Source organism: Tiliqua scincoides, chromosome 4 (genome assembly GCF_035046505.1).
Source record: "Tiliqua scincoides isolate rTilSci1 chromosome 4, rTilSci1.hap2, whole genome shotgun sequence".
In the NCBI taxonomy this organism is placed as follows: domain Eukaryota; kingdom Metazoa; phylum Chordata; class Lepidosauria; order Squamata; family Scincidae; genus Tiliqua; species Tiliqua scincoides.
Window position 1 is genome coordinate 140,550,941 of NC_089824.1, and position 72,089 is coordinate 140,623,029.

A 72,089-nucleotide genomic window follows, 5' to 3' on the forward strand; every position below is an offset into this window, starting at 1 on the left:
TATATATATATATATATATATATATATATATATATGGGGCTATACATTTGAACATAGGCTTTCTTTACATAAATCTTAGGCTGTTTCTCAAATAATATAATGCGAGACCCTCAGCGTCAGATACAGATTAGGTTCCCACATGTGGCACTGTTTGTAATGCCATGATCGAGCTTTATCTGTTCTTGCATAATTGTACTTGAGGAACCATTAGACTTTATTGTTGCAAAGCTGATTTTCAAAAATGATATGATGAGTTCAAACTAGAGTAACATCTGTTCATGATTCGAAACACAGCTCACAGGGGAGCTCAGAGACTAATCAGAGATAAGGTTCTGTCTGTAACTAGCTGAAATGAACCTCAGTATTCAGACACAGTTGATCTCGGATTGTCAGGTGTCAAGGTAAACAACAGGGAATGCCTGTCACTTCTGTGTCATGTTTGTGAGCCTCTGGAAGCCTCTGTTGCGTTGGCAACAGAATGCTGGGCTGGCTGGATCTTTTCCCTGATACAGTCTTTATGAAGAGTCTAACTGGTTTACTCTCAAGCTGCATAAGCATTCTATACTGGTTAATCATTTTACCATGACTTGCCACTGTAACTCTAACTATACCACTATCTATTTTCCTCATCTTGTCCTAAGTTCCTTGTGATTCCCTTGCAGGAAAGGCATAGGGAGTGTCAGCCAGTCTTCTGCATGCCAATTTCACTGAGGCTCAATCAAAATTGCCCTATGACAAAGCATTCAGCTCTGTAGTTTTGGCTGAACAGCTCACTCTAAACTTATTTTATTTCATTTTTCTTTAGAGTAGCAGAGCAACGGAACAGGGTACTATAAAGATCGGGGGGGGGGGAACTTCCTCCAACCCACCTTTACTTTGCATTAAGCTTCTCTCTTAATATCTAGTAACTTTCAGATGGAAACTGGAAATCAGTATAACTGAGATGAAGTAATTTTACAACAGATTTGTAGCATTTGAATTACACTGCAAATACCTGGGGTTGCCAGTTCTCTAGGATTGGCTTGGAGTCATCAGGAAAATGATCTCCAGGTGATTTCTCCAGGTGACATTAATCTCCAGGTGACTACTGAAAGCAGTTCTGGAGGTTTTAACAGGGCCTCCCTGACTTCAGGACATTACATCATTCTGGAACAAAACAAATCCAGAAACACTTCGGTCAGAGTTGGCAATCCTACACACACCCCTTTCTGGTGAGGTTCAAGTCAGCATTGTCTCATATACACTAGATCAGGTGTATACTAGACCAGGGGTTCTCAAATTCCTTACTTTGGCGACCCACTGTGGATCATGGACTGTGAACTTGGAGGATCACATGCCTTCTGAGGCCAGGACTCTGCAGGGTACTCTGTTACCCTACTCTGCAGGGTAAAATGGCGAAAAACCCAGAAGTTGCTTCTGGGTTGCATGCACTCCCCGCATCATTGGCCACATCGCGTTGCAATTTCCAAAGTGCATGTTGTGCCGTGCCTGCAGCATGCTGGCCTCAGCAGGCCTGTAGCCCACCAAAATCCAAGTCATGACCCACCTGTGAGTTGTGGCCCACAGTTTAGGAAATGCTGCACTAGATGTAGCTGCAAAGTCAAGTATGCAACTGAACAGACATTCTGTAGTAAATACTGAGTGCACAAGTTTTGGCCTGGACCGTTCCTGGGAGTTCTAGAAATTAATAACCTTTTCTTGGTGGTTCATCACAGGAGTGTAGGAGAACACTTTGTAGTAAAACATTTTGATGCTTCCTCAACACACCTGCTCAACATGTGTATATCCCTCCATCAGGGGATCTAAGGTGGAGTACATGGGGTTCTTGGAGTGACCCACTGAAGTATTGACTAGACCTGGAATTGCTTAGCTTAAATAAGGTGGCTGTATCATGCTCAGGAATCTCACCTGAAATTGATTACCCCAGAGGTCACCCCTCCTTCCTGCACCTTGATCTACCTTCTCTTTAGCTTGAGACTTAATCAAATGCATCCTGTACTAGGGTACCTGCCATTAGTCCTGCCAGGGTTCAGTAAATCCTCTATGAATGCATAATATCCTCAAATGAATTGTGTCAGACTCAGATCTAATTGTACATTTTATCCCAATGTGAGGGTAGCCTCTTGGGGAGGCAATTTGAAATGTTGGTCTATGGCAGAGATTTTCAACCTTTTTAATCTCATGGCACACTGACAAGGCACTAAAATTGTCAAGGAACAAAATCAGATTTTTTTTTTTACAACTGACAAGGCACACCACACTGACAGCAGTGGGGCTTGCATCATCCAGTGGCCCTACTAACAAATGATCCTCCTCCAAACCCCTGCAGCACACCTCCAGACCAACCCCCGGCTCACCAGTGTGCCACAGCACAGTGGTTGAAAATGGCTGGTCAATGGACATACATGCACTAGAGTTTCTGTTCTTTAGGGTCCAGGCTGTTCCCCAAAGTCTCTGGAAGTTAAATCTGTTGAATTCAGAACTGAGAGTTAAATCTCTCAGGGGCAGATAGACACTGTTCCTATGGTATGTAGAGAGGCACATGGAGGAGCACTAGGGCACACCATGTATTGTGTATTGGTGGGCTGCAGTTAATTATGCTTATTGAGAATTGAGGTGTTTTGAGTATTCCAAAGTGCCTCTATTTTCATCTGTGAAGCGCTGGAGGTATAGAGGGTTCTCTGTAAGCTATGTGGCCATATGGCTGTACAACTCTGAGCCATCCTCCACAAAACATGGAGCTTGGCAACCTGGAAGTTTGGTGATGATTATGACATCTTCACTGAGCATCCAGGGACAGCGTTGAGACATAGTCATGTCTTCTGCATGCCAGAAGGGGTCTTCTTTGGCCTGGACCCCAGAGGAAATATAGCTGAAAGGTATGTTATTTTGCAGTGTGTTCTTCTTTAGCAGAGGGCTTTGCAGTCAACCAGGTAAATGCAGATTGCAGGAGGGGTCATAGGTCAGTAGTACAACATATACTTGAATGCCATCATACTGCATCAAATCCCTTGCATTGCCATTTAAAAGGATTCCAGGCAGCAAAGCTGGAATATGCTTCCATCTGAGAATTTGGAGAGCCATGGGTTAGAGACCAATGGCTTGACTCTGTATGAAGTGGTGTGGGGTTCTGGCTTGAGGAGGCACCCTCGTCTTTGCAAGAGGTAGTGGCGGGGCCCTGGAGGTTCTGTCTCCCAGAGCAATGGCCCAGCCACTGGGGCCTCAGCAGAGAGTGTGGGAGGAAGGGAGTTGCATCACCCGGGTCCTTCTCCCCCAGCTGCTAGGGCTTTTTGGCTCCTAGCAAGTCTTTGGTTCATAGGCAGACTAGATTCTGCTCCCTCCAGCTGCCTGCCCCAGACTGACTTCATCCTTGGCCCAGCTGGGCTTTATGCTCATGACCAGCCCCTCCAGGCTCTGCCCCTTCCTCCATGGGAGGGTTAAAAGGTTGACCGGCCTCTCCTAGCCCCTCCCCTCACTGCTTATGAGAGCCAAAAGGCTGGAGCCTGGTGTTCCTCCCCCTTCCCTGGCTCTCCAGACCGGTATTCCACCTGCTGCTGACCTTGGGACCTGTCTCCTCCTTGCCTTGAGCTTCCCTCTCAGCCTGCAAGCCTGTTCCCTCCAGGTTTCCCCCAGGTAAGTCAGGGGGACCCTGACAAGTAGCTTCAGGTGTAGGGCTCATTTGGCATGTTACTGGCTGTTAAGGTGTGTTAGAGCTTATCACAATCTAAGACAGAGCAGTACAGGCATGCATTCAAAATTCCAGGTGAGGCAGTTGGATCCCTCTTCAACGGACTGGTAAAATCCTGGTTGAAGTGCCATCTCAGCTGGAAGCCCCTTCAGCATGTCTTTGAAGAGTCATTGTGGGATCACCTGTACAGATGGAGAGGTTGTAAGTTTAGCATTTCCCTGTCAGATGATTGCCAAATTGCCCTCCCTGAAACTGGAGTACGAACCATTCAGGTTGCAGTAAACACTCATGTTTACTTTAATAATGTTGGTGGCTGAATTAATTCCCAGCTCCATTTCCAGACTTTCCCCTGGGATAAGGGGCAAAGGGACATCCATTAAGGCCATTGTGGTCTTCTGGTAATGTAACTGGTAGGAACGTGACTGTAGGACTAATATCTGATGTATCATTTGTGAGCCTGCAAGAATGAGATAACCTCAGGGTCTGGCTTTGCTTCATGTGTGAAATTTTAATTAGTCATATAATTAAAGATAGAATAATAATGCACAGGCACATGGGAGCAAGATTCGGATTGTGTGTGGAACCCAAACATTGGCATTCTCTGAATTCTGAGTGATCAGCTGTGCAAACGCACAATCGCCTACCAGTGTAACTATTTTCTATGAAATATAATAGAAACACACTAAGAAAAGAGTCTTTCTGTCTAAAACTACCTCCTTGGAATCAGAGCTTGGGCCCTTAAGGACCGTTTTGTCTGTTTTCATGACAATACTTTAATCTTGCAATTAATTAAAATCTTCTTTTTTTCCCAGTGAAAGCCTCTTCCTCCTTATGTCTTAATGTGGTATGCCTGGAGCAGGGGGAAACCCCAAATGCGGGGAAAGAATTCTACAGACTTGTGGTGGTAGGACTATGCTTCGTTCTATCTAGGCTGTTTAAAGGCCTGAGAGGTAACACCAAGAATGCTGGGCTAATGTGCTGATTGGATCATCAGGGTTGCTGTAATCTGACAACCTAAGGGAAGCACAAGAGAAGACTTGAAAGACTTCAAGCTATTTGATTCTTCTCCTAATTGCCGATATTCAGCCACACAAGTCTTAATTGGCTTGATTGAAAACCCACTGACTTCCATGGACTTTATTAGATTTAAGATCAGACCCCATGCCCCGACTTTTCATTGCGGACCATAAATCCAGAACATATTTAGGCACAGTAGTCTCTCCTCAGTGCACAAATTTTAATGCACCAGCTTCTGCTGAGCTGGCTTTGTTTAATTGGAGGAAAGCAGCAGAAAGAGCAGTGGTCTCTTTTTCCACAGAGAAAAGACCATTTTCTGCTATTCCACAGCTTAAATAGCGTCTTCAGATATTAATCTCTTTAAAAAAAAATTAAATAGACTGGTTGGAAGGTTTTTTGATGCTCCCTTTAGAACTCCTCCTTTCTCAAATCAAAAAGGGGAGGCCACTTATATTATTACCTCTCCCCTTCATTCCAAGGCAACTTTTGGAAGAAGAAGGCAAAGGAAGGGGCAAACCCATGCTATTCCACTGCATTTGAGGAGGGGGATTTCTGGTTATGGTGTCTGCAAGTAAGGTCATGACATCCCCTCTAGCAGATGTGTAACAGATCCATTCTCTAAGCCGCTGCAGCCCAATTGCCAATAGCTTCTGCTCCAATTCTCTTCAAGTAGTGAATCAAAATGTTGCAATCGCCTCTGAAAATCTAAAGAGACCTGGTGTGGCATAATGGTTAATGCCCTGTTATATCAGATTATAACCCCCCCCCCCCTCAAAAAAAACAACAACAAAAAATTGTTGGATTGTGAATGAGCAAATAAGTAGCAATGAGCCAATATGATTCCTCCTGCCCAGGGCCTGGGGGGGGGGTAAAGGGGGTAATTTGTATCCAGGCCCAGGGTCAAAAGGTGGCCGAGGAGCCAAAGGAGGGGGCCCAGAAATTTCCTGGGATCTTACGTTTTCCTGTCTACTTAGACTTGTTGCCTGCATGGAATGCTGGGGACACTACTGATGCCACATGGGTTGGTAGACCTGGGCTCCAAAGACTTTTCCAGCTGTCTCTAATCTCCCCCCACCTTGTTTTGCCCCTCCCTGCCCCTATTTCTGCTCGCCCATCACCACCCTCCCCAACTCTGTTTCACCCCTCTCCCTTTGCAAAGGGGCCCAAAAGAAACTTTGTATCCCCTGATAAAATTACTTCCAGAGGCCCTTTCCACCTCCACTTGCATGCACCACTAAATGGGAAGCTTCCTGGTTTGTTCCACCACAGAATTCCCATTATGTCTGAGCAGGGAATCTGGATTCTGTGATCCCAAGAAACCAGGATCAGAGCATAATGCTTCTGAAGTCAATCTAGACAGTTAGATGCCTCGTTGCCTCTCCATATTACATTTTTTTTCTGAACCAGCAGCAGTGCAGTGCTTTGATATAGATCAGGACCACGGTTCAAGGGAAAGCTTTTTCATCCTTTCTCCAAGCCACTATCAGTGTTCTAAGCTACTGTTTAGTGAGCTACAGTAGTACTCAGACTTCAGACAGTGGTACTCAGACTTCTCGGGAGTAAAACTCTTGAGATAGGTTTTTATGGGGTTGGGACAATAGGCAGTAATGCGATCCCCAGGATCGTGCTGCTGCGGGGAAGGGGGGGCCTTTCTTTAAAACTAACCTACCTATCATGGGCTTCAGGGAGTGTGAGGTGCCCCGTGGAGAGCTTTCCACAGCTTGTAGAAAGTGAAAAAAAGTGATTGTGACCCACTTCTGGGTTGCAATCGCAAAATCAGAAGTGGGCTGCGATAGTTACTTTCACTTTTTTAAACCATGGGGAGACCTGAAGAGGGCTCTGCGGGGCTCCCCACATATCCCAAACCCCAGCAGCAGGTAGGTTAGGTTTAAAGAACTTTCCTCCTTCCCCACAGTGTCACAATTCTGGAGATTGCATCATTGCTTAAAGGGTCACGTCCCACCAGTTTGAGGACCACTGCCATAGGAGGAAAAGCATTTAGACCCCAATAGGTTCAGGGAGATGCCTTTTGTTGGGAAAACAACACATTGGAAAAGAGTTAAACTCCTTCCCCCTGTGCTTTGATCCCGTCCTGGGTTTGTAGCCTCCGTGGCTGTTTTTTGAAAAAAGATATTTAATGAAATAAAATAACTACATTTAATGCTTATGTTTCAACCAAGATGTATCTGATAAAAGGGACTGTGATTCACAACAGCTTATTCTATATACGTTGGTTAGTCTTTGGGGTGCCAAATTTCCCAATTGTTTATGCCGTCTAGCATATCTATGTTAAATTCAACATCAAGACTAGTTAAGAAGTGAATCTGAGTAGGAGTCTGAATGAGATGGGAAGTTTGAATAATAGAGCAAAGACTCCAATTACTCAATTGATTTGCCAGCTGATCTTTCCCATTCAATTAATAGCGATTTCCTTGTCTGTAAGCATTGAGTCATGATGGCTTGTTACCCCTGAGATCAAAGGAGGTCGGAGAGATATAAAATGCATATGTTATACATTACTATAGCCAAGAAGATCTTCCAGGAAAGCACCTGGGGTGCACTTAAAGGACTAAAATGAGTTCAAAAAAATTCAGAGGGTATCTTAAAAAATGGAGTGGGCCACAAATTATATGATATCCCAACAATGAAATTCCTCCACATCAAACTTAGGAGTCCTTTTATTGCTGGGGTGAGATTGGCAGGTATCCCCTGTTAACTTCAAAAGCCATAGTTCTGATTCAGCTTCTTTTTAAACATTGTCGACCCCCCCCCCCACCAAAAATTCACTCTGGATCAAGTTTTAGCATAGACTGTTTCTTCAGGTGCTTTGATATGTGATCCTCCAGTGAATCAGCTCTTGCAGTCATGTAGCTCTCACCCTTTCTCTCTCATCTTTCTCTGCAGCTCAGAAAAAGCTCTTTCTGAGGTACCCAGATTCATATATTTCAACATATTTAAAGAATGCATGAAGTACAACCTGCCAAACCATCTAACGAGAATGCCATCTTAAATCTATATTGTTACTATTGAGACTGTTGTATTTAACATAGATATTGAAACACTAAGGGCACAATCCTAACCTTGGGTTTGGCTGGCCCTTGCGCCGGCTCAGGAGGATCGCAAATGTACCGTAAAGCATGTTTGTGCTTCCCCAGGAATTGGCTGGGCTGCAGCAGGGGCACATTCTGGCCCATGGAGGCTGCATCCAGCCTCTATGCTGACTTGGGGAGGGAGGATTGCGTCGGCTGAGCTCTGCCAATGCAGGGGTCTGGGGAGGGCGGGGAGGACACGGGGAGGGAGGTATTCCGGGGCAGGGGGAGAGGAGGCAGAAGGCATTCCTGAGGGCAGGTGGGCAGGGAGCAGGAGGCAGGACTGAGATCCAGCAGTTATGCCGGATCCCAACCCCATTCCCCAAGCAGCGCGGAGCGACTTGAAGCTGCTCCGTTCTCCTTAGACTTGTGTCACCTCCTGAGGTGGTGCAAGTTCCAGGAGACACATTGGGGCTGTAGTGGCTTAGCCGGGAGTAAAGGGAAGAGTTTTCCCTTGCTGGCTGAGCCACTACTGGCCCCAATCTTGCGCTGAATACAGCGTAGGCCTCCTGGCCTGCCTGTTCCAGCGCAATATATTATTGTGCTGCACATCTGAAATCCCATCTCCTAAATGGCCATGTGGAGTAGGCCAATGAGGACACTGCTATTTCACCACTTCTCTGAATGGAAAATGTATATGGGGACTTTGCAAGGAAGGCAAGGATTATGGAACTGAGGAGCTTGTCAGATAGGGTATACAGAGCCGGCAGAGAGTGTGTGAATAAAAGGTACTTATGATTTAGAGACAGACCTAGACTATAGGGGCAATAGCTCAGTGGCAGAGCATACATTTTGCATGCAGAGGGGTTCAGGTTTGACCCTAGACATCTCTATGGAGGGTTGCCAAAGACCCCTGTTGGAGACCATGGACACCTACTTCTAGGCAGTGATGGCAATTCTGAGTGAGATGGTCCAGTGGACTTGTTATAAAGCAATGTCATGGGTTTCAAAGCGAGGAACAGCAGGCCCTTGATAGTAATGGAGCAGAATAATTTGGGAAGGTGGAACACATCATGGAGGTCATGAGAAAAGCTGAGCTTGCCAAACACTGCAAGTCCACGTGCAGGAACTGGAATCCCCTTTGCACCTGGTCACACTATTTGCAAGAGGGACTTCTGGAGGTTCAGAAAAGAACCTCCAGAAGTCCCAGAAGTTTCAGTGGCCTTGTAATCCTCCAACTTGCCTATACCTCTCGCTGGGTTTCTTTTTTTCAGTTTTGCAGAGGGCTTAAAATAATTGATCGCAGCTCTTTGTGTAGGAAAGCTGGCTCCATTTATGTGAGCTACTATTTGCAAATGTGCAGTCTAGACATCCATAAACTGCAAGTATTCACTTGTGGGCCATTGGGATGCTGTTTGCTCTTCCTCATAAATGTCATAAATGGGTGTAGGGCTTGATAGCTCTAAGTGACAGGAAAAATAGCCTTGGAGGGTTGGTTGCAGCTGCTTGAGTGTAATTAAACTTGTCTGAAATAAGGCCAAAGGCATCCATGTATTTACGCCTTCTATTTGGCACTTTTGTTCCAAGTTATTTTATTAACATAGGGTTGCCTTTAATTATGCAGCACTACACACTGCATTATTGATATTCTATAAACATTAACTACTGGTGCCCCTAATGAAGCAGGAGGAAAACATGTTTTCCTGTTGTTTGTCAAGACTCACAAAACACCTCGCTCGGGAGTCACTGTCCTCCCATTTTGCTGAGGAGCAGGGGGCATCTGAACGATCCCTCATATCAGCTTGGTTGCCATTTTTTTTCTTTTTAACCGTTCTCCAGCCAGACGTATTGCAAAGTTGATTTAGTTTCCCTGTAATGAGCTTCATACATTTTACCTGAAAGACTTTGGAAACTTGCTCATAGCTCTGATCCTACCCAGGAGAACTCCTAGTTAATCACCAGCTCTTTAATGAGTCACACTTCTATCTTGCAACAACCGGGGACAAATAGATCAATATGCCACTCAGCTTCAAATTAAAAGTCAAACCTTGTTGCATTCCAACTTGCTGAACACCAGTGCCTTTATGCAGCAATGCAGAGGCCTCCTTGTGCGACTGTCTGCCTTATTTAATCGGTTGCTTTGTCTACAGACATGGGCGAGGAACTTTTGTTTTGGTTGTTTTAGGCACAGATCTGAGTGAGGCAGTCAACCCATGTCTGGGCTGGGCTATATCACAGCAGGATGGAATTCTCCCTGCACTTACAAAAGAAGTATTTCAGGGAAAAGCAGCTCTGGCCCAAGACTCCCTAATGCCTCAGACAGCAACCTAAATATGGCTCCCCTTACTTGATGATCTGCCAGCTTCTGTTATTCCCACTCTTCAGTGTTCTTGCTCAGCATTCTCCTCCCTTCCACATTTCCTCTTCCTCTCTGTTCACCTCTTCCTTTTGCAAGGAGTGGAAGGAGATGGAGGAGCAGTGGATGCAATTTGGAAGACAGAGATGGGTGCCTTTCCCCAGTTTGCTGCCGGAGGCAACTGCTACGCAGCCCAGTCCTAACTAACTCCCTGCACAGAGATGCGGTATCCGCTGTATACCACAGGTGAGTTTCAGCCTCCAGATGCCTCCAGAGAACACTTGTTCTCTAGCCATGGGGTAAGTCCATGCTACGCCACTGGATCTTCTCGGTCCTGTGCCAATGATTTTCACTGGTACAAGTTGATGTGGACCTGGGTTGGGGGATCAAGGCCAGGAAGGGCCAGGAAGGGGGTTAGGATTGGTGGGCAATGCTGCCCACCAATGATCAACCCCTTCCTGGTCTTGATCTGCCATCCTCCTTGGCCCTTTTAGCTGCCCCATTCTTTTCACCCCATTCCACCCACCCCTGCCTCATTCCTGCCTCCTGTGCTCACTTACCTATGCTGGTGGGTATCTAGTGGCCACAGATGTATAGAAGCAGCTACTTACACCAAAAATGCTCAGGGCTTTGTACTTGAACATCCATATCTGCTTCTCTCCCTTGCCTTTTAATCTGAGCCTGGTGTTTCTGGAACTCAGGTAAGACCTGTTTTTACTGCCTGGGGTCAACCTTAGAATACGAACTAATTGTTAGTTTAGTTAGTAAACTGTTTATTTACTCATGAAATAACCATATGCAGTCGTGCATAGGCTCCAAAAATGTCCACAAAAGTTGAACTACCCCCAGCCATGTGATGAGGTACCAGGAGTGATCTGTGCCTCACTGCTGCCAAGTGAGTAGAGGAGAGTGATAGCTGCCTTAAAAAAGAATAATTCATGTGGGGTCATGTGTGTGGCCAATAACACAGGCCAACACACATTTTGCTTCCTTAAACTTTACACCGATTCCTGGATAAATTTGGGGTGCCGATTCAAAAAATGGCATTTGTTTTTCCCTATCACGTCTAGTTTTGGAGATATAGTATAGCCTCATTAGTATAGCCTCCTTAGTGAATGGTTCAAGCAGCTTCCTCATGAGGAAGCCTACACCATGGCTTCCTCATGAGGAAGCTGCTTGAACCATTCACTAAGGAGGCTATACTATATCTCCAAAATTAGACGTGTTAGGGCAAAACAAATGCCATTTTTTGAATCAGCATCCTAAATTCATATCAAACCACCATAAAGTTTGGGAAAAACTTTTCTGACCCTCAATTTTGTAGGCCTGTGTAATGGGAGGGCAATGACAATTCACCACCTCAGTCTTGAGACTCCACGCTGTGAGTGACTTTCCACTGGGAGGAGCTTGGGGTGGGGGAAGCACTGAATAAGATGACAGCTTTCTCACAGTTAGACACTTATGGCAGGAGCACCAAAAATAAGCCAGAATTGTTCATTGAGAGAACAGTACATGGTGTCTGTGTGAACAAACCCCTCAGCTTCCTCCACATAGCAGGAAAGCTAGCAGGCATTCTGGTGGCACGCAGTGATTGAAACACTGTACTCAATCACCACCTGTTTAGATCCAAAGTTCCTGTTAGTTCAATGAATAATGAAGGACTTAGTCAAATACATACGATTATTATGCCTTTCCAGAGTCATTGTTTGGCCCTGGAGCCTTCAGAGGAACTTGCGCAGAAACACAAAACTGCCTGCAGTGTGTCAGTGAAGTGCTGGCGGGATGCAGGATGACAGCATAATCAAATGTGATGGGCCTTTGCAATGACATCTGCAGCCTGCAGAATTCAAATAGTCATTGTTTGCTGAAAGCTATGGATGAAACATGTTTTCAGTTAGCTGCATGTATTTTTCAACATTTTAAAGACTTTTTTTTTTATAATGGAATTCTTTCTCTCCAGAAAGAAAGAAAAAAACACAAAGGATCAATGTCTTCAGTGTTTTCTGTGGTAAAATTCCTTGGCTTGCAAGGAACTGAAGAAGCTTAATTCACATCCATTTCCACCTGGGGCCACCCAAAAATCTGTGGAAAATACACCACATGGGTGTCCTGTCCAACTTCAATTTATTTTGATTACATGTGCATTCCACTCCGTCTGCCTGGTAAAAATGCACATTGCTTCCTTGAAAAGTCATTTATCATGTGTTTCGGTATTAGGGAATTGATTGCCAGACATTGTGAAGTATCAACTGAATGCCTGACATTTAGGACTGATTAAAATAGTGCGACCATCACATGGAAGCGGCAATTTTGGAAAGCCACTCACAGCGTGGAGTCTCGAGACTAGCATCACACATCCTGCTAGCTCTGGTGTGGGAGGCCATCTGGCTGCAGCTGGGAAAATCCACCATGTTCTCAGTGTTCAAGAATCATTTTTGGGGAGTGGCCCCATAAAAATATGTAATACAATGTGAAAATAATAAATATGCTCCTTTCCCCCCTTTTCCACAAAAAAACAATCTCATCTGTGGTGCTAAGTTGGAGGACTGATGGATGTCATTTCACTTTTACTTCCCTTTGTTTCAGCTTCTTGCATTTCTGGTGGCCTGATTTGTATTTATAGTGAGACGTGGCAGGAGGGCATTTATGATTTTAATTATACACTAGTGACAAATTCACTTTAAACAGTTACAACTCTCCCATGTGTTCAGTGAATGTATGCCGGGGGGGGGGGGGACGACTGTGTAGGACTGTGCCTACTAGCTTCTCTTCTCTCTCTCCCTCCCTGCATGTGCCTGGTGCTGTCCATACACATGGATAGTCAGAATTCAACATTTATCTGCAGGAGATCAAGTTGTATAAATAGAGGGCTCCTCCCTGTAATACTGAACTAGAGATGCCAGTGAACTGGTCTAGTCTGGAGGAAAACTTTAAAGATTTGAAGACACTGAGCTTAAAGGAGAGTGGAGGTCCTTAATGGCCCAATTCTAATAGGGCCTGATCCTGCTGGAACTAGTGTTCTAGCAGCATAAGGTTGTTTACATCTATCACAAGAGGCAGGGATGGGAACTTGAATCAGGTGACTTGAGTCTGAGTCACAAAATCAGTGTTTTTCACTGACTCGTGTACAATCAAGTCACACGCATGACTTGACAGAACACTCCAGTCAAGGGCCTCTGACTTAGCACTTGGTCCCTCCGCATGCAAATTCGAGTCTGTCTGTGTCTAGCTGTGCTTGCATACTGTTTTCGCAGTGTGAAAAATCTCATGAGGCGATCATTCACACTGGGCAAGCAGCAGACAAGTTCCAGTCGGGAGGCAGGGAAGGGTTAATGTTTTGCTTCTGCATCAGGTGGGAGGGCGGGCGGGCGGGAGGGAGGGAGGTGGGAGCAGACTCTCTTGCCCATCTATGAAGGAACCAATTGCTGTTGGATGAAGGATGGATGGTCTGGTTTGTTTTGTTTCTTTGGATGAGGAAGAGCAGGAATCCAACGGGGTTCTTGCCTTGGAATTGGCAGGAGAGGCCCAGCGAGAAAGGAGGTGAGGAAGTAGGTGGGGGGAGATTCATAGCAATCACGCGTTCCAATTGCATGGCTACTGTGAGCTTTGTTGTCACTTGGGGGGAGGAAGCTCCACTGAATGACCTGCTACAGTGGAACTACTTCTGAGTACAGCTGCAAAGGATGGGGTCGTCCTGGTAAGCCTCATAGCTGCTGTGCATGGCCCGCTTGCTGCTTCTGTCTCCGTTCTCTCACAGTTTGTCCCACCCCCTCCCGCTGTGTTTACAGATGGGATTGGGCAGCAGGGGAGTGATTAAGGAGAACTCCAACACACACACACACACCTTGGCAGCAGCCCCATTTTTTGTTCCACACTTGACACACTTATAAAAAAGACTTGTGACTCGAGTCCTTTTGTGTCATGAAAATGATCCAAGCAACTCAAAAAGTGTCCCCATTATGACTTGTTTTTTACTTGAGTTGAAAGTGGGGGGTGGAGACTCGTGACTCGACTTGAGTCAAGCCACGCTGGATTTGCCCATCCCTGGCAAAGGGCAACATGCAATTCAGTACAGCCTGGCCACCACTGCAACCAGCAAATGGCCAGGTGACCAGAGAAGCTGCCCCAGCACTGGTAAGAATGGCACAGGTAGAGGGAAAGAGGTGGTGGGAGGAAGAGAAATTGGGGCAGGGAGGAGGATGAAGTAAGGTGGGGAAGGGGACTGTATCAGTGGCAGCAGTACTGCCAATATCCTATCCCCCTTCCTGGTTTCAATTTGACTTCCTGGGTCCACTCGGGACTGTCAGCTATGTAACTGGCACAGGCCTGAGTAGACTCAGAGGGGTGACAAGGGCCTACCCCAGGGCAAGGGAACAAATGTTCCCTTGTCTTGAGGAGGTCTTCCCACCCGTTGGGATGCAGTGTGTGCCCCACTGTCATGGATGCATCACCACATTGGGAGTTAGGTAGGATGGGGCTGTTTGGCCCCATCTTCTTTTGTGCTCTAAAAAGTTCACTTATCATTCTTTTTCCTCACCTTGACACCAATTCTTAGCAAGCAAACCACTCCTGGAAAAAGACAGTGCAATCTTGAGCTGTACTTGGGCCAGCGCAAGGAGGGTTGTGAGTTGGCTAGGCCTGCGCATGGAGGCCTGTCTGTTTCAGCACAGGATAGGATCGCACCCATAGTGAATGAAGCCCTTCCTCCCGTACTAGTTTAATGTCAGTGATGTTTAGTTGGTGATGTTTAGCTAGTGATAGCTACGTTGTAGCCACAACTATTACTCAGAGAGAACAAAACAGAATAAAATAAGAGATGAGTTTTGAAGGTTTTAGGAATCCTTGGACTGAGACATGCTTTGTAAATCATAACAGAAAGAAGCCTATGCAGTCTCTGAGGTTGTCCAACTATGCTCTGGAGAAGCTACTTCACCCAGCGGCTAAGTGAACATGCAGTCTACAAGCCATGCAGTCACTCCAAGCTTTTCTAACCAGTCCCTCTTTAGGTTGTGCTCCAGTTTTGGGGTGCATTGTCTACAACCAGAAGGCATAAGTAGGGCAGAGCTTGAGGGGCATATGCCCTGGGTACTATGCCAAGGAGGGTGCATGACTGCCCCTCAGGCTCTACCCTATTTATGGAGGAGGCACTGGCAGCTTTACTCCCCAATTCCTCCTCCTCCAAAGGGGATTGTCCACATGGGAAGGAATGGGGGGCATAAAGCCACTATAGCAAGCGCACCCTCCTCTAGGGAGAACCCGGAAGTGGTGTCATAATGTCACGTGATGGTGTGATGTCACTGCCCCAGGTGCCGGGGCGGAGTATTATGCCTCTGTTTACAATAACAAGTGCGCTTGACACAAAGCTTATTGGAAAAACTGAACTGGAACTGTGACTCCTGGGAAAGCAGCTGGGAGAGACAATAGAAGCGGAAGGATGATGGGGGGTTCAAATTCACTCCCCCTTCTACCACTTCTGTGCTGTATCTTGCCTCCACATCGATACCACTTGGCGGTAGAAAAGTGAAGGTTCTAGTTTGGAGCGACTGTTCGGCCCTATAATGTGTAATTCTGACCTCAGCATGTCTGTTCTGGTGTCCAGAAAGTGCTTGTGCATTTGCATTCGGCTCTTATTGTGAACCATATAATATGCCTCCCACAGTTTGGGGATTGTTCTTGAAACTGCTGTTCTGACAATAACCTAAACACTTCACCGTTTACCTTTTTACTGCAGTGCACAATTTATAATTGTCCTCTTATCGTGTATGCTTTTTTGCAGATCGGCTAATTGGGAGGCATTGACTGTTGTATGCCGCTGTGCGTTCTCTTTAGTGTCATTTATGCCTTCGAGTGTTGTGCTATGTGTAGTATTAATAGACTTTTCTGGGTGATATGCTTGATGCTAATGATTTGCTGATTTACTCTTCAAAAACAAACTTTCCAAAGCAACTTTTTCTTTCATTGATTTATGACGGTATTAGTTCAACTCAAATGCATTTCTTTTCCTATAAGAATTACGCTTATATTTAATGAGCTTTTACAAGCGGGTTGGTTTTTCCCCCCTGATTCTTTTAATGTGCAATTAAAATACATACAAAGGATCGTAAGTGGCTTTTTCTTTGGGGGAAGAGCTTTTCTCTCTGAATTAGTATATTAAAGACCACTTTCCTCTATGTAAATCTTCCTATACGATAAGTTCCCTTAGGAGAACTTCTTGTGGATTCTGCTGTGTTCAGGACTTGGTTGATGACCACTTGTAAGGGGACCTTCTTGGTGGTGGCCTCATTATTTAGAACTTTCTGTCCTGTGTGGTATGGATGGCCCATTCTTTGCCAGCATCTCTTCCAATAGGCTGTAGCAAAAGTGCTGTGACCATTGGTTTTCCCCCCCCATTTTGACTACTTTTTATTCTTAATTTTGCTCCTCTGTCTTTCTCCTTTACTTGCTGTTTGATTCATTTTTTAAATTTGAGTTGTTGAAAGATGACTGGAATTGAGAAATGCAGGATATAATAAAGATGTACATAAACAGAAGTTCCGAAATGCTTGCCGCTAATACTCTTGTTAAATAAATCTCTCTATCATTCCCAAAACTCAGGCTCAATGTAAATGGAAATAACAAAAATATATTTAGTTTTGTTTAGAAGACTGTGAGGTTCCCACCTGACTGATGTCTCTGAGTAGGAGACCCCAGGGCTGCATTTTACACAGGATGTGAGGCCGAAAGGAAGGAAAGCTACAAAGGAATGCAAATAACTACTGGTGATTGATGCCAGTAAGGTGAATTCAGGGCTGGCACAACACCTTATGATGCCTGAGGTTGTATGCCAAATATTTTTCCCCCTTACCTGATGATGTGCCAGCCAGTGTTCCTCCTACTCTTCAGGGCTCTAGCTCAGCACTCTCTTACCTTTCACATTTCCTCTTCCTCTCTGTTCTTTTCTCAGTCCAGGGAGTGGAAGGGGGAGAAGCAGTGGAGTCAAGTCAGCGGGCAGCGGACCAGTTTGCTGCCTGAAGTGACCGCTTCAGTTGGCCTCTTCAATGGCCAGCCCTGAGTGAGTGCCCAGAGCAAATCCAGATTACAGTAGGGCAAAAGCAAAAGAACCAATTGGTTGATGCTGATGGCTTGGTCAGCCAATAAAGAAGGGCTGGCCATTTCAGGATCTCCCAAGACCTGGAACACTTTGCAAGTGAGAGCCTCTACTAATGTAAATGAGATTATTTGCTGAAGATGTATAAGACCCTATATTAGGATGTGGCTGTAACTGAGCCATCAGACATTACAAGGAAAAGCAAAGCTGTTTTTCAATGTTTTCCCCATCCATATTTTGCAGGTATTGACTCTCTAGCACTGTGACATAAAAATGCTTTTATCATGTGTCGCTTCAGCACACAGCAGGATCCCTTCCAGCTTGTGCTGGAAAGGACACCAAATCCGTGGTTGTTGTCAATGCTGTCATATAGTCAGCCGTTATCTCAATTACTTGGAATGTACATGAAATGTGTCTAGATAAGAGGCAAATCAACACATCTTGTCGCATGCAGGCATACAGCTAGTAGCGTGATTGAGAAAGCACTGTGCAACGTCAGACTTGAAGTCAGGCTCTGGCATGATGTGGAGTCAGATTGTTTTGTGTTTTCAGAGTATTTCTCCACCAGCATTTCCGAGTTGCACTTAATTTTGGTTTGTCTGTCCTTGCTGTGGTACTTTGCATCAGGCAAGGCCTTGGCCAAACTTTGAGTCAAGTCATAGCTGGGAACCCAGTCCCATTGTGGAAGGACAAGGATCAAAGGGACAGCGAATGGGGTCGAGGATGAACAGGTGGTCCAGACAGGATCTCTCAGCCTCAAAGCCTAAACCTATCAAGGGCCTATGGCAGAGGGTCTTGCCACAATTGTGTGCTTGGGAGTCACTGGTGCAAACGACCAGCAGCTTTTCAGACATCCTATAACTGCCTGGATACTTGCTGGTGCAAGTAAGGTGGCAGAGGGGGCTGTTTATGGGAGGACTGGGGCAGGCAATGGGCTGGGAATGTGTCAAGGGCAGTCCCGGGGTGGATCATGTTGGCAGAGGTGGCACCAGTATCCTATGCCACTGGCCTGGGCCTGACACCTTCCTTGGACCTACTTGGATTTATGCCAGCAAAAGAGCTGATCTAAATAGGCGCATTGGGACCAGGGAGTGGCACAGTAGGTAAGTACTTACCTCTCTGCTGCTACCTAGTTCCCAGTCAACCCACAGCATGCCTGGAAGCTGCATCAGCGTCATTGCAGGCTCTGAGCCAGCCCAGGGTAGGATTGGGTGATCAGCTTCCCATTTTTAAATGGAAATAACAGTGAGTAACTTTTCTTTTTTTGGTGATAACATTGGTTTTATGGTAAATGTGCTAAGAACTTTGAACAAGTCTAGATGGGCTTCTTTCTGCTTGCAGTCACATCCAGAATTACAGTATTCCTTCCACCCTGCCAGAGATAATGTATTCTGGGAACATGGTAGGACGACCCCTCCACTTTTCTCCCTCTCCTGCTTCTGTGATGTTTTGCAATGTGGAACTGGACAGGCACCTCCCCAAAAAGATAGAATAGTTGCTCAGACAGCCGTCCATACTTGTGGTTGTTGCACTGATGCTCCTTTGTTCTCATTATTTATCATTTCCCCATTAATGAATGTGATAACTTAAGCATGAGGAAAGTATGAGTAGACAATGGATGGATAACAACATCATATGGCACCCCCACCCCCGTAAAGAGTGCGTGAACAAAAAGTGAGACAATTCTGAACTAAGCACTCCATTTGAAAGTGTCCTTATAAAGTACTTATCAATGCAAAAATATGATAAGACTGATAAATGATGAGCTGTAATTTATTTTCAGGGTTAAGTCTTTGCTTTCAAAGCAAAATATCATCTCAGGTTCAATCAACGAGCAACCTGGCAAGAAGGAATTTTATGATTAAAAGCAACGGTCTCTGTGAGCCTAACAAAGAGTCCCACTAGCAAGAAGAAGCAGTGGCATAGCTAACCAAGTTGCTGCCTGGTGCAAAAAAAATTCTGTAGCCCCCCTCCCGGCAGTGCCATCAAATTTAATTAATTATATTGGATCTTTTCATTTGTTAAAGTGAGTGAGAAATGTTAGCTAATATTTAAAAATAGCAAACACTTGTTGAAAGTACTTATTGCACTTTTACAGCGCAATCTGTTCATGTCTACTCAAAAGTAAGTCCCATTGTGTTCAATGGGGCTTACTCCCTGGTAAGTGAAGTAAGGTAGGATTGCAGCCTTACACAGTTTGAGATATGCAGGAGGGGACTGGAGACAATCATAAGAGCCAGCAGCCTACCTTTGGGAAGTGGAATTGAGGAATTATGTGAATAAATGATGAGGCCAAACCACCTGCTGCTCAGTGCTCCTGCTGCAACTTGCCTCCCAGGTTGCTGTGCCTTGCTTGCTACCCTCTTCAGGCACATGCGCAGGTAACCTATCACAGTCAGCCAACTCAGAGCCCAATCCTCTGCATGTCTACTTGGAAGCAAACCCAGTCTAGTCAATGGGTCTAGTCAACTCCCAGGAAAGCGGGGAGAGGATTGCAGCCTTGGAGCCCAATTCTTTGCCTGTCTACTTGGAAGCAAGCCCATTATAGTCAATGGGGCTTACTCCCAGGATAGTGTGGATAGGGTTGCAGCATCAGAGCCCAATCTCCTGCATGTCTACTCAGGAGCAAGCCCAACTGGCTTAGATTGCGGAGGCAATTGGGCTGCTGCAGCCTTGCCAGGAGGAGAGAGGAGGATAAGGGGGCAGGCAAGTAGAGAGAGGACTGTGACGAGCAGAGGAGAGTAGGCGGTGCAGGGCAGGGGAGTGGTGAGCAACTGGTCACGCTGCACAAGGGGAACCCCCTCCTCCGTCCAGGCTGGGCTCCACAAGGGTCTCTGCCTATTGGGAGCTCCATCTCTCTCTCTCTCTCACACACACACACCCAGTGTCCTGATCCGCATCCAACAGCCCCCCCCCACCAACACACTTCTTCCTCCCTCTCTAAACACAAACAAGCACTGACGCACTCTGCTCCGCTTCCCACGTGCCTCTCTTGCCATTTAAGCCAAATAGGGCTTCAGGGGGCAGCATGTTGAGCAGGTCAGGTGGAGGAAATCACAGAGGGAATGAGGGCTGGCAGGTGCATGAAAGGAAGACTTCGAGGAGGTCTGTGCCCGTTGCCAGCATCTCAGTTGTGGGAGGGGGAGAGGGCCAGCTCTTTGTGCCTGCCGAGACCTGTGGTTCTTGAGCTCTGCCGGAAACCCGGAGCTAGACTACCTTCCATCTTGGCTGCAGGGAGGGGCAACATGCAGTTTCGCCCCTCTCTATGACTGTTGCCCCCCTCCCTCTGGAGTGCCTGGCACTGGCAGGGCTGCAGGCAGCAGCCCAATTGTTGCGCACAGGTGCTGTTGCCTGCAAGTTGTTGCCCCCTCAGTCACATTGCTGCCACCACCCACCCTGTAGCCCAGTGCACCTGCTACCCCTGCACCTCCCTAGCTATGCTACTGAGAAGAAGGGAGCCTTTTGTATTTTAAAAGGCCGCCACACAGGCATGAAGAAGGCATCGGCCTCCTCCGCTTCTCTGATTCATTTTGCTCAATCACCTGTGAAAAGGACCTTAATCTGTTATTGTTTTGTGCCAAAATGTATTACGGTATGTTGATGTCCTTCAGTCTCTACCCATGTCGCAGTCAGTCACTTTGTCTCAGGCAATCTGTGCCTGTGGAAAGCTGTAGAAATCGCCGTCTTCACATGAATGCTAAAGTCCTTTCCAACAACTCCCTCTGGGGATGTGCACAATAATATCAGGACATGAACTAGCTTGCAGTCACAGCCACTGACAGTCACTGCCTATGGGGAGAGTGGGAATGGTGAAAGCATTCTGACAAATACACTACTTGACTTTCTTCCCCTTCTCCTTTCAGAGCGTAAGTGTCGCACAAGGGATTACAAAGTCAATGGCTAGTTCCTATTTAAATACCACATGTATTTGGAATGAGTCCCACAATGGTACAAATCAATCACATAGGAAGGCTCTGTGACTAGCCAGGTGCAAGGCAGCTCAGCCCTGCATTGAGAGAGACAAAGCATCTCCAAGAAGGCAGCCGTGTTTACGTTAAAAGGAACAGATTATTTAGGAAACCCTTTGCGTGGGGGAGAGGCGACACGGGCACCGTGTTGGAGAATGTCAATAGCTACTGACTTAAAATATATCTTGAAAAAAATATTATAGTCACAACTTTTGGGAAGAATAGGATTTAGAGCAGGAGTGTCAAACATGTTTCATACAGTGGGCCGAATAGCATCCATGATCCCTGCTGAGGGCCAGAAGTGAGGTCATTAAGCAGGAAGTGATGTCATTAAGCGAGTCATGACCAGAAATAAGCAATTTTTTCTCACTTAGGAACTCATTAGCTGCAAATGACAGAAGAGGAAATATGCAAAATATCTTGATAATATTTTCAAGGTATGGGAGATCCCGATTTTCATGTGAGCTGCCCTTTCAGCACTGACACCTTAGCATAGCTCAGCAGCTAAGAGCAGCCAGTGAGAGAGAGAACTGCCAGTGGTGGGAGAACCTGAGTGCCAGATCAATTGACTCTTATATTGACCCTTATATTTGACACCCCAGGTTTAGAGCGTGGCTAGTGCTGCATTCTGCAGGTCACTGGATAGTCTCATAGTGCAATCCTCTGCATGATTACTCAGAAGTAAGTTTCACTATGTTCAATAGGGCTTACTCCCAGGTAAGTGTGTCTATAGGATTGCAAGCTCAATTGTTTGGAGCTTTGGAAGAAGATGGGGGTGAGACATGGTGAGACACATGGGGAGACACATGGTGAGAATATTGGATGTAGCTTTGAGGAGCTAAATTCAGCCTCCTACTCGAATTAATGTTTTTCATTTCATTTTTAGAAATCCAACACTGATCGTCGAATATAGCGTGGTTAATTAAAGTAAGGCCTCTCTGTCACAGTCAGTTGGAGTCTATTTATTTTTAAACCTTATATACTGTTCTTCTCCCATAGGACCCTGGACAGTTCACAACAAAAGGCAACAAATAATCATCTGTCCTATGAAGAAACAATAAAATCCTTATAAAACAATAAAGCAAAATCATAAAGAGTCACAATTCAATCAGCAGCAGCGAAGAGAGCAAAACATACAAAAGCTGACTTGAATTATCCAACACCAAAAAGTTTCTTGAACAGCTGGGTCTTGGCTATGTGCCTAAAGGCATACCATGTAGGTGGCTTTCTGGGTCCCAAAAGCTTGTTCCACATCAAAATTATAGATAATCCAAAAAGAATGATCTAGTGAGCATGAATTATTTTATTTTACTCTCTTGAGAGATACCATTCTCTCTTACAGGCACATGTTGATGAGTAATTTGTCTGCTGTATTAATGGCCCAATCCGATCCCCTGCCAGCCCATAGTACGCATGTTAAGAGTGGGGGAAGCAACCAGTTGGCTCAAAAGAAGTATGTAAACATCTTTTTTACTTACTTTCCCATAGCCACCCAGCCTCTAATGGGCCTCTTCAGATGTATGCAAGCTATTTAGCTGGGGTATGTCCAAGCAGAGTTAGGAGATGTTTTGGGCCAGGAAAGGGGTATAGGATCTCTGTATATGCTGCTGCCACCAAGATCCCACCTCCTGCCCTTGAATCGCCCCATGCCCACCATGTTCCCTGCCCCAATACTCCCTCAAATTGCCCACAAACAGACCCTGTTGCCACCTTTGGGAGCTGTGGTTGTGTGCGCAGGGCCTTCGGACCGGTAGTCAATTGCAAGAATCACCAGCATAAGCCCCAGTTTGGAGTGGGGCCCTAGTTTTTCAATTTTATTTCTGTTAAATGGTTGGCAACCTTCAGTCTCGAAAGACTATGGTATAAGCCTACAGCACCCGGTATTCTCCGGCAGTCTCCCACCCAAGTACTAACCAGGCCTGACCCTGCTTAGCTTCCGAGATCAGACGATATCAGGCATCTACAGCCCAATCCTCTGAACCAGTTTCAACGGTGGATCTCTCAAACTGCTGTTATAAGTGGTTCTGCTCATGTGCCAAACTCACCCAGATGCTCTGCTGGCCCAGGTAAGGTGGAGGAGCAGGGCTTTGGGAGAGGTTCAGGGAGGGGAAAGGGCAGGGGGCAGGGAGTGGGCTGAAGAGGGTGGATCTCAGGGCAAAAATGCATGCCAAATCCTGTCCCAAATTTTCCAAGCCACCTGATGTGACTGTCTTCTCAGATGTATGCCAACAAAATAGCTGGTGTAGATCCAAGGACACTCATACAGGGAGGTAAGTAAAAAGGTTTTTTACTTATCTGCCGCTGGCTGTCTGATCGCCCTCCATCACCGCATGCAGCATGCACTTCAGCAGCATGGCTGCATGGCGTTATACAGTGGGGGATAGGATTGGGCTCTTAGACACATCATTTTACTAAGCTGATAAATGTATAACTCTTCAGGCAAGCCACTGTAATTTAAAAAAAAAATTGGAGACACAGTACCTTTAAAAGAGAAACCTATTTCATCTATAGCAGTGTTTCTCAAATTGTAGGTTGGGACCCACTAGGTGGGTCACAAACCAATTTCAGGTGGGTCCCCATTCATTTCAATATTTTATTTTTAATATATTAGACTTGATGCTACCATGGTATTGGTAGGACAAGGGCACTGTTGTCTTCGATGGCTCCACATCAGACCCCTTTGACATCCGAAGCGATGTGAAGCAGGGCTGTGTTCTTGCACCAACCCTGTTTGGGATTTTCTTCGCTGTTCTGCTGAAGCATGCCTTTGGAACTGCAACAGAAGGCATCTATCTCCGGACCAGATCAGACGGAAAGCTCTTCAACCTCTCCAGACTGAGAGCAAAGTCCAAAGACCAGCTGAAATGTCTGTGTGACTTCCTCTTTGCCGACGATGCAGCTGTCACTACCCACTGTGCCAAAGATCTCCAGCAGCTCATGGATTGTTTTAGCAAGGCCTGCCAAGATTTTGGACTGACGATCAGCCTGAAGAAAACACAGGTCATGGTTCAGGATGTGGACTCACCTCCCTGCATTACAATCTCTGCGCATGAACTGGAGGTTGTCCATGACTTTGTGTACCTTGGCTCAACGGTCTCCGACACTCTTTCTCTCGATACCGAGCTAAACAAACGCATCGGTAAAGCAGCTACCACGTTTTCCAGACTCACAAAGAGAGTCTGGTCCAACAAGAAGCTGATGGAACATACCAAGATCCAGGTCTACAGAGCTTGCATCCTGAGTACACTTCTGTACTGCAGTGAGTCATGGACTCTTTGCTCACAACAGGAGAGGAAACTGAATGCTTTCCACATGCGCTGCCTCCGAAGCATTCTTGGCATCACCTGGCAGGACAAAGTTCCAAACAACACAGTCCTGGAACGTGCTGGAATCCCTAGCATGTATGCACTGCTGAAACACAGACGCCTGCGTTGGCTCGGTCATGTCGTGAGAATGGATGATGGCCGGATCCCAAAGGATCTCCTCTATGGAGAACTCGTGCAAGGAAAGCGCCCTACAGGTAGACCACAGCTGCGATACAAGGACATCTGCAAGAGGGATCTGAAGGCCTTAGGAGTGGACCTCAACAAGTGGGAAACCCTGGCCTCTGAGCGGCCCGCTTGGAGGCAGGCTGTGCAGCATGGCCTTTCCCAGTTTGAAGAGACACTTGGCCAACAGTCTGAGGCAAAGAGGCAAAGAAGGAAGGCCCATAGCCAGGGAGACAGACCAGGGACAGACTGCACTTGCTTCCAGTGTGGAAGGGATTGTCACTCCCGAATTGGCCTTTTCAGCCACACTAGACGCTGTTCCAGAACCACCTTTCAGAGCGCGATACCATAGTCTTTCGAGACTGAAGGTTGCCAACAACAACCATGGTATGTGACTGCTTTGGAGAAATGTTACAGACCTGTACTTTTAACAAGCTGCTATGTATGTTCTTTTAACAATTATAGTCAATGGGACTTACTCCTGGGCAAGTGTGGGTAGGATTGCAGCCTAGGATTGTTAAAAATTTTCCTGCTTGATTTCATCACTTCTGGTCATGACATCACTTCTGGTGGGTCCTGACAGATTCTTATCCTAAAAAGTGGGTCCCGGTGCTAAATGTGTGAGAACCACTGATCTATAGAGTTCTTAGTTAATGTACTGTTGCTTTTTCAAGGTATTAGCTGACTTATTTGCCACAAGCTTCTCCTATTTTCTGAATTTAATTGTGTTTACAGACCAAGATTAGATGAAGTGCAGAATATCCTGTGGCTATTTATGCATATTATTAAAGCGCTTTGGAACTAATGCAGTTTGCTTTACATTATGTACCTGAGCATTTGTGTTTCACATTGAGCAACCTCATAATCAAGAACCACAATTCTGTCTTAAATATTTGATGTACCTTAATCCAAATATTTCCATAGGCGTGGATTGGATGCAGTCAGTGCATTTGTTTTGTGTGCTCAGACCTTAGAGGGTGGGGCAAATCCATTGATCTGTCTTCCATGTGTATAGGTGGGCAATGGGATGCTGCCATTCATGTCTAAGAGAAGCTGTGCATGTGGATTTGAATGCAGATGCACTTTCCACAGAGATGTACATTCCTATCCATCTTTTGTTGCAGAATGGCATGCATATGGCCAAACTGTGGTCCAGTTTAGATGTCATGGTCCAAGCATTGTTTGGGTTTTAGAGATGAGATCTATGGCATGCCTGCTCCCTCTCCCTTTGTACACACCAATTCTCTCCTTCACTTCCTGATTCAAAGTAATTATAGGCTATTGTTACATCTGAATTGGGCATGCTGTAGTTACTGCAAATTACAGTTTGCTTCCAAAGCCAAATCAGAAAACCAATTAAAACCATGGTTTGCAGTTCTGGTTTGGAGGTAAACTATGGTTTGCGATAATAGTTTTCCCAATTCAGGCATAACTATGAACTGTAGTTATTGAAAGTGGAGGGCAAAACCAGGAAGTGTAAGACAAAATCAGAGCAAGATGACTGAAGGACAGCGGGGAGGAAGCACCATATGAGCCTAAGGCATGACCCAAGATTATGGTGTGGCCATATTCTGAACCAGGTCATATCTTGGTCCACTTTGTTCAGTTCTTCTCTGTTTGTACTAATTGTCTTCATTGTCAGACTCTGGGCCCAATCCTATCCAACTTTCCAGTGATGATGCAGCTGTGCCAACAAGGCATGCACTGCCTTCGGGGAGGGGCGCAGTCATGGTGGCCTCCTCAAGTTAAGGGACTATTTGTTCCTTTACCTCAGGTCTACATTGGTGTTAGAAAGTTGAATAGGATTGGGCCCCAAATCTGGATTGGGATTATGATCTACTGGCATTTTTAACCTAATTCTTTTGGTGAACATGGGCAACGTGACCATTTTAGGAATGTTCAGATGTGGGTGCTCTGGAAACAGTCCTGTTCTTTCTTACTGTCATGACATAAAACATTCAAAACAAAAAGAGAGAGAACAAGATTGCCAGCTGGCATTAAATGAAGCTCATTGTGGTGTCTGTAGAAGAGAGTTTTGTCAGAACATGTGCTTGTCATAACACAGAGAAAGAGAATTAATCCCTGACCACAGAAAAGATATTCACAGAAGGGGGTCTGGGCAGGAATGTCATATAAAACTCATTCTTCATACAACAGGTTGGAAGGAAAATTCCATGAACAAGTGCATGTTCTATGGGACAAGGCATCCCTTTGTTTCACACACCCTTTTTGTATAGATGTTTGTAGAACGTTCCATCAAAGTTGTAAAAATAATGCATTTTTGGAAAGATTTTCTGATTATCTTTTTAATTTTTTTTAAATTTACACTGAGGCTGCAATCCTGTACACACTTTCCTGGAAGTAAGCTCCATTGAATGCAAAGGGATGTACATCTGCGTAGACATGCACAGGCTTGTATTGTTAATGCCTTGCTCATTTCTGTATTGACAAAAAGGAGACCTCAAAGCTATTATAGGAAAACTTGTCCCATGAGTTATCTTTTTTTAAAAAAAAAAGTATAGTATGTGTATACACTGCACATACATAGAACAACCATGCCGGGGGGGGGGGTTGTTAGTGCTGAGCAACTTGCCGCATTCTTATCTTGACTGTGTGCTATTCCCGTGAACCATTCATAGTAAAAAAAAAAAAAAAAAAACTTTTATGGGTTTTCAGTAGAAACTCCCCCCTCCATTGCATTATAATAGATGAGAAGGCACATGATTGAGCTAGGGCCATGGCAATGATACTTATCCCCCCACCTTCTGCCAGAGATTCAGTCCATTTTGCAAGGATCCCCCCCTCCAGTGCCATTTGTTAACGCAGACACAAAAAATCAAGGATCAAATGTATGTGTTTGCATGTACGTTTAGCTTGACCCCAAGAGGAGCAACTAAAAAGGAAAAAAATAATAATTCTTATTCAGATTTATAAAATCTAATTCCTGTTCACAAACTCCACAACACATTCATGAAACATATGGAGAGGAAAGAAGGACTGTATATGCTGGTCCACTGACATTAGAGTTGGGAATAGCACACATGGTCTTGTTCAGGGAATGTGTGGAGGGAATGTGTGAACAGGAGTTAACTGTACTGAGAAATGAACCACTGTGCAGATTTAGTAAGGTGTTCTGGGAGCTACGCATACCTCGGTTCTCTCCCTCTCAGCTGTAATTTGAGGGGGGAAAGAAAGTAATGTGGCCTGAAAGCAAAGGGAAAAAGAGAAACAGAGTCTAAATTCCACTTGGAAACAGGGAATGGCTTCCTGAGTGCATTCTGGTGGTGAGATGCTTTGATATGCTACATCAGTGGAATTTTTCCAAACCATGATAATAGAGAACAAGTGTGGGATTCGCCCACACTGATGGCACTGAAATTTGTAATTACTTGGTTGGGTGTATGAATTTAGTTAGGTTGTAATACTCGACTCTCTTACAGATTTTGTGCCATTTCCCTGAGGAAATCTTCTTTAGCTCAGAATATTAAACACAACCCTAATCATTTGTTTTGTTGTGAAAAATGAAGTAGGTCCCAATCCTAAACAGGCCCAGTGCCACTCAGGCGCTGGTGCAGTACCAGCAGAAGGAGGATGTGCTGCTGCTGGGAGTAAGTGTGACCACCAGGTGGTGGTGTAGCCTCTAGAGGGTAGGGAGAGGGCAGAACGAGGGTGGGGGAGGATGGGGAGGAGGAAGGAACCGGGGCGAGAGGGGAGCGAATCCTGAACTTCTTCAGGATTCCAGAAGGCCCAACATGAATTTTCTCCAAACTGTACCAGCAAAATAGCTGGCACAGACTTTAGAAACCCCATTGTGGGCCTTGGGGCTTACCCTGGGGAGACCTCTGGCTGCTTCCCAACACCTGCTGGATACAGTGGTAGCTGCTTTGGTGCTGCTGCTCCAGTGGGTGCCAGGAAGCTCAGGACTGATCACAGGATTGGTCCTGGCACTGCTGGTGAGATTCAGGCACAGAGCCCTGTACTCCCCCACTTAGTGATGCTAGCTGTTGAACAGTAGGAGATAGCTCCTCTCAGCCCCTATGGGGAAATGGGGGGAATCCATGGCAGCCGATGTAGTGAGAGGTTCCAGAATTCATCCTGGCTTGTTGGGTCCTCTGATGCGTTTGGGCTCTGGTCTGATCTGGCCAGATGCTGCTCCCTATGTTTTGGTTTGATATTCCTATGATGTAGTATCCTTTGTTAGTGATGGGTACATCATTCTTACCATATTTCAGCTGATGCATCTTTGTGGAAAAGATGCGTCAGCTTTGTGTTTTTCTTTTCTGAAAAAAAAGTTTTCACACAAATGAAAACTATTTTTCCTTTTCAATAAAGGTATCATTCAGAGCCCCACATTTGATAGCTGAATTATTGTCTATGCATGTGGAATGAGCTCTTCAAGAGCAACTACGTTGGGGTTTCTCCTTTCATTTAAATCTATTAGTGTCATGCTGCTTTCAAAAATGCAGTCATCTCTCTCTCCCCCCCCCCCAACCGGGGCCACACATAGGACTATCCTTGAATGATTTTGGTTCTGAAAATACATTTATTGCACCCCGTTGTTTCTTTTCAGGTTATGAAATGTTAACTATCTCCCACTCGGAACACTTGATTTCTTCTGTGAAAAATTACATCTCTTGTGGAAGGCTGTAAGCAAGAAAACCAAGGAGAGATATGCAGGCCTGTTCTCTATACATTTCTGTGGAGCTGTACGCACTACTGATTTATAGCTATGCCACACACTGCTCCGTCCGTGCCTTTACACACACTGATTCAAATTGTCAGAGTTGTTCTCCCATGTCCTCACTTTGCTTCGTTCTCCCAGACTCTGTCAATGCAATGGGGCATCTCTGTGTGTTGCATCTGCCCATCTTTCCTAGCCTACCCAAGCCTGTTTCTATGGTCTGCTCTGCTGCGCAATGCACATGAGGTACTCAGGGTTCAAACCTATTGTAGAGCACAGGCTTGTGTGGCGAAGTGTAGACTAATTGGCACGCGCACCTTAATCATTAAACCTGTTCTTAATAATCACTAATGGTTTTCTTAGAGGTTGAGAAGATGAATTATTCAGCGGATACTGACTTGGTTTCTGCAGACTGGACTGTCTCTCAAGGCAACCCAATCCAGAGCGATGGACAACAGAAGATTGCCTTTGCTGAGATCGCTACCTATGACCTTGTGTGCGCCAATGCATTGCTTCCTGTACCACCAGCATTTCTACTCTGAAGTTGTAGCAGCATGCAGTCGGAACTGGTGTTCCTTGTTTTAATTTATGCGCGCCTTTGTACATTGTTTTTCTCCTGCAGTTCTCAAAGAGTTTTATGGCCCATTATTGAGTGACTAAAATGGGTGCAGATTTTGCAAGCCTCTGCCAGAAGAGGTTTATTGCGCTCATCATTCTTCTGAAAATCATGTTCCAGCAGGTTCAGGCAGCGTGCAGAACATGGCACATGTGTGAATTAGCTGTTTCACACCACTCTTACAATATTATCACCACTAATAAAACCAGGGGGAAGACCTTGGGGGGGAAGGCTGCACATTAATTTGGCCACACAGCTTTGAGAAGCAATCTTTGTTAAGCCTGGAGATAAGAGGAACCATTACGCTTGTTTCTGAAAGTTACTGCCAATTGTTGAGGGAGACATTGCACAGAGGTACATTTGCAATCAAGTATTGGTCCAGTTGTCTGCATGCTGGCTTTTTAATATGAATACATTTTCAGTGTGTCTCCGGGGTTGCTTTATTAAGCCTGAGATAGTACTTTAAAAAATGTTTGATGTTGCACAGATATAGAGGCACAGATACTCTAGATGGTGTTTTAAACTTTAGTTGGATCATTGGAGACACTGTGCTGGTCAGTACAGCTAGGGTTATGCTGAAATTAGTTACCTCATTTCCTGCTTGCTCTTCTGAATGTTGATAAGCACCTACTTGTTCTTAGAATGTTATGCAGATCACAAAATTTTGGTCCTGTTCATTTCAATTTGCTGCTTCTTCACCTTCCTGCCATTTTTTATGAATGATTTATTATTAGTGTGGGTCATTCCACTGATATCCCACCTTTCTCCTGTGGAACTTAAGGCACCATCCATAGAGGTCCTAGGAAGTTTTCCACCCAGATACCGACCAGAAGTTACTGGACTTCAGCCTAGTGGCTGCATCATCTACCCTTGGACCAATACATGGGGCTAGTTGCCTGCATTTGTCAGGAATTTCAATGGGCCATAGCAACCTATGATTGCCTTTATTTTCACAAGGTCCATGCCTTACTACATATAGAATGTCATTCATTTCTATCATTATTTATTTATCTTTCCCTATCCCAAAAACTCAGGGCAAATTAGAACATAATAAAGCAAAACTTTGTATATAGAGAAGGTATATATACTTGCCTGTTGTATCCGCTATAATGTTGCCAAGAAACAGTGGCCAGGGCTATAGTGAGATTCAACTCTGCTAAACCAGGGGGAACTTCCTGTGTCATTGTGTCGCCTTCATGCCTGTGCCTTACACCCCCTGACTTCTGGAATGGTTCCATTTTCGACCTAAACAAAGGCAAGGGAGGGTGCGTGGGCCTAACTTTGAAGGGCTTGCCACTTTAAGACATAAGCACTATGCAACCTGCCCCCCCACCGAAATTTACGGAAGAGGGCACATCACCCTAGTTGCCCCCCTGTACGCTGTTGACTTCTTGTACATCCCCCTGTGGCCTGGAACCTGCGGTCCACCCTACCCCCTAGCCACTGGCTTCGTACACTACTGAGGTTGGGTGTGATGTGGCCTGCCAATTCAAACCTTTCATTGCATGCTTCTTGGACTAAGCATGTGTTCAGAAGTGATCCACTCCTGAATTCAAATTATGTGAACAGGTGAAAGACCAAAGCTGAAAAAGGCATTCTGTACATGCTTAGAAATAGTTTTTGTCTCATATTTTAAGACTCAGTCATGATATTGAAAAGAAAAAGAAAAAAACACCTACACTGAGCCCTGTTAAGTTTTGGAGTTTGGTGGCAACGAATGTGGGGTCAGTTCTTAGTTTCTAAAGAAGAAAGCGCTAAGACTTTAATCTTTGTGAGGGATATGCTCTGCGTCTGAATTCTAGATGTGTGGTGATGCAGGCACTCAGTGGCACTTGATTAGGACTCTGCGCATGCTCAGATACATGCTGTTCCTTAATTCTAAGGAGGAGGGGAGGGGATTCGTGTGGGGAGATGGAAACTGCCAGTTCTCAGTAGTGTGCAGAAAGCACTCGGTCTGTGCTCTGATACTCTCTATAATTCTAATTCTTACTCCTGTTTAAAAACTCTCTGCCATGTACTCACTGACTGATCTTGCACTCATGACTTCTTGGCTTGCCTCTGTGTTATTTATGTACAAGCAGGATGACCCAGATCAATCTGCTGCTCAAACCTTTTTTCACTAACAATGAGCACCTTACTGTCATGGTTCTCTTGCTTCAGACCTGCCATGGCTTTTGTCATGTGCCTCAGAGGAAGAATCCTGGGACTGGATTGCGCTTCCAGCATTCTCCGATCTGGCCAAATTCCAGGAAGTGGGGACAGAGCTAAAGTTGTGGGTAATCCCTCCCTCTTCTCCTCTTGGAATGTACTTGAAGGTGATGGGCAGCTGGATGGACTGGTCAGGAAGCAGTGGGTCAAGGGAGGGCAGTGGGTCAGTGGTCCGTTCCTGCTCACCTTTAAAAAATTTTCAAGTCATTTGCTGCCGCAATTTGCTGGTGGTGATAAGGAATCATCACAATGAAAAAATACCTTTCAAACCTCACCTGTGTGGAGACATGACTCTATTTATTATTATTATTTATTATTATTTTATTGATTTATATCCCTTTTTGCCCCATGGGCACACAAGGTGGCCTACAACAATTAAAAATACAAAATTAACAATTAAAAACAATAATTAAAACAGTTTTCAAAAAATCAAAAATCTAAAAAAAAAAAACAACCCCGTGGATTCTAATATAAAAGGAGAAAGAGAAAGGAGAAATTATTTACTCTAATTGAATGATTAGGCTTTGAATGGATTAGAAGTGAGGCAGCTGAAAACCTTGAAGCAGCAGAGAGTCCAGCTTTTGACAATCTGAGCCCTCAAAGTGCTGGGTTCAAGGTGCATCTACAGTGATATTTCCATTGACTGCAGAACCCTTCCAGTTGCACAGGCCTAATCGGGACTTGCAGAGGGCAGAGAGACTGACAAGCGCTGCTGGCAGCACTGTGTCGGATTCCCAGACCGCTTGGGTATTGCTTCGACACGATGGAAAGGAGGGAGGCAAGGAATGAATGGCTATGGGTGATCAAAAGGGGGGGAACCTGTTGTGAGGCAGTATCCCACATGCAGGCAGTGAATTGGACTCTCATTTTATGGCTCCTGTTTGATTCGCAGAGCTTGCCTCTGCCTGTTCCCGCCTGCCATCCTCAAAGTGCCATTTCATTTTGCAGATTTACAGGGGGCACTACCAATTCCGCTCTGCTCTCCTCTGTGGCCTCCCCATTCCAGTTCCTGTTTGTCTTGTCAGATTCTATGAGTGTGCTTTACGTCCGCATGTTATTCCCTCACCCTCCATCCATCTTGTCAAACTGCGGGATGGGGGCAGACAGTTTTGAAGCATGCCTTGGCGATGGCAGGCTTATGCGCCATCACTCTTCCCCACGCTGTCTGCCGGTTGCTCTCTCTACTCTTCACATTGAGCAACTCTGGCCTCCAGACGCTCCTTGCCTTTGCTAGCAGCCATGAACTGAACTGCGCTCGCCTGCAGTCGGACAACATCTCGCTAACCTCCTCTTTGAGGCATTTCAGCAAAATTGTGTCAGAGGAAAGATCTTCCCTTCTAGTTCAAGCCCTCCTAACGTGTTTGAATTAACACTTAGTCAGTGACAGGGGGACAGCAAGGGGAAAACAGAATGCCCTGAAGGTTAAATAGTAGACATTTAAAACTAGCTCAGCAATGCATAAAAAATGTGAGTGTGTGTACTGGGAGGGGGAAAAAAAAATCCAAACAGAACATTCGCTCTGAATCCAACTAGTGAATACATTTTAAAGAATTTTGGGTTTTTTCCTCTGGCTTTTTTCTGATCATCTTCTTTGCAGGTTGCCTGCAGGGGAGGTGACAGGTTTCTAACCTTTGCAGCTGGCCCCACAGAGGAGAATGAAGAGAGAACACAGGAGTAGAAAATTTCACCTTGTTTTAGCATCTTTGAAGGGGCTTCATGAATACAGCGCTTTAAAGAGAACCCCATAGGGTGTTACAAGCTCTGCATTTTGGAGTCAGGTTCCCCCCGTTGTCAGTGAAAAACGCAATTCAGAGACCAAAAAGGCCAGGAAAGGCTTCTCTCCTTTACAGCTACTGCGTCTGCTTCATCACAGCACTTGCTGCCTGAAGAACTATATTTAAATGCATACTGTCTCAGGTTTCTGCTACCAGTGGACCTATGGTCTCTAAATCGTCACTGACCTTGACTCTCTGGGGTCTCAGGCAGTGATCTGTCTACAGCATAGGTGTTTGCATTTGCCCTTGAAAGGGTGCGAAAAAGACTTGGGCCAGCTTGTCTCAAGTGTCAGGTGGGCACCTTGCCTCCTCTACCACAATGCCTCCTCAGGGTATAATGATAAATTTTGAAGGGCAAGAACTTGTCATGACACCCCTCACACCAGAGTCACGCTGCCAGAGCCACATCCCATGAAGATTACAGCACAAAAAGGGAATCAACTTAAATATCTTCATTCAAGTGTTTTATTCTCTTGCTGCTTTATTCCTCTTCTGAAATTTATTAAACCTCATTTAAAGATCAATCTCATTTCATCCCAAATTCTTGGAGCAGGTAGCAGTAGTATATAGAGCACTTACATGAAAAATGGAATTGGAAAAAAAAAAAATCCCAGATAAATATAAAAGGTCTGTCAAAGTACTTGTCTTGGCAAATACCCAGAAGTCCTACTATGTTCAGTAGAACTGGTAAAAATGTGCATGGGATTGCATGCTTCATGTAACATGAGTACATCCTCTCAGGCAGCCTTAGTGGAAGATGATGGCCTAGAGAGATTAAATCATGCCCCTTTGCAAGATTTCTCAGTTTGCCTTCTGCTGAACCTGAAGTTTAGGTCCTTGCAAAAAGTTTCAAAGGCTGTGCCTTAGCAACTCTTGCTAGTAACGTCACTGTCCCTGTTGAAGGAAAAGTTCTGAAGCTGTGCTCTCCCCTCTGCCCCCCCTCAACACCATCCCTACTGCTGCTTCAGGGTGGTGTAGTGGTTTGGAAGTTAAACTTAGACCTGAAAGATTCAGTTTCAAATTCCACCCGGTCATGAAGCTTCCTGAGTGACCTTGGGCCAGTCACTATCTCCCAGCCTTATCTACCTCACAGGGTGGTTGTGAGGGCAAAAGGAGTAGAGAACCCATGTACACTGCCTTGAGCTCCCTGGAGGAAGGGTAATATAAAAATGTGAAAAATAAATACATTTAAAAAACAACAACAAAAAACCTGGGGAAGACAGTAAAGATGCTGTGAAAAAAGAGAATTTTTTCTGCCATATATGAAGGCTAGAAGGTTTCCTCCTAACATCGAACCGTTCCTTGCATGAACGAGCATGTCGCGTTTGTTTTCAAACATGTAACCACCCCCAATGACTTCTGAGCTGCCAAGAAAGATTGCACATTAACTTCTATATGTTCTGATTCAGTCTGCATCAGTGGCGTCACTAGGGTTCGCATCACCCGGTGCAGAATGCCAGTGCATCACCCCCCCATGCAGTGGGTGGGGCATCACCCCAGATGGTGGGCGTGGTGATCACCATTATCCCGCCCCCACTGGTTTTTTTTGCTGTACCTTTTGATAGAACACAGACATGTCAATGCAGTTTGATTCATTGCATTCTGCATGAAATTGCACATTGATTGATAAGGCAGCTATGATAAGGCAGCTATGAATCAGCAATGATTGCCAGGCTGATCCCCCTATCAGCTGGCAGCAGGGCTTTGCTGCCAGCTGATTGGCTGGCTGGCCTTGGGGGGTGGGACAACTGAGCCTGATCTGGCGCGCAGGCGCTAGACCCAGCTCAGTTCCGTTCCTGGAAGCGACCGAGCAGGTCGCTTTTCCAGGAGCGGAGAGAGGCTGCCCCACAATGGGGCTTGAGGCGCGGAGATCCGCGCTTGCAGGCTCCTGTCACTGTGGCAGAGGGCAGCCTCTCGGGAGTGAGCTGCGCACTCTGCATTTTCGCTCCGGGGCGCAGGGACAAGCAGCCCCGTGAGCAATAGTGAGGAGGGCGTCCCGCTGCGCGCTCTGCGGACTGCGTCAGGGAGGGTGACCCACTGCGCACTCTGCAGAGTGCCATCGAGGGGGGTGGCCCGCTGCGCGCTCTGCATGGTGACCGTCGTCGGGGGGGCCGTTGCGCGCTCTGACCGAGTGGCAACAACAAAGGGCCGCCCAGGTGATGACCCGCTGTGCGCTCTGCAGGCGAGCAGCAGTTAGGGTGGCCCGTTGCGTGCTCTGACCGAGCAGCAACATCAAAGGGCTGCCTGCTGCATGCTCTGCCTGCTGCGCCGCGGGACGCAGGGCTCTAGAGCACCCCGATAATAGGGGCTGCGGGTGCCTCCCTGCCTGGGGGGGTTGTTCGGGCCTCATTTTGGCGGCCATTGGGGGGGCGCCTCATGGCTGGCCGCTATTTTAGGCCTGCCTCGTGGCATGCCACCATTTTGAAACTTAAAAAAAAAATAAAATTTGACCGGCGGCCATTTTGAGGGCTTCAACTGCCCTAGGGTTTTTGCCTTACAGAGTTGGGGGACTTCCAGTCAGCGGGCTACAGTCGCCTCATGAGGGGCAGGAAACTGCAGCTGCGGCGGCGCTGCCACGACCGTCCTCTATCCGGATTGTTCCCTTTTGTATCGTATCCAGTAAAAAATTAGAACACGGGGTGGTGGGCCCCTACTGGGATATTTCTTCACACGGGGGTGGACATGGGGAAGAAAGCCCAGAAGTCGGGTGGCAAGGTGGCCAAAAAGGCAGTTCCAGCTTGGCCTCTCCCCTCCCCTCCCTCATCATCGGATGAGGAGGATCAAATGGCAGAGTTGCGGGCTGTAATGGCTCGCTATGACGCGCGAAAACAAGAGAAGGCCCTTCGCAAGGCGGGGCAGGGTGATGGGGGCTCCAGCTCCAGGGCAGTCCCTGTACCTCGCAGATCAGGTAGGATGAGTAAAGGGGCCTCTCTCCCTCCCCGGCAGGTTCATGTTCTGGAGGATAAGCACGTTACTGTCGAGGAGGGCGAGGCGCAGGACGGCAACACCCTAGAGGTGGAGGAGGAGGTGGTCCATCCTGTTAAAAGGCCTCGGCCACAGGCTAATAGTGGCTGCGATGGGCAAGGTGAGCCGTGGGCAGGCTTTGCTCACAATGCAGAGTCTGCGTGGGAAGACAAGGAAGGCATTCCTTGGGCACCTAGCCGGGCTGCACCAGATCAGCCCTGGTCTCCTTGGGGGCCTCCTTCCTTCTGGCAGGGGCCCAATTACCCCCAGTACCCCTGGGCCCTGGGTTGGACATATCCCTGTCCCAAATCTGGTCCCAGGGCCAGCAGGGCACCCCCCCCCCACTGTGGTCATTATCCTGCCACAGCCGACACAGAGTTGGACCAGCAGGATGTGGACTGGGTGGAAGAGTCATTGGGATTGGTGGTGGAGAGGGAGAAGCCTACGGTTTCATATGGCTTCATCGCCATCCCTCTGGGCTCTCACCTCGCCATGTCGGTCAAGGAGAAGATATGGCGGGGTGACTTTGTGGACATGTTCAGTCTCCTTCACATTGAGCCTGAGCCTACCCCCAAAGTGGGAGACCCTGTGCGTGACGAGGAAACCGTCAGGCAGAGGAAGATAGACAAGAATTGGACCAATTGGCTGAATGGGTTCATTGTCTATGCTGGGGTCACTGTCCAGTTGCACCCCAAAAAGGCGGGGAAACTATTCAAATACCTGGACATTATTCATCGCGCTTTGTGTGATTATGCTGGTGCGGCTTGGACAGCTTATGACCGTCAATTTCGCATCAGAGCCGCACAGGATCCATCTTTGGACTGGACTATACCCCAGTGGGAACTCTGGTGCAGTTAGTCCTGCCGGCTAGGGCAACGTTGAGGGATAGGGCAGATAGCGGGCATTTGATTGCTCGTTCCAGACCCGAGCAGCCTGCGGCACCTGAGGGTGTTCATGGGGGTCAAACCCCTCGCGCTTGCTTCCAATTTAATGCCACGGGCAAATGCAACAGGCCGGGATGTTCGTTTTCCCATGGCTGCCCCATGTGTGGGACTGGGCATCCCGTGGCAAAATGTCCACAGATCAGTGGACCACGGCAAGGTTTCTGCCCCTTCCGTGGGAAAAAGCCGGGTGGTGGACCCTCAACTGGTGTTGGCAAAGGGCCCGACGCCAATTGAGATTCCCTCCTTGGTTTACTGGCTGCAATTTTATACAGATCATTCTGCAGCCAGAGTATTTGAGGGTTTTCAGCTTGGTTTCAAGATCCTAGCCCCGCCTCCAGTTAGCCCCATGTTCACTCGCAACCTCCGGTCAGTGTCTGACATGGAGGAGGTGGTGCGAGGTAAAAATAGCCAAGGAGTTAGAAGAGGGTAGAGTAGCTGGACCGTTTGCAGTTCCTCCATGGAGGAATTGCAGGTATCCCCCCGGGTGTGGTGCCTAAAAAAGCCCAGGGCCAATTTAGACTGATTCACCACCTGTCCTTTCCGGAGGGTTCCTCCATAAATGACAGGATACCGACCCACCGGTGTTCAGTCAGATACACTTCTTTAGACGAGGCGGTTGCCTGCCTCAAGAAGTGTGGCCCTGGGGCCTTGATGGCCAAGGCAGATATTCAGTCTGCCTTTTGATTGCTTCTAGTGCACCCCCAGGATTTCTGCCAGACAATAGGGTGTTGCCAATGGGGTGTTCAATTTCCTGTTCGGTTTTTGAGGCATCCAGTACATTTTGGAATGACTGTGCGTTTCAGAACTGTGTTACGATCCACTGCCCACTACTTTTTATGGGACCATCTGGGTCTGTCGTCTGTGCTCGGCTCCTGGGTGACTTTACAGCACTGTGTGAGCAGCTGGAGGTCCCCCTGGCACACGAGAAGACAGAGGGCCCCCCTTGGCAAGCTCACCTTTTAGGTATCAAGTTGGACTCGGTTACACAGACCAACCGCCTGCCAAGGGACAAATTAGATAATCTGATAGGGATGTTGACTAGCGCCCTAGGGTCCCGGGTTATGAATCTGGTTAGAGTCTGTGTCAAACAGTGTCTTGCTATCACCACTGTTTTATCAGCCAGACATGAGCCTGGGCTTGAAAATAGCATAGCTGACGCTCTCTCTCGATTTCAGGGGGAACGCTTTCGGCTGCTAGCCCTGAGGCCAGGCTGTATCCGGATCCCAGGCCCCCACGGCTGCTTTGGTTAGGTCACGGTTTGCCCCCACTGATAGAGTCCTTCAGTGGGGGAACTGTGTGTCATGGTCTGGGAGTTTATCCCTCCATAACATACCAGTTAGGGCGTGGGCAGTGGATTCAGTTGTAACAGGCTCTGAGCCGGTGTCTTTGTCCAGTATCTGTCAGGGAACAGTGCTACTTAATGGCTCCTGCAGGAGTGGGCCCGCTATTCCGCCACGAGGATCGTCCCCCCCCTTCCCCTTTACCAGTTTCGGGCCATTTTTTAAAAGAGCGCAGTCTCAATTAGGCTCGCGGCCTGAATTGTTTGGGCTGCATTCGTTTAGGATTGGGGCAGCATCCATTGCAGCCAGCATTGGTTTCTTCCCCCAGGGCATCAGGCGCATCGGTAGATGGCGCTCTGGTGCCTTTAAATACTACATGCGTAAAGGTGCCGCCAGGGCTCCGTGTGCAACGCCAGTGGGCGCAATGTGTGCACTGCCAGGTTGGCACGATGTGTCAGAGCCATGTAGGCCCTGTTGGCAGCGCTCAGCGGGCGTGTGCTGTGCCAGTGTTGGCGAGATGTGTCGGAGCCGAGTAGGCTCTTTTGGCAGCACTCAGAGGGCGTGTGCCGCGCCAGTGTTGGCGAGATGTGTCAGAGCCGAGTAGGGTCTGTTGGCAGCGCTTATTGGGCGTGTGCCGCGCCAGTGTTGGCGAGATGTGTCAGAGCCGTGTAGGCTCTGTTGGCAGCGCTTGGAGGGCGTTTGCCGCGCCAGTGTCGGCGTGATGGGTAGGTGGGGTGTCCTAGTAAGGCAGACCAGGTCACTGACCGTGACTGGCCATGGGAGTGAGTATTAGAGCGGAGGAAGGATTCCTCCTTTCTCTTGGCCTGTCCAGTGAGCTTATCTCACGATGTGCTTCTTTTTCCCACAGGTCCGCGAAGGAGCTGCCCAGCCAGGGTCTTGATCTGCAGACACTCCATAGTTTTTTGGGCTCAGAAGCATGCCATGTCATCGGCTCTCAGCTGGTGCTGGGTGATGTTGCGCACATTGACTGGTTGGCCAAGAGGGGTATGTGCTGGGGCCAATTTTTCCCGGCCGTTTCGGAGTACATTGCTGTCAACCCCCTGCCGCAGGTAATCGTGGTACACTTGGGCGAAAATGACCTGGACATCCATGTCCTTGAGGCTCCAGACCCGCAAGAATTTTAACTCGTTAGTCCGTCAGTTTCCTGGGATCACTATCCTGTGGTCTGACATGCTGCCTAGGCGAGTTTGGCAGTGGGCGAGTTGTGTTAAAAGAATAGAGGTAGTACGCAGAAGACCTTCTCCGGCGTCCAATCTAAGCCAGCAAGGGCAGGGGTGAACCAGAACCGCTCTTTGGATGCTTGACCGGCTCGGGGAGGCAGGCTGGCTAGCCCCTGGTCTGAACTTTGGGGCCTTGCAGGGGTGACCTGAAGGCAGAGTAGTTTGGCTGGCTTACTCTCTTTGGGCGACAGTGAAAGGCGGGCTTAATAACAATTGAGCTACGCCTGGAGTGGGTGGACGCCCTATGAGACTGGGGGACATAGACGGCTAGGCCGTTTCCCCCATTTAGAACCCCGCACTTAGTTTGGGTATTGTTTCCTATTTCGCCTTGTTGCGCTTGTTGTAAATTAATAAAGTGGCCCATTTAATCCCATACCTGTTGTCGGCTGTATTTATTGGGGAATGCATGGTAATATAACATGCTGGTATTATTCCTCCAAACTGTGATTTTAGTGATTTTGGTCACTAGTGGTGTCACACACACACACCCCCAAGGTGTCAATCTACTTATTGTAGCAGTTCTCAAACTTTTAGCACTGGGACCCACTTTTTAGAATGACAATCTGTCCAAGACCCACCAGAAGTGATGTTATGGTGGAAGTGGCACCATCAGGCAAATTAAAAAAATAAGTATAAATAATTAAAGTAAAACAAATAATTAAATAAGCAGAAGCCAGCCCTGGTTCACCAAGTGAATTTCCTCTATAGCCTGTTTGCAATCCTTCCAAAATCAGTAAGGTTTTCAGCCCTACCCAGTGCCCAGTTCAATTTAACCAGATCACTGTCAGGATCCGCCTGGCTTTGCAAGTCTCAAAAAGTTCAGCTGAAGCCTGTTTTGAACCTTTTTAATGGGAGGGAGGCTGCCTTCTGGAGCATTTGTTTAGCTCCAGGTGCATAGGATAAGGACCATTCTGGTAGCCTTGCACTCTCCTTCACCTGATCTTCCACACCAACCAAGGCATGTTTACTTACTCGTGAGTAAACACAACCTTGAAGCTTAGTTTCACTTTCCATAGGGCTCAATACATTCATCTGCTTGGAGGGAGGGACTTCCTTCTCAGGTGTTTTTGGGGGCTGCATTCATTGGATCAGGACCATTCTGGTGTTGTTGGATTCCTCTCAGCCTGCCCTTTCTGATGGACTAAGGCAGGGGTGCTCACACTTTTTTGGCTCGAGAGCTACTTTGAAACCCAGCAAGGCCCGGAGATCTACCAGAGTTTTTTTTACAATGTTCGCGCCATCATAACATATATCATTTATGTGTACAATGTATGTTGGTGTACCTTGAGCCCCACTGAGTATAACAGGACTTACTCCTGAGTAGACATGCCTAGGATTAGGCTGTGAGGCTGCAATCCTAGCCACACTTACCTGGGAGTAAGCCCCATTGAGTACAATGGGCCTTACTCCCGGCGTTTCCTCCCAGAGGCACCTGAAGGGGGGGTCGGCATTCCGCGATCTACTCATTTTGCTTCGCGATCTACCGGTAGATCGCAATCCACCTATTGAGCACCCCTGGACTAAGGCAAGCTTACCTACTCGCAAGTAAATGCGCGATACGGCTCACTTTCACTTTTCATAGGGATCCATGCATTTTTTGTTCTCTGGTTTTTTGGCCATAACTTTTGATAGAAAGGAGATATTTCCCTTTGGTTTTTTGCATTGCATTCTGCTCAAAATTCCACAACCAAAGGTATATAATATGATGAGTTTACTCCTAACCGCCGCGATTTTAGCATGTCACCCTCCCAGTGCACGTCACCCCCCCAGTGTGTGTCACCTGGTGTGGCCCGCACCCCCCTAGCAACGCCACTGGCCTGCATGAAACATCAGTGTTGGCTCTCGTTTCTCCCCCATGAGCCTGTCTGTTTAAATTCACACAAAAAACAACTTGTAATGATGCTTCTTGCACTGGCTTGAAGCTTATTCCCATTAAATGATTACTGTAATTTTTCTCTGCCAAATGAGTACAGTCAAACAAGAAAAAAAAAGTTACCTTCCCACTCTGAAAGCTTATAATATTAATAAAATGCAGGCATGAGACAGGGGAAATGAAGCAGCATATAACCAAATAGTGGCTGTGTTTGGTTGATTTAGGTCCTGGAAATTCCATGTGGTGTTCCGATTTCAATTTGCATTTACTTTAGCGGCAAATCATCATTCATTCAGTGTAAACCATTGCCTGATGCCAGTCATGGCGAACTCCCATGATTGCATATTTCAGCAAAGAGCAAACGCACGACAGCAAATGGTGGAGCCCGGCCCTGCCAGGTTTCTCTTCTTACAAAGTGAGCTGGGATTTTTTCATTTCATACATCATTTGCAGCTTGCCACAGTGATTTCTAAAAGCCAGGGTGTATTTTCAACACCAGGAAAAGAGAGGAAAAGGATGTATTATTTGTTATAATAGTCTGGCACATTGGGCTCAAATTTAATTATGTCGTAACATCAAAAAGTGCATTATGACCAGAGAGGAAAGTCAATGATCCTGAACCCAGAGTAGAAGGAAGGATCTCTGGGCACATCGAAAAGTTCCATGTAGACCCGTCGGGCAGCAATTTCAGAGTTGTGACATGCGGTAGGTTGTTTTGACAGCTGACATGATACACATGCTTAATACAGGTGCGATGCCAGCTCCTGTAGAGAGTTTCAGAGTGCGGCACAGGACCTAAGCCCTCTCTGCAAACTTGCTGCTTTCACAATACTGGTTATTGCTATAAAGTGCCTTGCCTGTTCCTGCAGGCACTGCTGAATTTACAGACTCCTGCTGGGCAGAACAATGCATCTGAATAGGGATTCTCAGCAGGAATCTGGCACACTCGGCAGGACCTCACGACCTTATAGGAAAGGGGCCATCTCTGTGTTACTGCTTTCTCCTGTCCTCTGGGCAGCGACTGTGTCTCATTGCTGACCTGGACGAATAGAAGAATGAAAGGGAGATGTTAAATCACAATGGTACATAAATTCATGGAGCTTGATCTCACCCGTTGCTGTGAACTTTCTGCTCTCATTAAACCCAGGTAGCATTAGCGATCTCCACCAAGGCAGAGCTGCAGGTCAACACAATCTGTCTCCCTCCCCTCTTCTCTTGTTAATGCTAACACAGTTGCTTCACAGTTGCAGGGACAGGCAGGGCTCTCCATCTGCTGCAGCAATTTTTCATCATGTGGGCCGTGTCAGAATGTGCCACATTGTGTTTGGATTTACCTGCGGGAAAAGGCTTGACTGGAAGGCAAGGAGGGAATGCTGTGGAAAAAGGCATCTGAGACTGCTATTGGAGAAGAAACAAGTTGATTTTCCAGAGATGAAGCTGGGATGCCAGTGGGCATTTTTCTGTTGTGGCACAGTTGCTGCTTTGCCACAACCAGTTCCCAAGTTGCATTAGTAATGTCTGAAATTCCACATCATGTGAATTACCTGAAGCTTGTAATGACTTCCTGTCCTCTTCTACCTGGTTACTGGTATTGATGTGAAAAGTACCCAAGCCATTCTGGATGATCCACAGGCTGTAACAGTTTTGTTCTTGCCCATGCAATTCATGAGCTGAATAAAGGATAGTGGTGACTACAGGGTTAAACTAGGACTGTAAAGCAGCTGAGCAACAGGTGAGTCAAAGGTTTGGATGACGCCATGTAAAGACATGCTGCAGAAAGAGATGTGAGGTAAGTGCAGGTCAGGGCACTAGAGGATCAGAACATAATGCCAGGAATGACACGGTGTGTGGTTGTGACAAACACATTGTTCGAGTGGACCTGAACTGAATGGGCATGATGTAGTGGAGGTTGTGTGACGGTATCACACTGTACTTCACTCACAGTGCCACCATTTTGACCACCTGACCATGCAACCCACTTTGGACAGTGTTATTTTTGGTTGAAGTATTCCTACCTTTACAAAGCTCTCTAGGCAGCTTGCAGTATATCTCAAAACATATGTGAAGGATATCAGAATCCCTTCCTAGACAAGGCTTTCTCACCCAGCCTGCTACTGCTGTCTCTTGCAGCTCCTGGGTCACAGTGGTACAGGGTGATACTGTTTTGATGTATGCCCCAGGCCTATGAGAATTTACAGGCTGGATAGGGCACGGCTAGGCCATGATGTCTTGGCCTGAGTACATACAGTGTAGCCCTGTTGCATCATGGGATTGGCTGATGCAACAGGGCATAGCAGGGATGATGCAATACTCTGCAATACCATGTCACAAGACTATGAGTCATACTGTTACCAGATTGTAGCCCGCTTCCCATTGGCCAGTGCCAGTATGTATTGGAGCTTGTGCAAGCTGCTAGGTGGGAGATGTTATGTGGAGTGTCTGCGGGAAGCTACGTCGGTGATTGGAGATTGTGGAAAGTTCTATCTTTGCAGTTTGCTTTGCTGTGCTGCGTTTGCACTGTACATATTGTACATAATTCTAATAAAAGGACATCTGGTGGTGGAGCACTGCTGTGTCTGTGCCTCATTAACCGGGAGCAACTGCCTGACCTTGGGTCTCTGGAGCAGCGGTGCCTTCTGCATATTCAACAGGTACAGAGTGAAAGTTGAATACAAGCTTTTTTACAAGTTCACAGATGTTCCAACTTTTTTGCTTCTGGAGCTCTGGGCAATGACACACCTAAAGAAGTTATAACCCTGAACTGGAAAGGGTAGCCAGAACAGAGTGGAACAGATTAGGGCTCCTTAAGCAGTGGGGCTTCCTTACATGGCTGCTGCCTTGTACCACTGGTGTACTCCCACTGAAATGAATAGGAACATAGGAAACCAGTGTGTTTTGACTGATGCTGAGTCAAACTATGGGCCATTTAGCTCATCATTGTCCACATGGATTGGCCGTGGCTTTCCACGCTTAGATAGAAATTTTTCTTTGTCCTACCTGGAGATGCCAGGGATTGAACTTTCTACATGCAAAGCATCTGTTTTACAACTGAGGTACTGAGATAAATTCCATTGATTTCAACAGAACCTACCTCTATATGATATGCTGTATACCAGGGGTGTCAAACCTAAGGCCTGTGGGCCAAATGTGGCTCCTGAAAGCAATTTATCTGGCGCCCATTTAATTGGGCTCTCCCAGCTTGATAAGTGGGCTTTCTCATGCCTTGAAAATATGAATAGGATTTGCACGTTTTCTCTTCTGTCATTTGCAGCTAATCAGGTTCTTTGTGAGAATGAAGTGCTTTTTTCTGTCCATTGTCTCCCTAATGATGTCACTTTCTGCTTAATGATGTCACTTCTGGCCCCCAGCGGGCACCATGAAGGCTAACTTCGGTCCTCTGTATGAAACGAGTTTGAAACCCCTGCTCTATACAGTATGCTTTTTAACAGAGTGTTGTTGTTGTTGTTGAGCTGGGAAGTTTAAGTTTCAGTATGACATATTTGATCATGGCCTCCTTTCAAGACAGAGCATCTGACCCAGCCAAGGGTAACTGGCCACAGTTAGTACTTTATGGCCCTGTCAGTGCCTGCCGCTTCTGTGGTTGTTGATATAAAACCAGTGTAACCTGTGTAATGCCGTAAAAAAAAAACCTCTGCAAAACCCAGCTTTGCAAGCTATGCAAATAAGGTAGATCTTTTATGTTCGATGCACACCAAAGGAAAAGAAAAGAAAATCCAGTGTAAATAAAAGCTGATTACTAGATTATTGAAGTGGTTAACCTTCTTCCTGAGTGTTCAGGAGAAAAGGCTAATAAACAGCGGTGAAGGGGGAGCTTGCACTTCTGACAAATAATAATCAGGCAGAGCTCTGGCATACAAAGTGCATTGCAAATCAGAATTTTAATTTAATTCAGCCCAAGCACAATAAAAGGAGAGAAAAGGGGAGGGGATGCTAACAGGTTGCTCTTTGGAATTGGCAGGTTGTGTCAGTTCTGATCAAGGCTTTTGCTGCTGTGACTTTGGAACAATGCTTTAAAGGCAGAGAAGAGACAGTGTAAATATATACTTCTGGCCCTGCCTTCATCTCTTTATTAGGGAGGCTGGTCTCTTGAAGAGCCTTTGTTCTTTTCCGTGTTCATTTTTCAAAATGCAGAAGGTCGCTGTGGATTTACATACTTGACATGAGAAGATGAATAGAAGCAATTAGTAACATTACACTTATTTTCATACCATCATTTTGATTTAAAATGTTGTTGGCTTGAAAAGATCTCGGCTTCTCAGGCAAATTACCTAATTGTTCATTTTGTGTTGCCTGTTTGAGTTTAACTATTTTGGGATAATTAGGAATTAGTAATTTAATTTATCCCTTATTCTGATTAATTGAGTTAATAACGTCTGCTGAGAATTTTAGCACCACATATTGGAGTGCCCCATCGGCCCAGTTTAAGCAACGCCACATGAGCGCCATTGAAGAAGTTCTTCCCCTTGGCAGTGCTTCAGACAGAAGTGAGTCAGCCCAAACTTCCTGGCACCAAATGACACCGCCATTATCCGTCAGCTGATTGGCTGCTGCCTCTGCCCCTTTTCTTGCTCCTCCAGATACTTCAACTTGAAATGAGGAGGGAAATTGAAAAGGAAGTGTAGAACAGGGCCGAGTGGTGGGCTTCCATGTGTCTGACCATTGTTTGAAGCTGCTTTGCAAACCACACTCTGACCATGGTCTGCCATTCCCAGGTCCAATCCCTGGCATCTCCAGGTAGAGCTCTGAAAGCTCCCCATCGGACACCTGGAGAGCCACTACCAGTCAGAGTAGACAAGAGTCACGTCGATGAACCAATGGTCTAATTCAGTAGAAGGCAACTTCCTATGCTCATTATGTTTCATTACGCTCCTCATGCTCATTATGTCTCATTATGCTTATTATGATTCCTGTGCTCATTATGACACCCCGCTGTCAGTGGCCATTGGTCCACCTCAAGGTATGGCTTCACCATGGAGACAGGAATGAACTTATGAAGCTGAGTGTGGAGCAAATGGCATAGGGAATCCGACAAGCAATTGTAATGATGATTCCCCTTGCCTCTGGGGGGCTCTGCTTACCTGATCTGCGGATAAGTGAATCAGCAGATACAGGATCTATGGCTATGGCTTACCCCCTGTATTTTATGTTGTTTACACATGCAAACCCTCTGTTTCAAAATGGCTGGTATACGGAGCAGATGTACAATGTTCCTTTTCTTGTTGGAAGCAGTGGCTCTTGTTTTAAATTGTTAGTACTTTTTGTGTGTATTTGTGTACACTACAATTCTCATGCTGCTCCAGCTACATCAGCACTGCGGTGCTTCATGTTCTTGCAAGGGGGTGCAAGAAGGTTAAGGCTGTAATCCTGCACAAATGTGTGTGGGAGTAAGACTGCAGTCCTAGGCACACCTGCCTGGGAGTCAGTGCCATTGAACACAATGGGACTTACTTCTGAGTAGACCTGTGTAGGATTGCACAGCTTGTAGTGAAAACATTCTGGATTCAGCCATCACTCCATACAGCAGGATCTCAGGCTATCTTTCTGAGTCTTGATTTCTCAGCAGAGCAGGTTGTTGTATTCACCCTAGCAACCTTCCGTCTTGTGGTCCTATTGTGTGATGCTGCTATTCTCCAATATACGTTGCAGAGATGACATCTCTGCATGTGCTGCGGTGTCATTTTGAACCTGAGCTCAAAGTAAAGCTCAGGCACAACATGGTCTTTCCGATGACATCCACAGTTATTTTGTATTTGTATTGTTGACAGTGCAGTAAACATGATTATTTATGTTGGAACAATATGAACAGAAAGAAACCAGACACACCAAGCGGGAAATGGATTTAGCACCACAGAAGAACAATCAGAGACAAAAACTAAATAGGTAAAAGGAAAGCTCTCTGTTGATGATGTAAAACTTTTTGTCTGGGAAAAACAAATCTCCTGAGGAAAGACTGCCCATCAAAATTCCCCCTGCTATTCAGCGACTAACTGCTCTCATTTTCCAGCCAGTCGATGACTCGCATGCCATCATGCTCCTTTCCAGACAATATTAGCTCAATTAAACAACTGAGATACAAAATAAATTACTTCATCCTAATTATACAAAAAAGAAAAAACCTGATAAATTCAAATGGGCAATGAAAACAATTGTATAATTCACGGTGAAATTATGATTTTCACACCACTTGCTACCTAAATCAAAGCCACAGTAATAAAATAAGTTTAATACTACTAATTACATTCATGTATCTTCTCAAGTCAAACACATAAATTTGTGGTGACATTATATGTACTGAGATTTATACATACAGAAATAAAACCAAAGTCTATAAAATATCTTTGAGGCAAGAGAAGGATGGAAATTCTTATTTATCCATCTTTGACAAGAGGGTTTACCGCACACTACTATACATGTTTACTCAGAAATCAGTCCCAGTGTGTTCAATGAAGCTTACTCTCAGCTAAATGTTTATAGTATTACAGCTTCATTCCAAAGAGAGTAGGACTGCAGCTTTACAGCCCAATCCTGAGCTTCCCAGTGTCCGGAAGAACAGCAGTACTGAAATGGTGACCACTGTATCTCAAGGGTTCCAAGAAGCCACCAGAGGTCTCCCCTCGGAAGAATGGGACTACCAGCCCCTTCCTCCGAGGAAAACCACATTGTCTAACATGTTCATTCTTCTCTTATTTTAGTAATAAACAATAATTCTCAGTTTGCTAGGAAAGTTAATTGCTAGGACAATACAACATTACCATTTAATGACAGTAAGCTAAACCGTACTACAGGAAAAATTCAGCTCATCCTTATTTTTAATTGCTTTTATGAGACTATATGTCGTAAGATCACCAATCTGAGACTTTCTTGCTGACACTGGACTGCATCTGGATTTCTAGGGCATAATTCAAATAAATGTAGGCATGCTTAGCTTCTAGTGACAGCTTAAGTGATGTACTGCAAAGTTTGAGTATCAATGGAATGTAGCCAAACCTGACTGTCAGCATACGTGACAATATGGGACACAATCCATCAAGCACGGCTCCTGCAGCGGGGAAGGACCATAGACCAGAGGCAGAACACATGCTTTGCATGTAGAAGCTTCCAAGTCTGATCCCTGTGGTCTCTAAGCAGGACTGGAAAAGACCCTTGCCTGAAACTCTGGATCGCTTGCCAGTGTAGGCAACACTGGAAGAAAAATCTGATGCATGTCTAACTCAGAAGTAAGTCCCATTGTATTCAATGGGGCTTACTCCCAGGAAAGTGTGTATAAGGCTGCAACCTTAGTTAATTAGAACAGTTGTTTGATTCACTAGAAGACAGCTATGTATGTTCATATGATGGGGTTTTGTCCAGTTTCACCCAGTAGCAATTTGACAGACGTAGTATTGGTAAACAAAGGTGTCAAGCAAGGCTGTGTGTTGGCCCTGACCCTTTTTAATCTGTTTTTAAATGACTTGGCCTCTTTATTACGCTCAGTAGACACCCACCCTCCTAAAATTGGTCAATTAGTTCTACCACTACTTCTATATGCAGATGACATGCTTCTGTTAGCACACAAAAAACTGGTCTAAAGCGGCTAATCTCGGAATGCCTAAAATATTTTGAACAAAATAAACTGATCCTTAACTTTGATAAATCAAAAATAATGATATTCAGCCATTCCTGGAAACCAACAGCATGGATCTTTGATGGGCAGTCCATTCAACAAGTGAAAATGTTCAAATACCTAGGAGTCCTATTCCATTTTAGGCATTCGTGGACTGCGCATCGCCAATCAGCAATCCATAAAAGCAGTATAACAACTCAAGCAATCAGTTTTGTTTTTGTTTTTTTATGCTTGGGGGAATTCCTTCATACCTGCAGCACTCCAGACCTTTAATACTAAAGTAATAGCACAGCTCTTATATGGCATCCCCATCTGGATTTCTGCTTTTTGTATCATGGTTGAGAGGATTCAGTCTCTCTTCCTATACAAGATCTTTGTAGTACCTCGATGTGTACCTTATGCTGTTTTATGCTTGGAAGCCGGCCAAGTGGAGTCTTTAGCTTGGCTTCACTTTTTCAAACACTGGTTTAGAGTTGGCTCTGCTGCAACCAAGGACCCCCTATTGAAAAGTATTTTAGAAGACTCTTTCTGTTCCCCAGGACTTGCTTTACTTAGTAAAAAAGTCGAATCTTTAGGGCTTTCCCTGGATTTGCTGGGCACACTGCCATGGGCAATCGCATCTAATACCTTATGTACCCGGCTAAGGGACATTGAAAAACAAGAGCTTTTAGCCGAGGCCGAAAAAACCTGCTCCCCACTTCACTTTGGCTTATCCTGGGCAGCTGATTTGGACAGTAATTATTTAAATTTTCTAACAAAAATGCAGTAGCGCAGAGTGTTTTCCCTAGCCAGATTCAACGCTTTCCCCTCGAATGAGATGAAAGCCAGGTTCAATGCTCAACAATCCAAAGTATGTTGTTGTGGTTCAGGTTCTATTGAGACACTCCCTCATATTTTATTAAACTGTGATTACTATTCTGATCTACGGAGCCAGTATTTATATCCTTTTTAAAAGTCTTTTAGTGGACATTTACTAACCGGCAGAAAGCTTAACGACTATCATGGCAGAGTACTTTTATTGTATATATTCAAGAATTGTCTCAAGAAGTTGAGTCTAATGTACATGGTAAATTCTCTGTTTAACATCCTGTTTTTATTGTTAATGCCAGTAAAGGTTTTGATTTGATTTGAAGTAACCCCTATGCAATTCTACACAAAAGGAAATCCCATTCAGCTCAATGAGACTTACTCCCAAAGAAGTGCATATAAAACTGTAGATTTAAGTAGTGAGTATTTCAGGAAACCAATGAGGAAGCTGGAATCTGGGCAGTCGTGTCTATTGGCCAGCATCCCAGCAAGCTGTGTAGCAGGATATCCGACAGACACAACTGCCTAGTGTCCCTATGCAGCAATCGAGTTGAAAAATAAGTGCCACCACAGTGGAATGGTAAGTACCGCTCACAAAGTGGGGGGGGGGGGGCTTTTTCCAAACCCTGGATCCAATCTGCAGGCTGGCATTTGGAGAGCCCTGTCCTAGAGGACAAAATCTCTTTTGTAGTCACTCCTTGTAGTGTAGTGTATAGGTGTAGTATCTCCACACCTATACTGTGGAGATACGGTACTTCCCAGTGGCATTGCTAGAAAGGTGCGGGGGGCGGACCGCACCAGGTGACACGCAGTGGGAGGGTGATGCGCTAAAATCGCAGTGGTTAGGAGTAACCCCATCATGTTATACACCGTTGGATGCGGAATTTTGAGCTGAATGCAATGCAAAAAGTCAGAGTGAAATATCCCATTTCTATCAAAAGTTATGGCCAAAAAACAGGAGAACAAAAATGCATGGAACCCTATGGGAAGTGAAAGTGAGCCATATCACGCATTTACTCGTGAGTAGGTAAGCTTGCCTTAGACCCTTGGAAAGGGCAGGCTGAGAAGAATGCAACGACATAGAATGGTCCTAATCCAATGAATGCAGCCCCCTAAAACACCTGAGAGGGAAGTCCCTCCCTCCAAGCAGATGAATGTATTGAGCCCTATGGAAAGCGAAATTAAGCCTCATGGTCACTTACTCATGAGTAATCAGACTGCCTTGGCTGGTGGTCAGGCCAGGCAAAGGGGCATGTGAAGTTACCAGAATGGTTCTGATCTGATGGAAATGGAACTCAACAAATGCTCCAGAAGGCAGCCTCCCCCTCCCCTAAAAAGGATCAAAACAGGCTTCAGCTGATAAGGTGACCTTTTTTGAGACTTACAAAGCCTGGTGGATCCTGACAGTGATCTGGTTTAAATAGAAGTTCTTAAATTGAGCTGGGCACTGGGGAGGGCTGAAAACCTTACTGGTTTTGAAGGGGGGTTGTTATTGCAGGCAGGCTACAGAGGAAATTCACTTGGTGGAGCAGGGCTGGCTTCTGCTTATTTAATTATTTGTTTTACTTTAATTATTAACAGTATTATTAACAGTATTTATTATTAATTATTATTTATGTTTATTATTAATAATTACTTATACCGATTTATTTTAATTTGCCTGATGATGTCACTTTCACCATGACATTACTTCTGGTGGGTCTTGGACAGATTGTCATTCTAAAAAGTGGGTCCCAGTGCTAAAAGTTTGAGAACTGCTGCAATAAGGTGTTAGTAAGTTGACACCCTTGGGGGGGTGACACCACTAGTGACCAAAATCACTAAAATCACAGTTTGGAGGAATAATACCAGCATGTTATATATCAATCAAAGCGTAATTTCATGCAGAATGTGTTCTATCTTTCTTCTATCAAAAGGTACAGCCAGAAACCCAGTGGGGGCGGAGTGATGGTACATCACCACTGCATGGGGGTGATGCGCTGGCATCCCACACCGGGTGACATGAACCCTAGTGACACCACTGGTACTTCCATATATGGGAAGTATATGGAAGTATACCTTTCATATACTGTATACTCCTAAAACAAGAGCTGGTTTTTCTAAAGCAAGCCAAGAAAAAACTTGGTGATATTCCAAGGTCCAAAATGACTTGACCATTTCAAACAAAATCACCTGTCAACAGACCTGACCCCACCAAAGACAAGTCATGGGAGTGTACCCTTCTATACCAGGATCTGTCAATACCAATTCAATCTCAGCAGGATTCAGGCAAGAGCTTATTACAAGCCATCTGAAACTGAATTTCAGCCAAAGAATTAGACATGAAGGAATATACCACACTAAGGTCTGATGCGAAACAACACAATTCTATATGCAGCGTCAACTTGAGGGATAGTTCTGTTGCTACTGACTGATAATGTCACAGAAAGTAACTTGCAATTATTTTTCCTAAAAAAACAACAAAAAAACACCCCTGGAGAGACATAATTAGCAAGTTTCTGTTTTATTTAGAGGATAGCTCCACTAGTATTAAAGGCATCTGGATTCTTGGACTAAAGAGTAAAGCAGGCTAGAATAATAAAGCAAGGATGTATGATCAGATTCCTGAATTTCAACCAGATGTAGGTCAGCCAGCATCAGCAACCACTTATTCACCCATGTCAGGATTCATGCCAGAATGAAGAATAAGAGCAACCCATCCCAAGCTCCAGCTGAGCAACTGTCATAACCTCTTGCAAACACAGCAGAGCCAGGTAAGTCACTAGATGTAGTTCCGCAGCTGCACTTTGACGGTGTCGGGCATAGGATAAATATGGCTTTAGGCCACTAACATGTTCTGTGATCCTAAAAACAAAAAATGCCCACCAGCTGTCTGTCTCTTCTGCCACATGTTGAACATTCATTGAGAGCTGCACCCAGCTGTGTTGAATCACATTCCCTGATCCCCATAACCACGGACTCCAACCAGCCACTGCACACTCTAGGGTAGTATTGATACAACCTGTAATGGAAATGGGCAAGATCCCTCAAGGAGATAGGGTATGGTGTCAACAGTGGCCCCTGCTCTGGCAGGGAAGCATGGGGTTAACACCAGGGCCTTAGACTGCAGTGAGTGTGCTGCACAGCTTCAGCTACTTGGAGGCAGAAAGGCTCTCAGGGTTAAAAGCAGCACCTGCAGGAAGGAAAAGGGTGTGGGCAGTAGGAGGAGGAAAGCTTGGAGGGAGGGAGAGAAAACAAGAAAACAAACTAAACTGGCACATTACTGAACTGGCTGATGGACTACTGGATCTGCTGACTGATCAATGGATTAACAGCCAGATGGATAAATGGACTTCTGAGGATTGCTGGAACAGACTGCTAGAGACAAGTGTGTGCCTGTCATGCTGAAGACCAAGGTGTTGCTGTGGTGGCTGGAGAAGGTGCTGGCAGGAGAGGTCCTCTTCAGGTTGAACAGGTGAGCTACCCTGGTGGTGGGGTGCTGCAGTGCAGAACTAGGTCCATTGTTGGGGAATTAATGGTTGCTAATTAGCTTAAAGTGGGCATAAGTTCTCTAAGTGAAACTTGGGCTGGGAATTTGGCAAAATGCAGCCTTACAGTGTTATTACAGAAGGGCAGTTTCCTTAAGGGTTGACCTGAAGAGCTAGGAATGCCATGTTCTCTCTGCTTTTTTTCCCCATGGTGTAAGCAACAGAACTGGTTAATGAAAATGGACACTGAATGGGAAAATTCCATATGAAAGAAAATGCTAAGCTCTGTAATAGTGTTATGATGGAGAAGACAAGTGTGTCAGAGAAACAACCAGAGCAGAGCCCATGGCATACCAGAATAATGGAATAATAGACCATTCCAAGGAAGAGGAGCACCCTTAGCCATTTTGACCCTTCAGCATTGAGTACACTGATGCTCCGTTAAACCATCCAGAGTCTGTTTGGGTTCCGGAACAGATTCAGTGCCTGTGGAGTCTCAATTTACCACCCAGACTCTGCTCCAGGCTGCCAGCATTCCAGAACTGTAATTACGGTCTGGTGGGACATGAACCCTGCCTTCTGGTTAGAGGCACAATTGAATGAAGCAACTAAAATACCCACCAAGGTCCAAGAAAGCAGGAATGTTTGTCTCATTTTTAGCATTGTAAATGCTTGTAACTTAACAGACTCCAAGTACCTGTGGATTTGGGGTCCAGAATTGAGTTCACAGCTAGTTCTGAAATGGGGACCTAATGTATGGCACGCAGAAATGCACATGTGCACTTAAGCGTACACATCTGGCTGAATTACTTATTGTATGTATAGATTTTCTTTCTTTCATCATAACTCAAATACTGGCAAATTATAGGGAATCTAATTCTTTTTTAACAAATGTGAATATCATCTTAGTGGAAATAGATGCAAACAAAGAACATTTATTCCAACTATATCATGACCCCTGCCCCCCAGTGAGTCTTGAATTGGCAAACTGGGAAGGGAATGAGGGGGAAAGAGTTTAAAGCATAAAGCAAAGCAAACCAAACCCCAAAGCTCATGCATTATGAAGAAAATGACAAAAATACCAAACGCTCCTCAACAGAGAGAAAAGCATGAATGAAGAATCCTAAGCAAGTCTATGGTGGGCTATTGCTGTCATCAATTCAATGACACTCTCCAGCAAGGCCTGGCCTTTGTACGGTTGAATGGAGTGGCATTCATCTGCTCAGCCAGCTGGAACCACCTGTACTGTTCACAATTTACACCAGAAAGTAGGTGGCCTTCCCATATCTTAAGGGTGATATTTTGAACCAGCAATGATTCTCATCCTGCAACTGTGTGAGACAGTATCAGGGGGAGCATAATTGTCTCTCGCCATAGGCATTATTTTCAGTGAGTGTCGTGCCCACCAGCTCTACATCTTCTCCGCATTATAATTCAGGCATTACAGTAAATGATGAGCGTAACAAAACCATAGAGCAAGAATTCTTAAAGTTTATTAAGATTATGATGACACAGTTGAACTGGAATACATTAGCATAACTTTTACTCTCTTATCTCCCATTTCCAATGGGAGTGTTCTTAATAGTGTTTTTCCCCCTTACTCTAACTAATCTTTGGCTTGGAGTTCTAGTTACAATGTGCTATTAGTCAATCATAGCTTAATTTTTATTTATGTGAGATTGTTCTTACTGCATGAACAAACAAGCATTCCTTTTTATTTAAAGAAGAAGAGAGACAACAAAGCCAAGCTAATTCCATACAAAGCTGCAATATATCCCTGGGCCTTGTAGCATAGCGAAGCTAATTCTTTTAGGGCAGGGTGCAGAAGGTACAGATGGGCTCATTATTGGGCATCCCTGCTGACTGGTTCCATGCAGTGCTAACTGTTTCAAAGGAGTCTGTCTACCCTCTTGGCTCCAAGGGTGTGCTATGAAGCAGCTCCTGATGGAGAGGGCGGGGTGATGGTGCATATATGGGAAAATAACAGTCAAGTGAGAAAGCTGTGAGATAATGATGGAGGTTTGGTTATCTCCCTTGGGTTCAGTGCAGGCTACAGCAACCATGAAGAAGACCTGCAATGCAGAACGTGAGGTACCTCACAACTCTCTAGAGCCAGCAATCCCAGGTGCCATCTCTGATGAGAAGGGAAGCTTAGGTAATTACTGCATCCCATGATACCTCTGTAAACCTTTGGCTATTCGGTCTGTGGTATATGTCTCCCTAGGCACTGGAAGTCCACAAAGTGGCTCACTGGTTTCTACTCCTGCATGATTTTTTCCCCCGTTGCCTCCTACTGCTTCCATATTTTATACCAGCTGGGTCTTTTCCGCAAGGCAATTCTCTACTCTGCTGACAGAGGTCCTAGGGGAGACGGTTACCCCTACTTTCAACCCTCTGTTCTTTCTTGTTTTACTTTAGGTCTCCATCCTCCTTCTCCCCATGTAGATATATAGATAATTGTGGAATATTATAGGTATAGTGTCTTGATGGAAGAATAAAACTGACAATGGGGTAACTGAAATGATGTAGGAACTTCTGTTTAACATCAACTGTTCTTCATGGAAATCACAGATGTGGATGAGGTTGTCCTGTGGGTGGCTACAAATGAACCCCTGCTAGGTGTAGTCATTGGGGCATGTCTAGACTACAGATATAATGATCATTCCGGAATGCTGGGAACTCACCTCCTATGAGAGGGGCTAGGCATGCTAACAGAATTCTCAGGACTATGTCCAAACTACAATTCCCATGATTCTTTGTGAGAATCTGAGAAAGTTAAACCAGTGTTTAGCCGATCATTTTGCAGTGTAAATGTGCCCTTCGTATGACTCCTCCATTGAATCAGATTTCCATGGTTTGGGGATTTGAATATGAAGGAAACTCATGGGATAAAAAGAGCTAGTACCTTTTCTCTGACCAAAATGTATGTGCAAAATTGCATATGATTCTGGGAAAAATCAGCTGCTTCTGCAGCTTCCTTTAAGGAGCATTGGAAAGGGTTTTCCTCATTCCATTTTTTTATTGTCCTCTGTTTCATGCTGCCCTGTGTTCTAACCTTCCTGAATTCCTGTTTAGCAAGGAGAATTTTGACAATTGATTCTGGAACTGGAGCAATAGCAATTTGTCATAGCTTTCCATTTTTTTATGTCGTTTGCATCCCCCCCCCAATTACCAGTGTGTATCTATGTATTGATAAAACACTGCAAAAAAACAATCTTGAGATGAGCACATGCATGGCTGAGTCAAGGTTTTTTGGATTACATTTCAAACCTGGATTATATTTCACACCTGCTCTTCTCCCAAGGTGCTCAGGGGCAGTGCATCATCATGTTATCTCACTGTGGGCATAATCCTAACCCACTTTTCAGCATCCACATAAGAGTACTGCAGCTTTGAGGTAAGGGAACAAGCTTTGAGGAGGTCTCCATGAGTGCCGCCCAGTTGCAGGATTCAGCACACATCCCATTGGCACAGCTATGCCAGTGCTGGAAAGTGGGTTAGGATTTAGGCCTGCATTTTATACTTACAACAACCCTGTAAGGTAGCTTAGGCTGAAAGAGAGTGACTGGCCCAGAGTCACCTAGTGAACTTCATGACTAAGTAGGGATTTGAACCTAGTCTGACTCTCTGACCACTACGTGATACTGGCTCCCCTGTACATTGGTAGAACAGCACACAAAAATGATCTTGATATACCAGTTTTATGATTTCTTTATTATGGGAACTTTTTGTTCCCTTGGTAAATAGCAGCTGTGGGATTAGCAAGCTGCTATTTACTAAAGGAAATTGAAGTATGTCAAGGCCAGTGACGCATTTAGCATCATGTGTAGTTTGGCCCTGATTCTGTTCAATTTAATTTCCATCCAGAGAAAAAAGGATGATCAGAGTACAAAGTTCTGTACAAGCTAGATAGAGAGGGAAGAAATGGAATCTGGGTATATGTCAAAAACATGTTTGAATAGACAGCTGAGTTCATATTTCTGTCTGCTGCATTGCTGTCTGTAGCATGCTCATTCCCACGCATGACTATTCAAATAGACCCCATGAGAGAAACTGGATTGGGGCATATAGAACAATACCTAGAAATGAGCAAAAGAATCATTTCTTGAGCCTGTAGTCGGCACTTTCCAAGTTGATTTATGCAGGAGTGTATCTAGGGTATGGCAAGTCGGGCGGGTTGAGTGCCACTTGGTGCCCTCAGTGCTACTTGAAGGGGAATGCCACTCACCAACAGCTTCCTGGCCAACTCCCAGCTTCCACCAAGCTGCTGCAAACTTCCAAGCACAGTGCTGCACTCAGGGGGCCTACTACGGCTTAGCAGAAGCCAAAAGTCTGCCAGGAAGCTTCTGGAGAAGGAAAGAGGGCAGCAGGCACATTGTGAAGCCACTGCCACTCTCCTCCAAACCTGGAAGTGACATCATGGCATTGCTTAATGCTGTGATATCGCTGCCCAAGGAGGCACTGCCCCTGGTCACACTGCTGGGTTTATGCTTATGTACTTGCAATGTGCATTTGAGAAGGGTAGGAGGGCAATGCTGGACCTGCAAGGCAGCAAAATAGAATGGAAACTGCAATCAGCACCCACATTAGCTTGTGACAAATGTACTGGTGCCTACGCCAGTCATCACCTCTGCCTGCCAAACTACTTCCTTAGAGAGGAAGACCCCAAAGCACATTGAAGTTGTTTAGAAAAGCAATGATATTGGTGACATGGACCTCTTGTGGATCTCCAAGAACATGGGGTACAGAAAACAAACTGCAGAAATAAAGGGATGGGTTTTGCACACCCCCTAGTCTGAGAGCTGCCCAAAGTGACAGTCAAAATTGCTGTTGTGGATGGAGATAGTCCTCATGTGAAACATCTGGGCAATTTTGAGGGAAGCCAAAAAAGTGTCAGTAAGATCAGCAACATTTCTCAAGGGTGTGGTGCACATCTATCATTTATCCTCCAGAAAGGCTTTCATTAAAATAGGTACTGTTAACTTAGTTTACTGGTAAAATTAGTATGTTATTCTGTATATGCTAGAAGTCAGAACTCCTGGTTACAAAGAACTCGGCTGGTGGTGGCACTGAAATGCTGGTTCAACATCCAGGATGCACTCCTGTGTGGATTTGTGACACCAGTGCCACTAATGCAATATAGCTGTTGTGCCTCTTTCATTCTTTCTTCACTTCCATGTAAAAAGCATAAAATCAAGCCACTTCCTGGAGGAAAATGCTATTTGCTAATATTACAGTTGGAAGCTAAACTTTAATGGGATGACTTTTGATGGAGACTCTAAGTCCAATGACCTGCAATCCAGCAAGGAATTCTCTACAGCTGACCTCTGTTCTGCATGTGTGGTCCCTACAGGAACAATGGGATGAAGTGTGGAATTGGCCGTGCATAATAGAAAAAGCTTGGGCTTTTTTTTTTTTTTACTATATCTGAAAATGCCACTTATTTTCTGCTCCCTCCATTGGCATTCAGTGACTATGGATTACAGTGATTGACACTGTGGAAATAGCTTTGAGAGAGAGGTTGGATGGCAAGACTTTGCTACTGGCCCCAAGGTAGATTCTACAAAAGGGGGGAAAGGTTGAAGGACTATGAGATGCAGAAAATCTCTCACAGGGTGGTGGTGGAGGAAAATTTAGAGTAAGTCCATGTACTCAGAAAGTGGAAATGCTGCCTCCCCAAGTTATGCTGAAGTTCAACATGTCATGCTTTGTTTTTACCCTTGCACCTCCAAAATGAGCATGCCAGACAAAGGCTTGGGATAAAGGGTCACTTCATTAATACAAATAGAAAAACCTGCAGCAGGGCGTAAACAATCTGAAACAGAATACTAGGAGTAAGAGCGCAATCTTATACTTACCTTACACCAATGCAGCAGGCTCATCATGGGGCGGGGGGGGGGAGTTTCTGAACAGGGGGAGGGCAGTCTGGGAAGTGAATCAGGCCTGGGAGGGGGTGGGACTGGCTGTGGCAGCCCACACCTTACCCTAGCACCCATCCCTGGCCCAAGCAGCCTTACACAGGCTGTTCAGATTTGTGCCAGTGAATTTGCTGGTGCAAATCCAAGTAGCCCTGTAGGGGGCTAAAATATCCCCTTACTCTGAGTGGCTCCCCTGCCAACTCTTAACCTATGCTGGATACAGAGATCTGAAGCCTCTTGTCATCAGTCTAGTTCCAAAGTCACACCACCAGTCAGGGTTGTACTCTCTCAGCAGAGACTTCCTTCACATGCCAGTTTCACTCAAATGCACACAGAAGACCAGCATGGAGCCATATATCTAATTCTGAAACTATACAGAAAGTAGACCTCTTCTCACCCTCTGGGCAGCGATACTGCTGGTTTGCCTTCTTTGTTTGCCAGAGCAGCTGGGCACTGTGTGTGTGCGTGTGTGTCAAGTGCATGAAAGGTGCTGCCTACCCAAGTGGCAAAGCAGAGTAACAAACCTCCCCCAATGCTAGTGCATGCTCACTGGCATCCATTTCTACCTGCAAGCAGCATCCATTAAGTCATGAGGTGTGCCTAGAAGAGTGTAACCCACTGCTGTGAACTTCTCCCAAATAATTCTATTAGCAATACGAATGAACTGTGTATCTGGGTGGCGATTAAGTTGATGTCACTGGAAATTGAACTTCGGGAAGGAGACCGAAATTAGAAAGATCTCAAATGACTCCCACAATTATGAGCACTTGACTTGCTTGTGTCTGTACATCACAGGCGGCAATTTACCCAGTGTTTTTCCAATTCATTTAAATGGGAGATGGCAGGGGGTTAGCAATTCTCATCCTACCAAATCATAGAGATTTCAACCAGCTGGCAATAAACAGTAATTTATATTTATAAACTATATTTACTTGGAAGAAAGTACTTTTGAAATGGGAGTAGAACATTGCTTTCCAATTGTCTCGAAGACGAGAATTTTGGCCATGGGCAAGGAAGAGCTTTGGTTCACTGTTAATACCTGATTCTCGCAAAGCTCTGTAACTTTTATAATCAAACAGCACCAATGAAAGGAAACAGTTTTATGACTAAACACATGTGAATGGTGGAAACTGGAATGCCATTGGCAGCGTTGGTACTCAGTGTGTTTCTGCAACTAAACCTTCATGACTTTGTTTATTTTCAGAGCTGGGCAATGTTCTTGCAGAGCTTGTGTATTTCACAGTGTCTGGGGGCATTTTCTTTTGTGCGTGTTTTATCTTTCATCCTCTGACGTTTTGGGCAACTGAGAGAGTTTTCTGAGGGCAGTGAAAATAAGACTGAGTCCATCTGTGAGCGAGAAATTCAGATTTAAGGACTACAGATAAGAATTCCCATACTGAGGAAATATCTGGGGAAGCTTTACACGGGCTCTTTGACTTTTCTCTAACCCTTTCCTGTGCCAGTATTCATGACCTACTTATTAGGCATTTTGAGATGCACACTCCAAAACAAAGCAGCAACAGTCGTTGTACTAACCATATGTTCAGGGAGGCAATTCTCATAACAGACCAAGGCATGGACCACTAGAATTAGCACAGGATCCAGAACCACCATAAAGGCAAAATAGCACGAATGACTCTAAACTTTTGCAACAAGAAGCAGACAGGATGCCTCTTTAAGTAGACATTTCTTATTGAGCACCTTTTCCAGCTACTCCTACACATCTGAACTATGTATGGAGGCACTGCAGGGTCTTTTACATGTCAAGTGCTTTGCAGTTTTAGTCCCATATGGTCTTTTTCAATAGCCAATAAGTTGGTCAGTATTCCTTTGTTTTCTTAGGACTGTTCTTTGGTCTGATAGAGTTGAAAAAGTTTGCAAAATTTAGGCTTATACCTAAGTAGGTTCTCTGATCATCACAGGCTGCAAGCCTAACCACACTTTCCTGAGAGTAAGCCCCATTGAACAAAATAGGGCTTACTTCTGAGTAGACCTGGTTAGGATTGTGCCCTCATTTAGTCTGTGTGATGCTCTTATTTTAATGGTAGTTCTCTCTCGCACATGAAGACTAAACTTTTTCAGGTTCAGTCTCCTGTAAAAGGTCAAAAACAGCCCACGGGGTTGTGTGCAGCATACTCGGTGTTGGGTCCGGTCTGTGTTGGATCCAACTTGGTGGCCTCTTTGATATTTTCAGGGAAGGCCTACAACAGATCTGAACCACCAAGCTTAATTCAACCCATTTTCCATGTACGAGTCCCCATCAAGGCCTTGATCCACCACTAAGCAAATAGTTTGTTTTCCCCATTCTAAAATATGTAAATGCATTTTAGAAGCAGTATCAGGCACCATAAAGCTGTCCAGAATGCCTGACAGACATTATCATGAAGTGAGGACAACACACTCCCCATATTTCCCCTTACTTTATTGTCACTCTTATGTGCAGTAAGTTACTATGGCTTTCTTCCTTGATATTTTTGAGACTAAGCAGTCAGGCTTTATACAACACCTTTTCCCCACTGCAACTATGCTAAGTGGCCGGGGCACTGGAGGAATTTTGAGTGAGGTTTGGTGCAACTGAAAAAATATCAAAGTGTTCCTGGTTGTTTGAAGAAGATAGAACATCCAAGGGAATGAATGGATGCAAAGCAGAGCTGGGAGATCTGAGCTGCCTGCAGTGTCCAAAGAGATGAAAGTGATGCACTGTAGTTCACAGCAACCCAGAGTAGACAACACAGTCTGGAATGGGAATATCTTTGCATACATAGGTAATGGCATATGTTTCTCTTGCTCCTTGTAATCCCATAACAAACCGAACAACAACATAATGCTTGTTTTTGATGTGATGTGAGGAAGGTGTGTTGCTGGGGTGGGGGGGAGAGAAATCTCAGCAGTGTGCATAATGCCTCAATAAGCAAGGCAATAAAAGCCACCTAAAAGTGGGATTTATGTTCTTCTCGGCACTACTTGATGAAATGTCTACGCAGCTGCTATTATCAGTTTGCCTCCACCACCTGCACAGTGAGGCTAAATTGCTGTAATGGCAGAGTGTCACATACAATCACTGAAGAGTTCAATTGCTCTTGCGGTTGTACCGCCAGAAGAATCGCTAAGCATCAGTACATACGTTGGGGCTTATTTATTTATGGAGATGTCAACAACTGCCATGCAGGTTGTCTCCTGTTACCACACCGAGGCAAAAATCTAGCAGCCCCTGCTCTTTCATAACCAGCATCCTTGGAGTAATTCTACTGAGCTCAGTGAAACTATTCCAGATCAAATTTGAAGCTATGGCTTCAGTTCAACAGAGCTAGATGCACTTAAACACATTGGCTACAATTCAGCATAGAGTTCTCTTGTGAGCCGCTATAATTAAACCAATGTGCTTTTGTTTTAGCTTCTTTTTTCAAGATGATCCACAATTTTTCTTTGATTCGCTCAACAATCACTTCTGGACCATATCATGTATTCACTACCCCTCTCCTTTCACATTCAACACAAACTCCTCATCCTTGCCTTTAGAACTCTCCAGTGTTTTCTCTCCCAGGCTCCTGTTTGTGTCTTATTCCTATTCCTGCTGTGTTCTTCTTTCTGTTCTTATTCCCGAGGCTTTTACTGTTATGGACCTACCATCCTTATTCACTTGCCTCTTTTCTGATGCCACACACTGTGCTTGAAACAGTTTCCTCTGTGCCATATCCTTGAAATGACCTCTCAGGGCCTGTGCCTTTAGTAAAGCCATCCGTTACTTGACTCCTTTCTTCCCTTACCAATCCCCTTCAAAATATCTGAGCAGAATTTAAATTGCCCTAGCTCATTATTCTGTTGAATTCTTTCACCCAACCTTTCCATCTCTGGTCCTTTATTGTAACTTACACTTGACTATCATTCAGTTCTCGCAATAGTGTTTTGTTGCACTCTTTCCTGGCTTATTTCAAAACTGCTCTGCTCCGCCATATCCTATCCTCTGTGTCGGGCTGCAAAGCCTGGCAAAGAGGCTCTCAAGTCTGCACCAGCAAAATAGCTGGCGCAGACTTGAGAAGCCTCATTTTGGGGCCTGGGCTTCTCCTGAGGAGAACTCTGGCAGCCCTGGAGTTGATGTTAGATACATCAGTAACCATTTGGCACCGCTGCACCCAGCAGAGCCACTGGGGATAACATTGGGCTGCCCAGGTCCAAACCTATCCAACTTTCCAGCGCCAATGCAACCATGCCAGCAGAGCATATTCTGAATCCTGCTGTGATGGGGCAGTCACAGAGGGCTCCTCAAGGTAGAGCAGGGTGCCCAAACCCTGGCCTGGGGACCACTTGTGGCCCTTGGGGGCTCACAATCAGGCCATCGGGGAGCTCCCAATCTCCAGTGAGCCTCTGGAGACTTGCTGGAGTCCATGCTGGCCCAACACAATTGCTCTCAGCATGAGGAAAACTGTTCGACCTCTCACCTGAGCTGTGGGATGAGGGCTCCCTCCACTACTTGCTGTTTCATGTTTGTGATACAGCTGTGGCAGTGAAGGAAAGGTGGTCTTGCTTTGTACAAGGCCTTTTATAGGCCTTGAGGTACTGCAAGACCTTCATTCATTCATATAAGTTCCATCTCTAATAAATTCATTTATGTAAATTTATTCAAATTTTAAATGTATATTCTTTTTTTCCCTGGCCCCCGACACAGAGTCAGAGAGGTGATATGGCCCACCTGCCAAAATGTTTGGACACCCCTGAGGTAGAGGAATGTTTGTTCCCTTAGGTTAGGGCTGCACTGCAGCTGCATCGGCACTGGAAAATTGGATAGGATTTGGCCCTAGCATGCATGTAATCATGTTTAAGCTATCAATAAACTTGTTGTCCAACTGAAATATAAAGAGAAAATAAAAGTTTTTAATTTCCAAAATTACAATCCTCAGCATGCTTACGTTGACGTCTCAGTGAAATCAATGGGACACTAAAGAGAAAGTATGTTTAAGATTGGGCTGTTTGAGATTTGAATATGGATGAAATGCACACATGTACAGTTTCCCTGTGTTAGCTGGGATTATAGTACAAGAGAAATTCATTTACAAATGTGTTAAACTTTTATTTTCTTTAGGAACATCAGAAGATAAAGTAAAACTCCCCTGTTTCATATTTTTATTTTGTTTTCGAATCTGCAAAAAGTTAAGCAAGATAGCTCCGCAAATCCAACTTATAAGAAAAGGTCAAACAAGAAGCCAGGAATCAATAGCTATATCAGAAACATACAAAAGTGACCTTGTCCTGAAATCCCCAAGATATTTTTGCTTTCAAAAAGGTGCCGCTGGGAGAGCTAGATCTCCATTCCCCTTCTATGAATACTTACTGCGTGATGTTTTCTGTCATTTTTTCCCATTCCTCTAGCCATATCTCAATTTACATCCTTGGGCATTATTTAATCAGGAACTTAAAGCAGTGGAAAAAGCCAACCTATACTGAAGTGCAAAATGAGAGGATAAAAGAAATCGGTGAAAATAACATCCACCCCCTAAAAAAAAAAATCAATATTAAAAAGTCTTAGGAATAGTGTGCTGGACTAAATGTTAAACAAATGCTTTTTATTTTACATAGTAAGATTTATTATGTTTTCTTGGGTATTATAAAATATCTGCTTTAAACAAATGGTCTCCCTAGACTTAGGTCAAAAGCATGAATCAGAGTGGGTGACTCTGAAACGGATTTTGGAGATTAATGTGCAAGTTATCGATGGTGTGAAAGCTGATTCCAGATGTAGACTTTGAAATACATATACAGGCACGAGGCTTTATTCATCATGAAGATGGTACTTTCAGTATGCAGTTAGGATTACCATCTCATATGATTTGGCAAGGACAACCCTGAAAAGTCAAAGATGTATTTGGGGAAACGAAACCAGCCATTTCAGGCTAAAGGAGTTTGTAGAGTATTCAAAAAAGACCATTCACAAAAATTGTGAAGTTTGTATAGTTTGCAAACACATATTCAGTCCTTTCCGGAAAGAGCAAAGAATTTGCTTAGGGCAATAGGGTGCCCCTGACACAGATTTACATGCTAACATGCTGCACGTTTCAGAGCCAGATGATACATTTCCTGAAATAGGATGGACACGGGCAGCCAAATCCTGAGCTGCCCAGTGCATGGGGCTGCAGCAGCACCAAAAATGGCATCCAGTTCGCCCTAGGCAGCTTCTGCCACATCCTTGGGAGAAGGAGACTTTCATCCCCTTCCCCAGGGTAAAGTGAGTAGCTCCACAATGGGGCTGCTCAATTCTATGACAACCTGAGGGTCGGCATAGAATTCAGAGCCTCCGTGTCGGGTGAACAGCCCAGAAGCCAAAGAAGGGGGCCCAGAAATTTCCAGAAATTTCTCAGACTTACTGCCCACATGGGATGCACATGGCAGCAACTACTGCCAGAAGCCTCATACACCAGGCCCAGGAATGCATTTTTTCCTTAACAGTGTCACATCTGGGGGGAAGCTGGCCTGATCCAGGAGCTCTTTGGCTTGTGGATCTGCTTACAATAAAAGAGTGGATGGGAGTTCAGGGACACAGCTGTGGGACTACAGCTGCTGCAGGAGTGGTGCCCACCCCCATTGCCCCCCCACTCTGTTTCACCCCTCTCTCTTTGGAAAGGGGCCCCAAAGAAACTTTGTACCCCCTGATAGAATTCCTCTTGGAACACCTCCTCCCCCCACACCCCCAACTACCTCTCCGCTGTTCAGCGGTCCACGCAACTGCCAAGCGGCTGAGCTCTGGTGCTCCACCGGCACTAGCCCAGCACCAGCTAGCACTGACGCTCCACCAGTGCTAGAGCCAGCAACAAAGTGTGCTGGTGGTTACCTGGTGCGCACTGGTTAGGATTGGGCCCTCCGAGTTAGCAGGAAGGCTTATAATATCCGATTCAAGTTGTAATGTTTTGCCATCTCTTTCCTGACAATAGGAAGTTCAAGGTAGCCTTCCAACAGTAAGTCTATTCTTAAAACTCTTCAATTAACAGTGATGCACCAGTCTGTTGGTGTGAGTGGTCACCTGTAGGTTGAGGAGAGAACTGCAGTGTTGAAGTCACAATTTGCCTTAGAGCTGGGACACACATATATTAAGAATACTTAACCCTTGTATATAGTGCCTTCAAGTATTCCAAGAGCTTCACACAAATTATCCTGGCATTCTTATAACAGCCCTCCAAGGTGTTGTTATCTCCATAATGCAGGTGGGGAGCTAGGCTGAAAGGGAATGGTTTGCCTAGTGAGTTCATGATAGAGATGATATTTGAACTGGGGAAATCCCTTAGCTACTATACTAACCCAGATCTCTCATTAACTATAGGGGTGCTACTGCAGATGGTGTCCTTATGACAAACTGACTCTTTCCTGGCCAGAATAGGCATAACCACATATCATGAGGATGACTCCCATCAAATAAAACTGAGGCCCAAATCCTAACCAACTTTCCAGCACTGGCATAGCTGTGCCAATGGGGTGGCACAGTTGGGTGGCACTCATGGAGGCCTCCTCAAAGTAAGGGAATGTTTGTTCCCTTTCCTTGGAGCTGCATTGCCCTTATGTTGGTGCTGGAAAGTGGGTTAGGATTGTGCCCTAAGTTTCCAAATCCATGTTCCTGGCCCCAATAATTATAGTGACATACTGTTTAAGACTCATAGCATGATGATGGCAATCAATGAAGTAAGTAGTTATAAATATTATCGTCTGGGAGGCCTTTATGGTGCTATCCCTTTGGTAAGCGTAACGTATGATCTAGCCTGGATTCCTGTTAATCATGCATTCATGTAAACTAAGATACAGTCATCAGGGAGATGTGGCATGCTCACGCATGGATGGCATGAAAGCAAATTGGCTCTTTTGAGAGGATCTTCAACAGAACCATAAGTCAATGCTTGGGCCGCTAAAGAGCCAAATCAACTTAAAGTGGGAGAATGTTGGTGCTCAGTTTCACCTTCAGTCTGGAAGCCCCAACTTGGCAGTGGAATCTAGCTCATGAGTCAAACCCTAAAGCTATGTGAGACAGAGCCGAAGCCTGAACTTCTGACTGTTGTTCTACAGCTGGCTAAAGGAATGATATTTGCACTAGGTGAGCACAAGGTTTTCTTTGGGTGGCTGAATGTAAATAGAAAACGGTGCCTCACGGATATTAATGAGGTCGCTCTTTACACCCACATTGTGTATTGTGATTGGCTCCTGGCTGCCTAAGGAAGCCTGAGGGCCTAATGTCTCTTAAGCTACCGAAGTTCTATAACATTCATTATTCTGTGTCAAGCCAAAATTACCCTGTAGGAGCATTGCATAATGTCTGGTATATTAATCATTAGAGATATTTTTGAAGCACTCAATTACATTATGAAGGCTGGGTTATGTTCTTATCTTTTTAATGGTCACATGTAAAGCACCGAGGCTCCTATTACTTTGTAATAAGAAATGCATACTGGGCAGAATAATACATTATGCACATCCTTGTCTATAGGATGGAAAAGGTCAGCGAGCAACTTGAATATTTTTGTCCTCTAGATCAATTTCACTTAAAAGAGTTCATTAGAAAGAATGGCTTTATCTTTTCAATATGTCCTAACAGCATGCTATCACTTTCCCGAACCAGATTTCGACTATTTTATTCCATTCAAAGCAGAATGAATTACATCAATCTGGCCAAAGCCCATTCATTTTGAAGTTATCAATTTTTTAAAAAGTGTTTTAGGATACATTTAAGTAGAGTCTTTGTTGCCAAGAATATTTTTTTAAAATAATAATAAAAAAGAAAGTCTGAAAACCTGCAACCTACTTAACTTGGAGGAACCCCATTGATTCTATCAGAACCGCTCTGAAATATGTGGGCTTTGCATTGCAATGCTATTTCACATTCTATTCTAATAATGAAAGCGTTTGCTTTCATTTGCAGATTCTGGCATTTTTAGCAGGTGTTGAGTGCATAGACATTCACATTTAGGTCTTCATTTTCATAAAGCAGGATCCCTGCTGAAAGTGTTAGCGATGAACAAAAAAGTGATCCTGTTTCAACGACTTCAGATCCTAACATCAGGGATTAAAAAAAATCAACTGAAAATGTGTTTATTCAAAAGTTTAATATCTCAAGCAGGACATTTGTTCATCCAGTATTTTTACAAGTGCAAAGTCGCCTCTTGATTTCTCTGATGAAATGTTCATTATAAATAGCGTTTTCAGAATTGAGTAATCTGGAGAAAGGAAAATGAGGATTTAAAAGGGAAGGGAAGTAAACTGTAAAGTAAACAATAATTTGTGAGTAATTGCGGGACTACTATTTCCTTATTTAAAATAGTTCTCCCCTGGCTTTCCGTCTTTACAATCTTCAAAGCAGTTTACAACGATAAAAATAATACATTCCAAATATATTTAAAACATCAGTTACCAAAATCATGATGGCAGCAACAAAAGAAAACACAAAAAGCAATAATGCTTAGCATTTATATAGAATGTTTGAATGTTCCAAGTATTAGCTTGATGTTCTTTCAAGAATCCTGTAATGTCAGTATTATTACCCCCATTTTGTTGCTGGAGCTGAGAGGGGGTGGCTTATGTAAGGCCATACAGTGCGAGATTTGAAAGGGAAAGTCTGATTAATAGCTCAGACCAAACCCGCAGTTAATCCCTGGGGAATTGCATCCTTCTGGGAACTATGATGGGGTAGGGCAGCCTCCCTTCACCACGTCCCTGGTTTCTTCATGGCAAAAGCTGCACTGTTCCCTCCTGTACTTCCAATCATCCCTCAGCTGACTTCCAGTGTCTGCATGTATCCCTGCAGCACTTGCCAGCCAAAAGGGGTGGGAGCTTCCCCCTGAGGGTTTGCCCTTCTGAAGGCACTAAACTTCTTGCCTATGACAGTAGGATTTACATGCAGCTTATTTTCTGTGCCAGTGTGCATAGGAGGCTCATCCACCCACATGGGAGCAAGCGACTGGCCACTACTTGAGGCATAGGATTGTTCTTTGAAGCAAGAATGGGGGAGTGGTCACACAGAGCCACCCTTCACATCCACATCCAGAAAAGCAGACAAGAGACCTCAATTCTAAACTTCATTTTGTATGAATACAGTGGGCTTTTGGTATCCGCAGGGATCGGTTCCATGACCCTAATGGATACAGAAATCCATAGGGAGCCAGAGATGTGGTACAGCAAAAACTCACCTGGACGCTGTGTCAGGCTGTCCAGAGGTCACAATGGCCTCCCTTCAGAAGGCCTCCTGAACGTGACCGGAAACCACTTCTGGTCCATGTCTGGGAAGTGTTCTGTGGCAATGGGAAGCTCCACTGGCCTCCCTGCACTTCAGAACACCTCCCATATGTGACCAGAAGTTGCGGATGCTAACTTGAAATGGCTTCTAGTTGCATCAGGAGACCCTCTGAGTCACGGGCTCAGCATCAGCAGATGTTCAAATCCACAGATGCCAAGTCCATAGATAAGAAGGGCCCACTATACACACTTGGCTGGGAATAAGCACAATTGAACACAATGGAACTACTGAATAGGTATGCATAAGCTCAGAAGGCCCCTTGTACTTCTGTCTTGTTTTGTGAGCCTGGCTGGAAGGGGGAGGGAAGTCACCATCTATTCCCTTTAGAACATCTAAGAGGTGTGTGAGAAAAGGATTGGATCGGGTTGTTCTGTGAATCATTAGAGGGAAACTGGAAGCCATGATGTAAAACTCCCATTGCACAAAATATAATATGTTGGGCATTGGATGTTGGCTTACATAGTCTGTTGGCTAAACCAATTGTTGTTGTTACTTCTTTGTCCTTTGTACTTAAAGGGGGGGGGTAGTGTAAGGGGAGATGATAGCTGTCCCTTAATGAAATTCACTAACTCTTACTCCCTCCAATTCCATCCAAACTATGTCCGCAAAGTCTTGAAGAAACAGTTGCTGGGTTGGAGGGTTAATTCAAGCACTTACAGTGTGATCACTAAATGATTCAATTCTGAGTGTCCTGTTCATTTTGGAGTCTCCTGTTTTGTTCATTGTGGCCCCATTTGGGCACTCTCCCATTAGTTTTGGGACCCTCCCAGTTTGTCTACCCCATTTTGTTTTTGTAATTAATTCTCAAAAAAATTGTTTTATAAGTAGATTTTGCAATGGACACATGGCAACCACCATTTACCAAAATAATAATAATAATAATGATAACTAGGTATTTACCCAGCACCCCCCAATAAAGACACAGGCAAGGGTATATGGTACAAAGGGCCACTTTATTAACTATTTAAATATACTTCAGATTGCAACAGGGCCTAACAAATAAGTCATGCGGGTTCTACATGGGGGAAACGGAGCTGCCCGTCTACTTCCCCCTATAGTGATTTGGGCGACCACACCAGACTCAGGGCAGCGTCAGTACAAGCCTGCCGCCCCCTTCATTGTCACCCCGAAGGGGCAGGGTGGCAGGCTAGCTCAGGCCACCCGAGCGAACCCGCGGTGCGCCTTTACCACCAGGCCGAGGTTCATCCAGCCTGCGCCACCCAGCCGGGAATGCCAGCATGACCAAGCGTGGAGTCCACCCGGCCCTTGCCACCCTGCGGTGTACACCGATATGACCTTACCTACCCAAAACCCGCACGACACCTGCCACCCGGGGGGTCAGCCTAGCGCTTGGCCCCACCGCCCCACACGGAAACAAATTTCCGCAGGCCCAGTTGCAATTCAAGAAGAAAAGGATAATTGCCCAACACCAAAAGGTGTACTCCATCGCTTCTGAACAACTGGGGCGCATCATAGCTGATGCCTGGGTGATAAATGACACCGACTCCGTAAAGGGGTACCACCTGCCTAACATATGAATTTACCTTCGTCCTATCCAGTTCAATCTTTTTAACATCAGAGGCATAACACCAAACACTGTGAGGCAAGAGGTCAGACCATAAGATGACCGTCCTGCAAGATGCTGATTAATGTGGAGAATATCGCTGTAGGCCTGAAGCCTCAAGGACAGAGTCGTCCTCTGGCCCAGGTCGTTCCCTCCCAAAAGTATAACAACAATGTGAGGCTGGGCATGGGCATGCACAAACTCATAAAAAGCAGGAAGAAGCTGATCCC

The 72,089-nt window shown here is 45.4% G+C and overlaps 2 long non-coding RNA genes across 2 annotated transcripts; one reads left to right on the forward strand and one right to left on the reverse strand.

The window, feature by feature from the left end:
* Positions 1-3,669: 3,669 nt before the first annotated feature.
* LOC136647738 (uncharacterized) lies at positions 3,670-17,124 on the reverse strand. The gene is made up of 2 exons (XR_010794296.1): positions 16,997-17,124; positions 3,670-3,870 (listed from the first exon to the last, which is right to left on the reverse strand). It is a non-coding gene; the product is annotated as an uncharacterized lncRNA (long non-coding RNA).
* Positions 17,125-17,738: 614 nt separating this feature from the next.
* LOC136647737 (uncharacterized) lies at positions 17,739-23,976 on the forward strand. The gene is made up of 3 exons (XR_010794295.1): positions 17,739-23,211; positions 23,364-23,415; positions 23,757-23,976. It is a non-coding gene; the product is annotated as an uncharacterized lncRNA (long non-coding RNA).
* Positions 23,977-72,089: the final 48,113 nt, after the last annotated feature.